Source organism: Elgaria multicarinata, chromosome 4, assembly GCF_023053635.1.
Source record: "Elgaria multicarinata webbii isolate HBS135686 ecotype San Diego chromosome 4, rElgMul1.1.pri, whole genome shotgun sequence".
Taxonomy (NCBI): Eukaryota; Metazoa; Chordata; class Lepidosauria; order Squamata; family Anguidae; genus Elgaria; species Elgaria multicarinata.
The window spans coordinates 122,538,256-122,610,344 of record NC_086174.1 but is presented as its reverse complement, the minus strand read 5'-3'; the positions used below and the strand labels follow the sequence as shown (position 1 = coordinate 122,610,344).

At 41.9% G+C, this 72,089-nt stretch overlaps 1 protein-coding gene across 1 annotated transcript; it reads left to right on the top strand.

Annotated features, from left to right (window-relative positions):
• Positions 1-39,643: 39,643 nt before the first annotated feature.
• Positions 39,644-46,079, top strand: TMEM18 (transmembrane protein 18). Its single transcript, XM_063125820.1, has 5 exons — positions 39,644-39,749; positions 41,426-41,546; positions 42,606-42,660; positions 45,013-45,106; positions 45,541-46,079. Exons 1-5 carry the CDS (start codon positions 39,702-39,704, stop codon positions 45,634-45,636), a joined length of 414 nt encoding a protein of 137 aa, XP_062981890.1. The 5' UTR covers positions 39,644-39,701; the 3' UTR covers positions 45,637-46,079.
• The last annotated feature ends 26,010 nt before the right edge of the window (positions 46,080-72,089 follow it).

Genomic DNA, 72,089 nt, shown 5'->3' with positions numbered 1-72,089 from the left:
CTTTGAATATGCCCAGCTGAAAATAAGCAGGTGAGATGTATCGGAACTGGAAATATACACACAGCATCACCGTGGCACTGGGTGAAACTGAGGGAGATGGCAATAAGTCCGGCTTACCCACATGCATAGATCTTTTCTGGTTTATCAGGTGGACACCAGGAAATGCTGGACTGGTGATCCCTGACATCCGTACCTCTCATGCTAGTGCTGGTGTCTCCCAGTGGAAATGCAGCAGCAATGTGTAAAGTGCCTTGTGAATGCGGTGATTCATGCTTGTATACATTCATGCTGTAATGTATGAGGAATCAATACTATATGGGAGAATTTTTCAGTAGCAGCCATAAACAGAAAACTGAAAGAGTAGCGTTGTTGAACCTTGTAACTTGAGAAAACCTTAAGTCATTTCAAAAGTAACCTACTTTCACATAAAAAGAATTTTTAAAAAAGGATTAAAAAAATTAAGCTCATATCTACCTTGAAGAGATTTCTCATTAGATATGAACTAAAGCAAATCAGAGCCTGGAAAACTCATACAACTTTCACATAGAGTTCAGCTTTAACGAGTTCTGGATGCAATTTTCCTACTTTCATCTGACCAAAAAATGTCATTAGTAAAAATGTTTTTTGAATCTGGGCTCTGCTCCCAGGCACTACAGAAAAAACATGCTCCATCAGAATCATAAGTATTGACACTTCCCATTTTTTTATCCCCTAGAAAGGCAATCCAAAGCTTTTGAGCTTCAGCAATTTCTTTCCTTCACTATGATGTTGTTCTCCTTATATAGCACATTTCCACCAGGCTTTATTTAAAGGCAGCAGAGAGATTTGTGGGAGCTTTAAATGTGAACATACCTTAATTTGAAATTCTAATTTTTCTCAAATGATCTTTTCTGGTGGGGGTGTGGACAAAGAAACCTTACTAAAATTATTTATTTATTTATTTATTACATATTTTTACTGCCCAACAGCCTAAGCTCCCTGGGCAATTAACAATTAAAGCCATACAATCCAGTTTAAAACTTTAAAATCACATAAAACCAGAATAAATTAAAGTCCAGGGAAAGCTTGTTTAAAAAGATATGTTTTTAGGAAGCATTTAAAAGACATTACATTTTCCACCTCCCAAACCACACAAGGGAGGGTTTTCCAGAGGGTTGGTGCCTCTACAGAGAAGGCCCGCTCTTGAAGTTCTTCACGATGGCATTCTCTTAGTCTGGGAATGATGAGCAGGGATCTCTAACTTTACTACACAAGGCATGCATTGTGTGCTTGTCATTCCCTACTCAAAGTTGCTTCTGGTTTTTTTAGACGACAACTTGTCTTTCCACAGTTTTGCTTCTGTGTCTAACCAGCACATTCGGCAGGTCATTTTTAAATGCCAGGGAAACGTGGCATTTAATTGTGAAGTCCAAAGAAAGTGTGATTTCCTTTTGTGTATTTGCACTATTCCGCTATACCACAGTGCCACCTAGAGATTATGTAGTGGAAAAGTAGGAAAAGAAACGCTCCTTGTGTGGTGCTCAATTCTGCAACAAAAGTGGAAGTAGATATACTTGATTGACAGCCTCATCTAGAAAAGCTCCTGTCTATTTACAAAGGGATAAAATCTCTTCAGCAGGGAGAACAGGCAGTGCTAGTGCTTGAGCCAGCTTCAGTCCCCCAAAGCATCGCCGTTCTCTTGTTGTCCCTCAAGGCTGCTACTTGCCACCTACCTAGGATGGTGGAGTGCGGGGTGGACTTTTGGCCCCTACGGCTAAAGGCAGCTGTGAAGGGAAAATGAGAGTTGTCCCAGACGCCCTGCAAGATAGGCAGGGATCACCAAAAGTCAGTAGGTTGCCACCACTCCAGATTCTTTCAGTCCAGTCCAGCCCAAGTCAGTGGATTCTTGGACCTTCGGATACACTTGGGGCAACTAAACTAAGGATTCAAACTAATACCTTCTATTTTAGTCCCCAGGCCAAACCTTACATGATAGCCAGTCACACAGCCATGATGCACTAAAATTAGCACTGAGATTTACCTGGAAAGAAGCAGACACAGCTCTAGAGGTAGATATTGACTTATTAAAATGGGGGGGAGTGAGGTAGGGGAAAGGAAAGAAAGAAAACTTTGTACAGAAAGTTAGAGAAACTTTGATACAATATCCAAACAAAACAATAAAACACTTACCTGACCTATTCTATACATTACTGAAGTAAGGGGACCTCCCACAGAAGAGTGGCCCCACCAGGGTTCAAAAAAGCACAAGTTGACACCAGAAGATGGAGACTACTCAGCAGAGGCTAGTAGGCAGTCTGACTAGTGGGGCGGAGGGCAGGAGCCATGAGAGCCAGAGCCAAAGGAGTCATGAGAGGCAGAGCCAATGGAGTCACAAGAGACAGAACTGTCTTTAAATCCCGAACTGTCATCAACCCACACTCCCAGAAACAGGTTTTTAGAGAACTACTGCCTCTGAGCATGGAGACTCCATAATAGAGATTTATTTATTACGTTTTTATACTGCCCAATAGCCGAAGCTCTCTGGGCGGTTCACAAAAATTAAAACCATGAAGAGCATAGTAAAACAACAAACAATCTAAAAACACAAATACATAATAAAATATAAAAAGCTCAATATTTTTCTCATTCACCAACCACACCTAAGGGTATGTCGTTCCCGGGCTTCCTGGGGCGGCACAAAACAACACAAAACTTTGGAGTTTGTCTGAAAATGTGAAATTTTTCTCATTCACCAGTCCACACTTAAGGGTATGTCGTTCCCTGGCTTCCTGGGGCGGCCCAAAACTTGGGGTTTGTAGCACAAAATGCAGCAGACATCCCTACATATTGTGACTGATGCCCACAGCACTTTATCAGGATTCCACATGAATATGGTTGAAAAGGGTTGGTGTCATGCGTCCCTCGGATTCTTCCGAGGATGAAGAGGAAGGTCAGGTTGCAGATCTGGGTGAGGGTCCTAGCACAGAAATAGCTCCAGAGCCCTCACTGCCAGATAATGGCCAATGCCCTGCCACAACCCCTCTGTCTGATTCAGAGGACCAAGTTCCATTGACTCCTGCAGAGCAAAAGAGGCTTAATGTAGGAGAGCAACGGAGACGAGTGTCAGCCTGTTTAAGGAAGAAAGCCCCCCATATCACCGTCCCACATTTTGACAACAGATGTGTCAGAAAGGAGATGGAGTGCTCATTGCAATCTCCTACAGACACAGGGGACATGGTCCGATACGGAGATTGGTCTCCACATCAACAGGCTAGAGATGTTAGCAATGCAAAAGGCATTGTGCGCGTTTCAGAATTATTTACTGAACACTCATGTACAGGTGTTGATGGACAGCACTGCTGTCCTTTGGCCTCTCAATAAGCAGGGAGGAACTCCCGAACGGTGGTAATTCAAGACCGACAAGCATACGAATCCGAAGTGATACGACAACTACAGGATGATTCATCATATCGATCATTGACACAGGAACCAACTGTTGAGTCCTGTAATGGACTCTGGTTTTTATCTTTTCCTTTATTTCTATAATGTCCTGCAAAACCTGGAAGAAGTGAGGAGTCAGCAGAACATAATCACTTAAAGGTCAACTTTGCCGGTGGACACTTATTGAATTATTGGACTATTGCATAGAGTCATTTTCTAAGATTGTCAATTAGTGGTTGCATCAGTTTGTACAGGACTGCCTATAAAAGAAACTGTGTTTGAACCATTGTTAATCATCATATCATTTAATCTCATATCATATCTCATCTCAACATGTGTGCTGTATTACTATGACCATGTGTGAGTATAACTTGTATTGCCATAACTAAATTATATCTGTCAGTAAAGGATTTATTTTTATAACTACAAGGAATCCTTGCCTTATATTATTGGTCTTTGCTGCATCCTGACTAAGAGCCGCTTGCAACTCTGCTATTCACTGGTACAGTCTGTAACTTCCAGCACGTTAAAAGTACAGTGATTACCCAACAGGTTATGGGCCCAGTATCCCAGACTGGCCATAACTCTTAACAAGGAGCAGCAAGACTTGATAAGGACTAAGCTGTGCGTTGACTAAGTGCCCTGGAGCGTTTCTTTTTGAAAGAACGTTGGGATTAAGACAAAGAAGAAGGCTATTTCCGATAGTCATTGTCTTGCAAAAGTCACACGGAGTCTGACAGGAGTTGTTTTTGAATTTGAAAAGGATTCTGAGGAGTCTAAGCCGGTCAGTCCCTGAAGGAATTCAAACAACTGAAGGGGTTGTAATAGCAACCAGTTTGAAATTATGGCAGTACAAATAGGAAGTAATGTACCTATGGAGTTACTCACAGATGTTAATTACCTTACATAGTCATTTAAAATTGAAATGAGCTTGAGAAATTTTGGACTGTGGGACGTTGTAACTAATCCTCCCGATGAAGGTCTGAGTGCAGCTGAATTACAAGAGTGGGGTCATCATGCCGAGAGGGCAAAGGCTCATATAGTCTTATGTATGAGGAATGACCAGCTCTTCTATATTAATAGAGAAGACGCTGTAAACGAAATCTGGACTAAACTGCGTCAGGTGTATGTAAGGGAAACTGCCGGGTCTTGAATAAGCCTAACACGCAGAATGTACCGTACACTCTTAAAAGAGGGCGGGATGTTGGAAAACACTTGCAGGAATTGCGAGAATGTTTTGAAAGTTTAGCATCAGCCGGTTTACCGATTTCAGAAGAGATAAAGGTCTATGTCGTTCTGTCCAGTCTACCACCGTCTTGGGACGTGCTTGTGACCACATTAGAAGGAATGCAGGTCCAAGAGTTAACCCTTAATTATGCATCTGGAAAGTTGTTGGAAGAACAACAGAAGAGACGGACTAGGAAGGAAGCCGTGAGCTCAAGCGGCAGACCAGACTCATTTGTACAATGGTCTGGGAATGAAGGGGTTTACTGTGACTGTAAAAAGAGAGGAAGCTGTATCAGCATATTCAACCTCTAAAAAACCCAAGCCGCAAAGGACAATTCATTGTTATAGCTGCGGCAAGAAGGGGCATATGAAGAAAGATTGCAGAGTTAAATTGCAATCTGAGCAGGCTGAGGAACCTCACTGGAATAGTGCTTCTTTTCAGAAGAAGTCAGCGCAGCTAGTTACGGCCGGAGTTAGCAAGATTCCGAGTGAGTAGCAGACCGGAAATGACATCTGGCTCATAGATTCTGCTTGTAGTGCAGTGATTTCTACCAGAAGAGACTGTTTCCAAGACTTCAGAGTCTCTTCAAGGAAATCCATTGCGCTGGCTGACGGGATGTCTCTGCAAGCAAGCGGAGAAGGAACTTGCTATATACCTTTTTTGAAAGTATGTTTTGAAAATGCTTTGTTTGTCCCCAGCTTGAGTTTTTCACTTCTAAGAGTCTCAAATATAATGGAGAAAGGTTTCTCTGTCTCTTTCGAGAAGGGAAAATGCTTTATCTCTAAGCAAGGAGACTTGAGAGGGACGGCACATTTGAAAAATGGCTTGTTTTTCTTGGATAGCAGCCCGGAGGAGGAGGAAGTCTCTACAGGTTGTATGACTAATGAAAATTTACCTCCCCATGAGAACTGTATCCATTTATTCCACAGGAGGCGTGGACATGCAAATTTTAAGTCTCTAAGCAAAACTCTCAGTATCTCTCTCTTTTTTTTAATTGCAAACCACCGCCCTTGCATGAGGCAGAAAGGATATAAGAGGACCACTTGTTTCTTGTTTACAGGATATGCTTCTGCTAGAGTAGCCAGTTGATAAGAGCAAAACTCCAGCCTTGTCTTCAGTGCTCTTGTGGCTGATCAACTCTCAGTATCTCTGAAGGCGTGAGAATTAAAAGCTTCCAGAAGTAAATCACGAGTGGCAAATATTCCTCGTGTGAGAGACTGGAGGCACAAGGATGTGCTAGGACTGATCCATATGGACTTAACAGGACCTTTTCCTGAAAGTTATGGGAAAGCAAAATATGCTTTAGTCATTTTAGATGGCAAGACCCATTATTCGTGGGTGTATTTGTTGAAGCAGAAGTCTCAATGTTTAGCCACGGTGAAGGATTGGGTTAAAAGAGTTGAGAGATCTTTGCAAAAGCAGGTCCAGGGATTTGTCACGGATCGTGGTGGTGAATTTAAAAGCCTGGAGTTTGATCGTTTTTGCAGGAGGACTGGAATATCCCACTAGTTTGCTGACCCAAAGGCCCCCTGGCAAAACGGCAGCGTGGAGAGGAGAATTGCATTGTTGAAATCCAAAATGGAGTGCCTTATGAAGGATGCAAAGGCTGAGTCCCAGCTTTGGGGAGAAGCTTTTGTTGCTGCAAATTATCTTTGCAACAGGACATGGTCTAGTGCAATTAACAATATTCCTTTTTCATTAATTTTTGGAAAAACTCCAAACCTGAAGCATATTAGAATTTGGGGAACTTTGGCTGTTGTGAATGTACCTTTAGCTCAAAGAAGACAGGGGAGTTCCAAAGGTATCAGATTGCGCTTCGTAGGTTATGAAAACGGAAGTTGGAGATTTTTGTTAAAAGGAGGAAAAATTCTTGTTTCCAGGTCAGCAAAATTCTCAGAACAAAATTGGGAGTCAGTACATGATAACCTGTTCAGTTCAGTTAAAGGTTTTGTTAGAACTTTGCAGCAGGCAAGCGCCTGAGTTTAGAGAGACGAAGCAAGAGAGAAAGCAGCTAGAGCAGAAAGAGGAGGAGGTAGAAATCCCCCGCCGTTCTCAAAGAGTTAATAAAGGCATACCTCCCGAAAGGCTAGGTTTTGAAGCGTGTAATGTGAGCTTTGAGCCCAATTCTTATGCAGAAGTGAAGAGATTAGGCTCTTTAGAGAGAAAGCAGTGGGAGCGTGCCATGGAGAGTGAATTGAAGAGTCTCCAGGACAATGAGGTGTTTGAAGAAGTTGTTTTGCCTCCAGGACAAAAGTCTTTAACTTGTCGCTAGGTTTTTAAACGCAAGCAGCTTGAGACGGGGGATACGAAGTTCAAAGCTCGTCTCAGTAGCTCGAGGATTTAGTCAGGTTAGGGACTAAAACGTCATTTTTAACCCTTGCAGTAAAAGAAAAAAATCAAGCGATACGGAGGTCCAGCAGTTTGCTAGTAAGTATAGTTTGAAATCCCTAGGGCCGGTGAAGAATTATCTAGGGGTTGAAGTCAAACAAACAGATGATGGAAGTTTTCTGCTGAGCCAAAAGCAGAAAATTGAAAAGCTGCTAGATCAGTGTGGAATGCAAGATTGTAAAGCTGTAAAGAGCCCCATGGAGTTGAATGTACAAAGTAACTTACAAGGTGAATGCTTTAGTGACCCAGATTTGTATCGGTCTGTGGTCGGTATGTTATTGTATTTGGTGAATTGGTCAAGGCCAGACTTGTCTGCTTCTGTCGCTGTTCTAAGCAGGTTCGTTGCCAATCCCACAGTGCCTGCTTGGAATGCAGTAAAGAGGGTGTTAAAGTACCTCAAAGGCACCTTGGAACACAGTTTGAAGTTATCTGCCGAGCCAGATAGAAATCTCTTATGCTTTGTGGACTCAGATTGGGCCAGCTGTATAGAAGACAGAAAGTCTACGTCTGGATATGTTTTGATGTTTGGAAAGGCTCCAATTTCATGGAAAACCAGGAAGCAAGCTTCTGTGTCAATTTCATCTTGTGAGGCTGAGTATGGTGCTTTGTCAGATATGTGTGGTGAAGTTACTTGGCTATTGCAGTTATTAAAGGACTTCAAAATCCCAGTTGCAAAGCCAGTAAGTTTCCTGCGATTCCCAAGCTTGTATAGCGTTGGCGAATGCAGATATATTCAAGGTAAAGTTAAAGCACATAGCCATCAAGTACCAAAACGTTAAGGAACACGTAGGTAGTGGCACATTGACGTTAAGTTATTGTGAGTCACAAAACAATTTGGCTGACATTTTCACAAAGCCTTTAGGAGCCACCAAACATTGTGGGATTTGTGAAACACTAGGTTTCAGGCAGGGTGAAATGTAAGTATCAGTACAAATGTTATGATGTGTGAAATAATGTAAAAGTAAAAAGAAGGGGTGTTGAGTCCTGGAATGGACTCTGGTTTTTATCTTTTCCTTTATTTCTATAACATCCTGCAAAACCTGGAAGAAGTGAGGAGTCAGCAGAACATAATCACTTAAAAGTCAACTTTGCCGGTGGACACTTATTGAATTATTGGACTATTGCATAGAGTCATTTTCTAAGATTGTCAATTAGTGGTTGCATCATTTTGTACAGGACTGCCTATAAAAGAAATTGTGTTTGAACCATTGTTTATCATCATCTCATCTCATCTCATATCTCATCTCATCTCAACATGTATGCTGTATTACTATGACCATGTGTGAGTATAACTTGTAACTTGTATTGCCAAAACTAAATTATATCTGTCAGTAAAGGATTTATTTTTATAACTACAAGGAATCCTTGCCTTATATTATTGGTCTTTGCTGCATCCTGACTAAGAGCCGCTTGCAACTCTGCTATTCACTGGTACAGTCTGTAACTTCCAGCACGTTAAAAGTACAGTGATTACCCAACACCAACTCCCACTATACTGTCCGAGATAAAAATAATTCTGGAAGAGGGTTTAAATATGGAGGTGGATAAGTTTGTCTGAATACAACTTCTTGTTGAAAAAAGACTATAGAATCCCCCTATTCTACACTCTTCCCAAGATACACAAACGAGTGTCACCACCACCAGGACGCCCTATCGTGTCTGGCGTAGGCAACATACTAGAACCATTATCCCAATTCGTGGGTTATTTTCTTAAGCCGTTCATACCATCAATGAGATCATATGTGCGTGATTCAACACAATTTTTACAAAAAATCAATAGGGCTAATATTTTGCCAGGGGATTTTCTAGTGACAATGGACGTCAGGGCGCTTTATACGAGTATCCCCCAGGACAGAGCATCTGAGATAATCTTCCAGACTCTTCAAAAACAAGAGCAACTTCATCCCCCCTCACATTTTCTTGCGGCTTTAGCAGATCTGGCCCTTCAGAAAAATTATTTTGCTTTCAATAAAAGGTTCTACTTGCATGTTAAAGGAGTCGCCATGGGATGCCCAATGGCACCGGAAGTGGCTAACCTTTACATGGAAATTTTTTGAGGAAACCTTTGTGTATAATAGCAACCCGTACAGTAAAGATGTAGTAATCTGGCACAGATACATCGACGACGTGTTTATGTTAGTATTTGTATTGTATGGGGGGGGGGCAGAGCTGGACGCCATGATGGGTAAGACTTCTCTGTGAGAGACTCCCATACGGGGGGGGATCTGAGAATTTAATTATCTCATTTAAAAAGGCATGGGTCTCTAATGAAAATGAATGGAAGTGACTATGACTTTTAAGTGAGGGTGAAAATGTTATTTTTAGAAGCACAATCAGTATAAGGAGTGAGGAAATTAGGCCGGTGTTCGGGCTGTAAATCAGTCAGACGGAACGGAGGGGAGAGCGTGAAAACGAAACTGTTTTTGTGAATGCCGGAGCTCTCTCGTCTCCTAGTCTGATAAATCATTTTGAACTGCTCTCCTTATCTGGAAGGAATGACTAATTGGCAGTAAATTCACCCTTTAAAAAGCATCGAAGGAGGAAGTGTTTTATATGCATAGAAAAAGAGACGGTGTTGAATGCTAATCGGGACATTAAGCAATAGTTAAAAATAGATCTATGCCGAACGTTAGAAAATCAAAAAAACCTCCTGGAAAAGTGACTTCGCAGCAATTACGTCCCTCTAATCTGGCCCGTCTTCAGAAAGTGCCCACAGAAGAAATTACACAAAGTAGTGGGAGTGAGAGTAGAAGCGGGATTAGACAAGATGGCTGAGAAAGCTGGCATGGAGCCAACTTCAATGGAGGAACTTAAGAGACTGATACTGGATAGTAATGCAACCCTGATAAAGAAGATGGATGAACATTCCAAGAAGGCAGATAAGCGGATGGGGGTGCTGGCTGACAAGATTGCCCAAAATGACAGAGCTATAAAGATGCTAGATGTTGAAGTAAAATCATTGGAGAAAAGGCAGGATGTCTTTGAAAAAAGTTGTGATGTGAAGTTCCACGATCAAGAATTAAAGCTGATCCAGTTGCAGGATCAGGACTGAAGATCCAACGTATGAATTAAAAACTTTATTGAAGAACCAGCAGAGGATTTGAGAAAAATAATTTAGAAGTGGTTTAAAGATATGATGCCTGATCTGGAAATAAAAGACTGTGACCTGGAAAGGATCCATAGAGTGGGAGGAGCAAACTACAGAGGAGCAATCAAAGACATCCTTGTGAAATTTGGCAGTTACTACAAACTGCTGGGTTTGTGATGGGATAAATTATTGAATGGTTTATGAGATAATAATACATAAAAGTGTTAAATATAGAGATCTTGCCGCTCAGGTGGAGCTCCGCCTCCCCCCTCCCTTAAGGTAGATAATGGCTGGAGTGGTAGACTTATGGGGATCTGGGGGGGGGAAGGGGTGGGATGGGGGTGGGGGGGTTCAATAGGGTGGGATGGAGGGAGTTGAAGGGTGGTTTAGGGATTGTGTTTTTTGTTGTATGTGTTTATGAGTTGCAGAGCACACGGGATCGGAAGGAGTATCAAAAGAGTAAATATGGATAAAAAATTAAAGTATCAACGCTCAATGTTAAAGGTCTGGTGGCAGTCGTGAAAAGGAGGAGAATAGAACAAATGTTAAATAGAGAAAGAGCTGATATTTGTTGCAAGAAACACACCAAAAATTTGATGGCGTAAATGAAATACGCACAAAATGGTCAGTTTACTATGAAAAGTCACTGGGGACAACAAAAAATGGAGTGGCTATTTTGATTTTTTAAAAAAGTGGATTTATAGCCAGGATACATATTCCTTTCTCAAGTAATCCTTAAATGGTTTGTTGACTGAAACATCGAGTGGCTGCAGTTGGCTAGTCATGCCACCAGGAATCACAACCAAGTCACAACATTTTTGCACCATTTTATTTTTGACTTGGTCAGATAAATGTCCACGAAATGCATCAAGTACTAGCATGCTAGGTGGATTACGAAGACTTCCAGGACGTCTATTCCACACAGCACTTAGCCAGTCTTCCATAAGCTCTGCCTTCATCCATCCATTTTTCTGTGCACGCACAATAACATCTTTGGGGAAAATTTCATTCTTCGGTATGGTTTTTCGATTTAAAATTAAGTATGGTGGCAACTTTCCACCATCAGCAGTGACGCATAGCATCACAGTGATACGATGCTTTTCATAGCCAGTGCTCATAATCTTGACTTCTTTAGCACCTTTAGCGTTGACGGTTTGCAGGTCACTTTGGGCGGATCCACACGTCGTTCTGAAATCGCGTGCATGCGCCCCAACTACGGCCCCAAAACGATAGTGTGTACCAAAGCTGAAGAGACGGAGGCAGAGGCGGCTGGGGAAACCGGGCGCGTCTGCCGCCGCTGCTGCCAGCGGCCTCCTGCTGCCTGGGTAAGAGCGACCCGGGTCGGAGAGCTCGGCTTCCGCCTCCGCCGAGCTCTCCGACCCGGGTCACTCTTACCCTGGCAGCAGGAGGCCGGCGGCAGCAGCGGCGGCAAGGACGCGCCTGGATTCCCTAACCGCCGCCGCCTCCGTCTCTTTAGCTATGGTAGGAGAGGAGGGGGGGAGGCAGGGAGGCTGGGGAATCCAGGCGCATCCTTGCCGCCGCTGCTGCTGCCGGCCTCCTGCTGCCGGGGTAAGAGCGACCCGGGTCGGAGAGCTCGGCGGAGGCGGAAGCCGAGCTCTCCGACCCGGGTCGCTCTTATCCAGGCAGCAGGAGAGCGGCGGCAGCAGCGGCAAGGACACGCCTGGATTCCCCAGCTGCCTCCGCCTCCCTCTCTTCAGCTATGGTACACACTATCGTTTTGGGGCCGTAGTTGGGGTGTATGCAAGCGATTTCACAACGATGTGTGGAAGGGCCCTAAGAGAAGGGCCATCCCTGAGAGCCCCCAGGCTGCAGACAGAGGGTGTGTCCTTGGGCAGAACCCAACGCAAGACACCAAGGAGCACATAGGAGCACATGGTAGCCCAGCCCAGGAGAGAGGCTCTTGCCACAGGGGCCCCCTTCCCAAGCGAATCCAAGAGCTGCTGAGGGTATTTTTGCCTCCTCCAGAGCCCACAGATCCCTGCCTTGGCCAGACGCTCTTGGCAACGCACATCAGCCTTGTGGTCACAGCCCCTCCCCAAGCCTATCTCCCCTGGCCACAGGCCCCTGCAACCACGCAGCCACTTCCTGCCCTTTCAGTGCCCTGAGGACGTGGCACAGATTGAGCAGGCCCTGCGGCGCAACGTCTTGCTGTCTGCCTGGGGGCTGGGTATCCGCTACGTGGAGGCTCTGGGTGGAATGATGCGCAAGCCGACCTTGCAGCCGCTCAGGCCCCGACGGGCGGCTGCCTTTGTGTTTTCAGAAGCAGAGACACTGTTCCTCCAGGAGCAAGACGGGGAGGCTAGAGTGGCACATCCGGAGAAAGAGGCTGGAGCACGAGTGGGGCCTCCCAGCCCTTGTCCAGAGGTCGCTCAGGGGCTTCATGGAAGCCCCCCCCCCACTGTTCGCCCACCGGAAGACTGAGGTTTGCATAGATATTCTGCATCAGAAATTGTCGTTCCTTTCCAGGCACACCTGCACGCACCTGGAGCTCCATCTTCAGAGAATGAAGTGGCAGCATGAGTGGGGCTTGCCCAGGAGGGTGCTTGGATCGCTGAGGCTGCTTCTCCCGGAGTTTGCGGCTGGCCATAAACCTCACCACCATCCCCCCTACGCTGTGCTGTCCTCCATCCAAACAGAGGGTGGCAAGCAGGCTGGGTTGGCCCCTGGAATCACGGTGGTGGCTGGAGCCACGCTTCATGGGGTCAGCGGGTGGTAGGATGCCCCAGGCCCTCTCCCGCCCTCAGAGGGGCAGGCGTTGAGTTCCCAGAGGCACAGGTGCTGCTTCTCTCAGACCTGGACAGGGAGGACTTGGAGCTGCATATCAAGAAGAAGCGGGTTCAGCATGGATGGGGCCTCCCAGGCCTGGCTGAGCGGTCGCTTGCAGGCTTCACGCATGGAGCTCCTTCATTGCGCCCCCTCCCAAAGGCAAGGGTGGACATTCAGACCAGGCGACAGGGACTCGCCTTCCTTCCAGTTGGGATTTCTCATGGTCTGGAGCAACATATACGAAGCACGTGGTGGCAGCAGCAATGGCACTTGCCCAGGAAGCTCCTCCAGCACCTGAGGCCTTTGGGCCAGGCATTTCAGGCTGCAGTCAGGGGGGAGAAGGCTCCAAGGCCCCATCTGCTGCCACCGGGAAGGAGCTGGGGGAAACTGTCAGAAGGGTTGGATACTACAAGGACGACGGCTTCTCCTTGGCCCAAGGCTCAGCTGCTCTTCACATCTGGGTCCAAGGCTCGGGAGAAGATGGAGCTCCTTCTCCGTAAGAAGTGTGTGGAAGTGCACATGGGGGTCTTCCCAGCGGCTGCAGGACTATCATCTTGGCAGTGGGCACCACCGCCTTTGAGACAGCCCCTCCCCAAGTCAGCCTACCCCGGGCAACAGATCCCAGAACCACGCAGCAGCGTTCTGCCCCTTGTACAGGCAGAAGAGGTGGGTCAGCTGGAGCTGGCTATTCTGCGCAATCACTTGGCGTCCCTCTGGGGACTGGGCAGGAGCTACGCGGAGGCCGTGAGGGCTCTGAAGCCTCCGACATCTAGAGACGTTGACGTTGAGTTTTTAGACAAGCAGATCCTGTTCCTCCAAGCCCAGGTTAGAGAGGACTTGGAGCTGCACATCAGAAAGAAGAGGCTGGAGCATGAATGGGCTTCCCAGGTCTGATCCAGAAATCTTTGAATGGCTTCATGCAGACGGCTCCCCCAGAGCCCAGCCTCCAGAAGGCTGAAATCCATCTCCGTGTCCTGCGGCCGGAGCCCTCCTTCCTCCCGCAACACACCTGCAGCCGCTTGGAGTTCCACATTGAGAGGATGCAGGTCCAGCGACAGTGCGGCCCCACAGGGTTCTGCAATCCATCAAGCTCCTTTGCCCTGAGTTTGGGACAGATCCCATTGGGGCCGTTTCTGAGACCCCAGTTGCCAGTTTGGTGTGCCCAGAATTAGTAACTGTCATTACTACTAAATGTCATTACTACTAAATGTCATGACTTTCAAAAAGATCTCCTTACATTTCAGAATGAACTTAAAAACATTAAAATAAGAAAATTTGCAAGGGATGAGAGGGATTATGCTCAGTCAAAAATATATAATTGGCTTACGGATGGACATTCATTCAGGAAAAATGTTAAAAGAGTGACTTGGCAGGACCCTACGTATATTCCCACTGATGTAGATAGTCAAGATACGGCTGATGATTCAACTGGCACTTCTGGTGATGAGGGTCCGGCAAGAGTCCTAAGGAACAGACCTACTCGGACCAGAGGGGATTATTTTTCCTCCTTCCGCCCCCGACGCAGGGGATGAAGCAGGACTTAGTTGTTAACCTTTCAGATAGGATATTAACACGGGATGAAAGAAGGGTTCTGAATTTGGGTTTGAACTTTGTGCCCACCCCCAGATACAATGCTTTTCAAACAAAGATAGACTTTTTTCGTCTCATACGTCTCATCAAATTAAAAGACAAGTTTGGTAATGACAATCCTGGCATACGGCATGTTTTTTGTCCCCCTTCGACTTATGTTCCTGCCACCCATAATCCTAATATTCAAGTATTTGAAAGATTAGTTTTGAAGGATTTGTATAATTTGTTGCACAATCTTCCTAGGACGTGACATAACCTCTCGAAAAAGGATCATGATACCTTACAGCGAATAGCTAATGATCCTTCTATCATCATAAAAGAGGCTGACAAGGGGGGCGCTATAGCTGTACTAAAACGCCAGGATTATTTAGATGAGATCTATAAACAAATAAGAGACACTGCTTTTTATGTACCAATTAGATATGACCCCACCAAACATATTGCCTTTATCTCTCCTCTCTCATCTCACACTATTGCCCCGCTCGTGCTCTCCGCTCCTCTGATGCCATGCTTCTCACCTGCCCAAGGACCTCTACTTCCCTTACTCGGCTTCGTCCTTTTTCTTCTGCTGCCCCTTACGCCTGGAACGCTCTTCCAGAACACTTGAGAACTACAAACTCAATCACAGCTTTTAAAACTCAGCTAAAAACTTTTCTGTTCCCTATAGCTTTTAAATATTGAGTTTGTTCTGACTCTATACTGTTTAGCTTCACCCTACCCAATGCCTGTTTACACTTCCCTGTGCCTGTTTGCATTCTCTTTCCCTCCTTATTGTTTACTACAACTTTATTAGATTGTAAGCCTATGCAACAGGGTCTTGCTATTTACTGTGTAATCTGTACAGCACCATGTACATTGATGGTGCTATATAAATAAATAAATAAATATAATAATAATAATAATAATAATAATAATAATAATAATAATAAAACTGTTGTTGAAGAGGCTGTCCTGGCAGGTCATATTGATGAAAAAACGGTTGAGTTTCTTCAGAATCGGTTCCCCCGTGTTCCTGTTTTCTATATTCTTCCTAAAATACATAAGCCTATTTTCCCTCCGCCCGGATGTCCAATATTGTCAGCGTCAAATTCAATACTTGAACCACTTTCGAAAAATGTTGACTCTTTTTTACGGCCTTTGGTGGCGGCTACGCCTTCATACCTAAGAGACACTACGGACTTTATCAAGAAGCTTGAGGGATTACATGTCCCATCACAATCTTTATTGGTCACTATGGATGTGCAGGCTTTATATACCAACATCCCACATGATGAGGCCCACGTTGCTGCAGAAATCTACTTAAATAAGCGCAGTAATAATGTTCCACCGACTCAATTTTTGCTACAACTAATTGACATCATTTTGGAAAAAAACTATTTCAGGTTTGCTAGGGAATTCTTTTTCCAAGTAAAGGGAGTAGCAATGGGGAGCCCATTTGCACCTAGCATTGCAAATCTATTCATGGCTAACTTGGAGGAAGTGTATATTTGTCATCCTATAACAAACCCCTTCTACTGTGGGGAAAAAGGAATGTATTTACATATGTGGTGGGAATGCAAATATGTACAAAGATTATGGAAGATGGTGTTTTTTGAAATTGAAGAAATAGTGGGAATGAAAATAGAACACCAAAGATTGCATTACTGTCACTATTTGAAGATATAAAATGTGGAAAAGAAACTAAAGAGTTGATATCGAGTTTGCTGACTGCAGCACGATTGATGGTAGCTAGGAACTGGAAGATTCAAGGGGAATACCTTATTGAAGAATGGTATAAAGAAGTATGGGATATAGCTATTAATGATAAACTGACTTGTAATATTAAGTGGAGAAAAGGTATAACTAAAATAAATGAGTTTGAAGGAATCTGGAAACAGTTCCTAATATTTGTGTTTACTAAGGGAAGTGGGAAACCGCCAGCAGAAGAAACGATAAGTTTTTGGAATCAGGAATAGATCCCGAGGTGGAGGGTGCACTTTTATGTTAAGAATGATTATGTTATGGTATGATATTTTATAGTTAATATTTACTCAATACATATGTATTCAACATTTATTCAACATGTGTGTAGTAGTTGTTTGATGTTTTCTTTATTGTAATGTTGTATGTCTAATTAATGTGGAAAACTAATAAAAAAAATTAAAAAACAAAAACAAACCCCTTCTACAATGATATATTTTTCTACAAAAGGTTTATAGATGATACCTTTTTAATTTATAATAACCCAACCACATTTGAAGCTTTCAAAACCTGGATCAATACACTTCATGATCACATTAAATTTACTTTTCAGAGTGATATTAAGTCTATATCTTTTTTAGATACAATTACATATCGGAAAAACAATGCTTTGTGCTTTAAAACTTTTGTAAAACCCACGGATAGGAATTCCCTTCTTCATTTTTCATCTTTCCATCCTCGCCATTTACGAAATAATCTTCCTGTGGGTCAACTTTTCCGTTTCAAACGTATTTCAACGGATTACTCAAATTTCAATGATCAAAAATTAGCATTTCGTCAATCACTACTAGATAGGGGATACCCCCATAGGGTGATCAATGAGGCTGAACGACGCGTGAACTCCATTTCTAGGAATTCTCTACTGACCAGATCTTCACGTCCAACTACTGACCGTCTCTCATGTGCTTTTGAGTACTCACCATCGGCACATGTTATTACGAGAATTATTAGACGTCATTGGCATATTATCAACCATCTTCCAGGATGTGCGGCACCACCAAGAATTGGCTGGAAAAGGACTAAGAATCTTAAAGATGATCTAATACGTTCAGATATAGATCCACCAAAGAACCCCACAAATAGCATAAAAGGACATTACAAGTGTGGGGGTTGTTCAGTATGCGACTTGGCATTACAAATCAAGAAATTTCAACACCCTACAGATAATCGCACCTTTGATTTAAAATATTTCTCTAACTGTGCTACGGAGAAGGTGGTCTATATCATTATCTGTCCTTGTCGTTTAATTTACGTGGGTAAAACTATGAGGAGTGTACGGGCACGAATTATTGAACATCGTTCAAGACTTAGAAATGGGACAACGGAGGCACCACTAGTTCAACATTTTATTGAGTACAATCATCATTATAACGACTTCCAGTTTCTTGTTATTGACAGAATCTTTCCCCTTCAGTACAATTATCGTGATTTGAATAAGGAACTTCTCCAAAGGGAAGCTGAATGGATACATCGTTTTAATTGCATTCAACCTCACGGACTAAATGCTACTTTAGAGCTCACAGCTTTCCTCCCTTAGGATAATTTATTAGCCAATTAAATCACTTGAACTACACTATAAGATCTGGGCGCGTTTTTGAAAACCCTCTAAAGGACTGAGAGCATTATTGTCGGCTTAAGGAATCAGAAATGATATGGTGGTAAGCTTGGATAGTTTTTACAGCATGGCTGTGCATCATTTACTGAGATTGTGAATGGTTTATAATGATACATTTTTATTATTTTTTCTTTAGATAAACCCTGAGGTTTTCTTTTCTATTGTAGCCGTGGCTCCTTTTGCAAACTGAGTGGGTGAGGCCAATAATTACTGTTTTGGTTTTGTTTGCTTTCTGTAATAATATGTACATTGTACATATTATTGTACAATGTACACCATGTACATTGATGGTGCTATATAAATAAATAATAATAAATAATAATAATAATATACTATTGCTTATAAATGCTGAGTATGGTTTTTTGAATTACTTTTCAGCGTTATACTGAAGAAGATCCCTCGAAACAGCATAGTAACTGGACTTCTGTTTATATAAAAAAGACGCTTCATATGAATAATTCATCTATTACAGGCTTTGTGAAATAATGTTGTTGTACCTGTATTTTGTATATTTGTAAAAATCTGTAAAAATTTCTGAAATATTCATTTATGAAAGCTATTTTGATATCCTTGTGGTTTGAGTGGTATCACTCTCATTATATTGTTGTTTCCAAACCACAGCCTTCCATTTTCCGAAGGTGCCAGGGACTCCCCAACTACCCACCCCCCAGAAGACCAAGATTGATGTCTACACCGTTCAGCAGTCTACACCATTCAGCAGAAGCCATCTTTTCTTCCCCAGAGTATCTTCAACTGCTTGGAGTTCCATGTTCAGAAGATGCATGTCCAGAGGCAGTGGGGGCTGCCCCGGAGGGTCCTGAGGCCCCTTTGGCTGCTGTGCCCAGGAGATGCTGCTGGCATTCATCTGCCAGAAGCACCGAGGCCACCTCTCCTTCATCAAGTTGGGGCCTGTGTTTGATGCTAACTTGAAGAAGAAAAGGAAGGCAGACAATAAGCCATGCTGTTTCATTTGTAGTTCTCAGTCATCCGAGGGATATGTTTCACAACCTTCAAATGACAGTTATGACGACATCGTTGAGTGCCTTATGAAGCAAGCAAACTATGGCAAAGAAAACAGTGACAGAATCATGAAAAAAAATGGCATTGACTTTAATGTTGAGACACTGAAACACAACAATGTGAAGTGGCATTGACTGTGTTACCAATCTGTTACCCACAATATATTAATTGAAAGACTTCAGAAAAGGTACAAGTTTCCACAGTCAACACCTTTTGGGACATTCAATCTCTGCACACAGTACTAAGTATACTCAGTCACAAACTGTAGTTTATGAAAAGGACAAGTGTTTTTGTGATCAGCCAGCCCCGAGCAAAAAAAAACGAAGGAAGGTTTCAACCAACAAAGCTGGTAGAAACTTATGTCAAGCTATAGAACTTAGAAATGATGGTAAGGTTTAGTGAAGCAATAAATATGAATAATGCACATGCAATTGATGTAATGTATCATCAAAAATGTTGGACAGAATATGTCACGAATGTGGCATGGGGAATCAATCCATGGGGGTTGCCTTTCAAATTCAATGGAAAGCAACACTCTTTTACACGTTCCCTCTGATCCCATTAATTATCCGGGCCATCCAGAAGGTAACAATGGATTGAACCAACTGCATCCTACTGACACCATGGTGGCCCAGACAACCTTGGTTGGCTCCCCTACTCAACCTCTCGAAGCAGAATTTCTAACATCTTCCAATATCGCTGATACTGCTAACTCGACAACAGAGCACCACTCAACATCCAGACCCAGGAACCCTAAGACTCACCCCATGGAAAATTATTCAGATCTGATGGACCTTACAGCTCAGTTAAAGACAATTCTTAGAGCGGCTGGGAAACTGTCCACCAAGAAAGCATATGAAGCAGAGTGGAAGAGTTTGTTCCCTCTGAGGAAAATGGTACCACAATGGATTTTTATCCATTGTACTAAAGGCCCTGCTCGATAAACCTTTTGAACCACTTGCAACTACGGATATGAGACTTTTCACTTGGAAAACAGTCTTTCTAATCGCTATTACCACAGCAAGAAGGGCAAGTGAACTATGTGCTTTACGAGACAATCCTCTTTTTCTTGTTTTTCATAAAGATAAGGCTACACTCTGTCTGGACCAGACTTTTCTCCCAAAAGTTATCTCGGAATTTCATGTTAATTAAGACATCATTTTGCCTTCTTTTTTTCCGACACTGACATCGCCACTCGAAAAACCCTTACACACGCTTGATATTTGTAGAGCTATAGCATTTTATAAACAAAGGACATCTGAGTTACAAAACACAATAACTGTTATGGAGTTCCTAAGAAAAGCTTACAGACCCAATTAAAGCACACTCAACAAGAGGGGTCTCAACTAGGGGTGTGCACGGACCCCCCGATCCGCTTCTCTTCCAGATCCGCAATTTGCTATAGTCCGCTCCGCTCCGCTGCGGAGCTCCGGATCCAAATCGGAGCTCCGCTTTTCCCCCCCATAGGCTTGCAATGAAATCCAAAAAAGTATACAACTTTTTTTCTGTTAAAGTTAGAAACCTCAAGTTTGGCACCATGACACCTCATGGATGTATACACACGCATGCCAAGACTCAAGCCAATCCAAGTCTCCCCTGATTTTTAGGGAATTTATGAAAATCCGACACCCCATTTTCAGACATGGACTGTTCTCCAACATTTTGACAGAAAAAAATTGGAAGCGGACACCCTCCCAGATGCCATCTAGATCCACAATCATGCCAAGTTTCAAGCAAATCTCATTATCCCCTGATTTTTGGTGGGGCTTAAACCTCTAACGCACCACCCATAACCGCAATTCACACCCCTTTCGATATCTCCGTCAATTTTCACGTTAGAAACCTCAAACTCGGCACCATGATAGATCATCCATGGATGCACATGCATGCCAAGACTCAAGACAATCCCATCATCTCCTGATTTTTGGGGAATTTTTGAAAATCGGACACCCCAGTATCTCAGGAAATCCCAACATGCCATGAATTGGGGAGTAGATAAACCTATATGAATCTTCTTACACTCTTGAAAAATTGATTTGGAATGTCCAAAAGTCTAAGTGAGCACAGGAAGGACTTATCCCCTGAGTCAAAGCAAGACACACACAAACCATCCCTGTGAGGTGGGCAGGGGAGGAGGGAGGGAAGGCAGGCAGGCAGGCAGCAGACATTTCTGGGGACACAAGGAAGTGAGCCAAGGATAGTTTCAAAGCCAATAATGCAAACCATCCCTGTGAGGTGGGAGCAGCAGAGAGATGCCTTTTCTTTTGCATCCCATAACTAGGAGGCTAGGAGGATAAGAGTAAAGCTTTGTGATCCTTGCTTCAGAGTTGATTGACTGCACTGTGATCACAGCCATTATTAAACAACAACAGTAACGTTAGTAATAGCAGTACTAATTAATATTAATAGCAATAATAACAACAACAAGGAGTTGAACCACAGTGAAAGCCTGCCTGACTTCACTGAAGAGGAAAAGCCAGGAGAGCTTGGGCTATGGGGTGTAAATATAAAATGGAATAAATAAATAAATAAATAAATAAATAAATAAACAAACAAAGGAGGGGTGGAATTAAAAGCAGCAGTGTTGGTGAATAAACAGGAAGATTTTTTAAAAAAAGGCTATATCTGTCTTTTACCAGTAAGAGGGAAATGGACGTGCCCAGGGGGAGGGGGAATTGTGCCAATTTGACTGTCCCTGTCTAGGGACCACTCTTTAAGAAGCAAACTTACACTTCAACTCATGATAGGCATTGCTTCTCCACTGGTTTACCTTTGGAGGGCTCTGATGACCCTCCAGGGCAGGACACAGTGTCTGTGCACTGGGCACGTTCACATGCCCTAGGGGAGCTCATCCCCTTGCACCACATCTATTCAGTTGTTCACCAAGGTTAGGGTGGGTAGCAGTGCTGTTATTTCCTATGTTATTTATTTGCTTAGTATATGATTTCAGGTTGTGTTTGTGCATTTGTTGGGACTACTGTTTTAAAAAACACTGGGAAAAGTCCGTTCAGACTAAGAAAGAGAAGTTTCCCAGGATCCCAAGTTACCCGTTTTGCCTATCCCCTCCTCCAACTTTGGGATCATGTGATCATGACCGGGAGTTGACTCTGCCCCTCAGCACTTCAAAAAGGTAAATCTCCCAGGTTTTTTACCCGATTTTTAAAAAAATTCTAGCAAGCAAACCGCACCACGCAGAGAGCAGGCTCAAAATGACCCCTAGCCACGACTCTCTAAGCACAAGAAGTTTCAGAAAGATAGCTTAAAAACAACAGTTATCCCCTATTCTTTTCCGCAATGCAATCCTATGGGCGAAATTTTTCAAAATGGCGATCGGAGCGCTCCGTGGAAAGAGCAGTGCTCCGCCTATGGGCGCTTCTCTTCGCCTTGCTTCTAAGGGTCCGCGGTTTGCTTCTACTCCGCCTCTGGGCAAGGCAGAGCAGGCCAATTCGCTTCTGATTCTCCGATTCTAATCAGAGCGGAGCACATCCCCAACGTTGACAGCACTTGCAAGAGGAGTGTCAATTCCTGACGTATATCATGCGGCAACATGGTCAAACCCATCTACCTTCATTACTCACTATAGATTAGATACTCAAGCAAGAAGTGATTTTAATTTTGGGAGAGCCGTTTTATCTGCAGTCCTCTGACTTATTGGAATTCAACACCTACCCTCCTCCAGTAAGTGAGCTTGTTAAGCTCCCATATGTGTGATGCACAAAGACAGATTGCTTACCCATAACCGTAGTTCTTCGAGTGGTCATCTGTGCATTCATACAACCACCCACCGTCCCCTCTTCAGTGTCGATTTCACAACTGCTATCAAAAGAGGTTATTATCTCCTTGGGATTAAGGCCAGCAAGGCGGTCTCAGGAACTGAAGAGATGGGTGGGAACCCACTGAGACATGCGCAGTAGGACGGTGGAGGTAGGGTTCCCACCCACAAAAGCATTCGTCAGCTTTAGAAGTTTCCTGAAGCACGGCTCCCCGCCGGCACAGAGCCCATATATGTGAATGCACAGACAACCACTCGAAGAACTACGGTTACAGGTAAGCAACCTTTTTTCAACAGGGGAAAAAGCACCTGGTTGTGTTTTTTAACATGCTACTGTGGTGTGACACAGTGGTGCTGCTGACCAGGCATAGGGAGTTGGGCAGGGCAGACACACACACACACACACACACACACACACACACACAGAGGAGGGAATGAATGGATGCAGAATGTGGGTGGAATTACACCAGTGTGTAAAGTGTGTCACACAGACAACTTTATACATAGACAGAATTACTTAGCCATGAGCAAAGTTACCCCAGTCTGATACAATACTACACTTTTTATCCAAGCACAGGCACGTTTTTCTAGTTATTGCCAGGATGCTGCCTGCCTCCATCTCAGCAAGATTTCTGCAACGATGGATGGTTACTACATGAATTTATCCCAAGCTCTGCAGGTTCCTTAACTGCGCAAAGTTCAAACTGTGCATTTATAGCATGGCCAGCTACAGAGAAGAGTCAGTTTTGCTGTATTTCCCTATTTCCGCTCATCAGGTTCAATCTTCCACACACAAAAAGTCCACGAGTGCCCAGCAGACACCCACGGACCAGGGGGGAAGGATGCCAAATGCTCAACATGCTCGGGAACCTACTCACAGACCATGAACAGGATTCCAGGAGAGTAGCCTATAAAATGGTGTTGGAACAGTAATTTCAAGGCTACTTCTGCGATCCAAGGAAGGAAGACTGCAGACCCACTTTCAGAGTGGTGGACCAAATGCATATCTGACTACAGGAGTAGGCAAAACTCATCCGCGTCCGCCCCGTTGGACACTTGCCCCATTGCCACTCAGCTCATCGTGATGAACACTCGGTAGCCATTCAGCCCTGCTGATGATATTGTGCACTTCCCCCTGCTGCGTCAATGGGGCCTTTATGGCCACCATTAATGTAGTGGGGGAAAGTCTATTGGAGTCGTCAGCCACTTGAGGGTGCTATTTCCCATCTCTCCTGCCCCCCAAGCAGCATTCATTCAGAGCAGTTATTCGATACTGCAGGGGACTGCAGTTAACCAGCGACGAAAACGAAACAAATAAAGGCTGCAGAACAGATAACAGCCTAATACTGAGACATGGACCTAGTTGACGTGATAGAAACAAACCGTCATGGCTTGTTTTGATCATGCGGATTGGCCCATGGACTTTGCACTTTGAAAAACACCTTTTTCACTTCTTCAAACTGAAGTGAAAAAAATGGACCAAGCCTTTATTCCATTTACTTTTCAAACAGAGATCCAACAACAGCCAAGCAGAAATAAAACCACCTTAAACATATTTCCCAAAAAAAGTCTGATGTTCAGAAACATACTGAATGCTAAATTCTAAAAGGCAACAGGATTACAAATGCTTGTGCTCACATTTTGCCTCATTTGATAGTTATCTAAATTTCAAATTCAAATGCAATGGGCTGATAGCGATAAAGTTTATTAGGATGACTGAAAAAGCTCAGTTTAATCCCTTGTTAAGAAACAGGAACAAAAGATCAGGAAAATTATTTCAGCAGTAATACAAATGTAAGTTTGAAACCTATTACCAAAAGAATGATCAAGGTAATGAAAAACACACAGCAATTTTTTTTTTTAAAAAAAGTACCTACTTACCTACCTCTCTCTCGTCCTCTATTCTTAGAGTTAATCTTGTAAAGCTACATGCTATAGAACTAAATTAAAAAGAATAATTGATATTCTCTACTCATTAAAATCTCTCACCTCTACTTTCAATTACAGAATTTTGAAGGAAAGCAATCCACACTCATATAATGAAGTGTTTGATATCCTTAATATTCATTGTATTTGCAACTCCTACCCATTCCTTAGACCAGGCCAATATTACCTATTCCAAATGGGAGAGGGGAAGGATCCAAGGCTGAGAAAATTGAGATTTGCACCCTGTGAATTCATAGCTTGGAGGCCCCTTGAGAAATCATAGCTAAGTTGTTTTTTGTGCTGGAGAGTTCCTGGCTCAAACATAAACCACAGTAGATTCAGTACTTCCAGATAAATGTATACAGTAGGGCTGTGCACCACTTTGGATCCAAATCCCAAATCCAAAGCAAATCGGGGTGATTTAGCCCTCCCTAAAACAGATCCAAAGCAAATCAGCTTGGTCTGAATCGATTCGGACCCATTCAGCGATTCGGACCCATTCAGCAATTCAGACACCATTTTAGCAGAGGCTTTCCTATAGACTTGCATTGGGAGAAATAAACACCTATAACTTTATTTTTCAAGATAGAAACATGAAACTTGGTGACCTTATAGATGGCCTGTAGCTAGTCAAGGGTGGAAAATTTCACACACGTATGTCCAGCGGTTTTCTTGCAAGGAATTTTTCTTTGAAAGTTCAAAAAGGGAGAGGGAGAAAGTTTGCCGGGGGATTGACAGCATCATCCCCCAATCGTGCTGAACACTCCAGCACCGTATCCCCCAATCCTGCTCAAGTTTCCACCACCCTCCAATCGCAATGGTGGTGAAGGGCTTAAAGAAGGAGAGAAATCAGGAGATCTGTTGTTCTTGCTCTCTGTTTGGGTTTAGGTGTTGGTAGGAGAAGGGGTGTGTTTTGGAGCTGGGTGGTTTAGGAAGGAGTAAAGAGGATTTTGGAGTGTGGTGGTATCTGATTTTGTTCTTCTTTAGGTTTCCATGTCCTTTCTTTCTCTTGCCTTTCTTTTCTTGTGCTTGTTAATATTATATAAACTTTTGTTTATTCTTGTGTGTAGGCTGAGTGTGTTTGTTTTCTCTCCCCTGCCCTTCCCCCTTGTTCCAGCCAGGCATCCTTTCCTTTTATAAACCCCTGTCTCTGTGAGCGTGTCTTCATTCTTTCTCTTCATCTTTTAAAAAATAAAAATACATATAAACAAATTATTCTATCCTCTGTGTGTGTGTGTGTGTGTGTGTGTGTGTGTGTATGTTGGTGGGCTGTTAGTGTAGGCTGTTACACAATCAATCGTTCACTGTGTGAGGGCAAAGCAGCACGTTAGTCAATAAAAATCATAATAATCATAACACTAAAAGAATAAGAATAAACGTGGCACAAGAACCACTCAGTCTGGGCTTAGCAGAAGTGGCCGTGGGCGATGTGCTGTTGCTGGGACCAGCAGTAGGCAGGCTGTCCTGGAAAAGTGCGGGGGCTGGGAGCAGGCCGCGTACCTCTGGGCCTCCATTATTATTATTATTATTTATTTATATAGCACCATCAATGTACATGGTGCTGTACAGAGTAAAACAGTAAATAGCAAGACTCTGCCGCATAGGCTTACAATCTAATAAAATCATAGTAAAACAATAAGGAGGGGAAGAGAATGCAAACAGGCACAGGGTAGGGTAAAACTAACAGTATAAAGTCTGCGCAACATCGAATTTTAAAAGCTTTAGGAAAAAGAAAAGTTTTTAGTTGAGCTTTAAAAGCTGCGAATGAACTTGTAGTTCTCAAATGTTCTGGAAGAGCGTTCCAGGTGTAAGGGGCAGCAGAAGAAAATGGACGGAGCCAAGCAAGGGAAGTAGAGGCCCTTGGGCAGGCGAGAAACATGGCATCAGAGGAGCAAAGAGCACGAGCGGGGCAATAGTGTGAGATGAGAAAGGAGAGAGCAGATCAGTAGATTGACACCCCCCCCCCCCAGCCTGGCTGGGATGCACACAAAAAGCCGGCTGCCCCCTCCACGCTCCAATTTGAGGCTTGGGTCTCTAATACAAACCATTTCCAAGCCTCAATTGGTGAAAGGTGTTAAGTATATGAAAAGAAATACTTGCTTAGTCATTAAAATTGTGTGTGTATGGCTATCTCAGGGTTAAACAGAGAAAGTCTATCTGTGGGCAATTACCTTGAGATAGAGGCTGTTCTGGGAACCTTGCCAAGATTCTAAGTTAGCCTCATCACAGCTGTATGTAATGTAGATAAGAATTGTGTAAGATGTGTATATAGTTTCTCACTTGTGTAAAATGAAACTGATCACTGCTTACTGATCACTGCTCTATGATCACTGCTCTCTGTGTATGCCTCAGTGTGCTGATCTGAACTGATCTGAATTGAACTGCACAGAAGCCTGAAGGAAATAAACCAGCTCTGCTGTGTAAGAACTGTGTGATGTGTGTTTGTTTCTGAGCACAAACAGAGTTCCAGAAAGAGAAAAGTTCTGGCACAATAACCCAACAAAGGTTATGGGCCCAGTCTAGTCCAGTCCAGCCTACGCCAGCCTAATCCAGGCAGAAGAACCAGAACTTGATGGGAACGGTGCAGTATCAGAACCAGGAGTCTGCTAAAACAGAAAACTGTTGATGGAGGAAGACATCAAGCTAAAGCCAGTGCTGCAAAGTGAGGAAAAATCTCAGTCGGCTGACTCTGAGGAGGACTCTGAGCAGGAGGACGGTGAGATACAAATTCCTAAAGCAGAGGAAATGGCAGGAGCTAATATGTCTGGTTTGCATCAATTGTTAGAAAAGCTGAATGACTCTAACTATGCATTATGGTCTTACAAAATGCAAATGTATCTGATTCAGGCTGAACTGTGGTATGTAGTCACAGAGGATCCACCAGATAGAGCAGATCCACAGAATGCTAAATGGTTTAAGGACGATGCAAAAGCAATGGCAGTTATTGCATTAGCTGTGGAAGACTCTCAAATTTCCTTCATTCAGTTTTTGAATACATCAAAAGAGTGCTGGAATGCGCTACAAGCTGTATATCAAAGAGAAACATCGGGCAGTAAAATAATTCTAACCCGGAAGCTGTATGGAATGAAGCTGAAACTAGGGGAGTCTATGTCAAACCATTTGAAAAGCATGAGAGAAATCTTCAATCAACTCAGGGCACGAGGGATGGAGTTTACAACTATACACCAAGTCTATGTGATTTTGTCAAGTCTTGATTCATCGTACGACGCGGTTGTCACCATGATGGAAAGTCAAGAGGAGAAAAATTTAACCCTCGAGTATGTAGCTGGAAAACTACTGGAAACCTATGAAAGAAGACAAGCTTCAAAACAACAGAGCCTTAAACATCCTGTGGCTGAATTTCAACAAAGCCATAAATCTTCTGACGTGGTGGCTGCATTAAAGGCAAGGAAATGCTTTAATTGTGGTTCCACAGAACACTTAAGGCGGGATTGCAACAAGAAGAAGAAAAAGCTGTTGACAGCAAAGTGGAGAGAAGAAAACAACATGAATGAAGCTGAATCAACAAAGAAGTGTCTTCTAGCAAGAGTCAAAGAAACAATGAATCCTTGGTTTTTGGACTCTGGGGCTTCAATAAGTATGGCAAAAGACAAACTTTCATTTGTTACCTTGGAAACTTCTACTTCAGAGCAAAAGTGTGTTACCCTTGCAAATGGAACAAAAATCCAGATTTGTGGTGTGGGTAATGTATATTTTGATTGTCTGGGAGTTGAACTACAAAGTGTTTTATATGTACCAGAATTAGAAACAAACCTTCTAAGTGTGTTTCAGTTAACAGAAATGGGGTATGAGGTTTGTTTTACTGAAGAAAATTGTACTATAAAACAGGGAAACAAGGTGTGTGTGCAGGGAATAATGAAAGATTCTTTGTATGTGATTAATACTTGTACAGAAAATGAAGTTGTAGCCAGCAAAGTCACAACAAAAACAATAGCCAATTGCAAACCACACCAAGAGTGTATCCATTTAACTCATAAAAGGTTTGGTCATGCTAACTATAAAACAATTTCTAAGATTCCAGAATTGTGTGAAGGGGTGAAAATCAAACCATGTTCTAACTATGTAGAATGTAAGGTATGCAGTGAAACCAAGTGTCATGAGTCAAACATTCCAAAACATAGTAAGAGAACAACAAAAAGAATTTTTGAATTAATTCATGCAGATCTTGCAGGTCCTTTTGAGACAAGTCAAGGAGGAAACAGATTTTTCTTGTCTATTGTTGATGATTACAGTAGATTTGGATTTGTGTATGTGTTAAAACAGAAGAGTGAAACTTTTGGAAAGTTTAAAGCCTTTGTTAAGTGGAGTAAAAATAGATTTAAAGAACCTATAGCTAATCTAAGAACGGACCGGGGAGGTGAATTTCTTAGCAACCAATTTAAAAAATTCCTCAGTGATGAGGGTATACAACATAACCTTACTGCTCCATATTCACCATTTCAAAATGGAGTTGCAGAAAGGAAAAACAGAACCTTGCAGAACATGTTAAGAGCTCTATTGAAAGAGTCAGGATTGTCTAATCTGTTCTGGGCAGAAGCTTTGTCCACCTCAAATTATTTGTTAAACAGGCTTTACCACTCTGTACATGAAAAAACTCCATATGAAATGTTTTACAAAAGAAAACCTAGAGTGTCACATATACGGGTTTTTGGAAGTAAATGTTTTGCTCATGTTCAGAAAGAAAACAGACCAGGAAAGCTAGCTCAAAGAGGTTTGGAATGTAAACTGTTGGGATATGATACACAAACAAAAGGCTATCGTTTGTGGTCTCCATATCACAAAAGTGTAATTGTGAGCAGAGATGTAGTTTTTCATGAACAAATGCAGGAAACAAAACAGTATGTAAGTTTGCCTGTAGAACAGAAAGCTGTAGAAACAGAAGAAATTCCTGAACAATCTCAGCAAGAGAGGGAGGGGGAAGAAACTGTAAAGGAGGAAACTATGCCTGTAACTATGCCAAGACGATCAGAAAGGGAACGCAAAGCTCCAATTCGTTATTCAGATGAATACCAAAGCAAACAGGTTTCTCATAGAGCTTTACTAATAGCCTATGAACCTACTTCATTTGAGGAAATTCAGGAAATGGAACCTACAGAAGCTCAGGGCTGGCATGAAGCAATGTCAGAGGAAATCAGAGCAATGGAAAAAAATGAAACGTGGGAGCTAGTACCTTTACCTGAAGGTCGTAAAACCATTACCTGTAAATGGGTATTCAAAGTAAAACAAAATGAGAAAGGACAGGTGGAACGTTACAAGAAAACAAAATTGTGTAGCAACCTCTAGTGCAGAAGCAGAATATATCAGTTTATCTCTGGCTTGTAATGAGATTGAGTGGTATAAACAATTATTTGCTGATCTAAGGTTGGAAATTGAGACACCAGTAACCATATTTGAGGATAATCAGGCATGTATTAGTATGGCTACATCTGAAAAGTGTAAACCAAGAACTAAACATGTGGATGTTCGTTATTCTCATGTGAAAGATATAATTCAGAAGGGCTGGATTAAGCTTGAATATTGTCCATCTGAAATGATGTTGGCTGATTTATTCACAAAACCAGTATCAATGGTAAAACACAAAGAGATGCTTTTAAAGCTGGGTCTCAGATTGTAACACAATTTAAACAACATGCGCAAGAGGAGGACTGTTAAGTATATGAAAAGAAATACTTGCTTAGTCATTAAAATTGTGTGTGTATGGCTATCTCAGGGTTAAACAGAGAAAGTCTATCTGTGGGCAATTACCTTGAGATAGAGGCTGTTCTGGGAACCTTGCCAAGATTCTAAGTTAGCCTCATCACAGCTGTATGTAATGTAGATAAGAATTGCGTAAGATGTGTATATAGTTTCTCACTTGTGTAAAATGAAACTGATCACTGCTTACTGATCACTGCTCTATGATCACTGCTCTCTGTGTATGCCTCAGTGTGCTGATCTGAACTGATCTGAATTGAACTGCACAGAAGCCTGAAGGAAATAAACCAGCTCTGCTGTGTAAGAACTGTGTGATGTGTGTTTGTTTCTGAGCACAAACAGAGTTCCAGAAAGAGAAAAGTTCTGGCACAATAACCCAACAAAAGGGGGAGGAGTCACATCTTCTTTCCCCGCATTTCCAGAAGGGCTTTGAAGTCTCGCTGGGACAAGGAGTCTGAAGTCTTGCCAGGACTTTGAAGTCTTGCGAGACCTGAAACACACCTCATTCCAGAAATATGTGAGACTTGAGGCTTCTGGATGAAGAAGGGAAAGCAGATGACTGTTCCACCCCCGCACCAATCGAGGCTCGCCAGGCATGGGAGGAAGAGTTGGAGCTGCTGGGTCTCCAAATCAGGGAGGTGGAGGAGACACTGGTGGGGCCAGACAGGGAACAGCAGGATCAGGGAAGAAAGAGGTGAGGAATTGCTGTCACTGATTGAAAAACGTATATAAAATCAATCTATGCAAGGTAAACTATATTACCTTTGGTTACAAAGGTTGTTTTTTTAAAAAAAAATGTATGAGATACTTTTTAAAATCTTTTCCAATTTAGATGATGTGACCACTTAAATTGAAATCTTTTTTCTATTCCAGAGACTTAGCAGTTAGTGGAGAAGCAGCAGTTATTTTTTCAAAGGTAAGTATTCAGAATGTGTTTAATGTTTTTTTAGAAAACGAAAAATTGAATAACCATGATCTGATACGTTTTTTGTTTACATAAAAGCTACTAAATGAACGTTGTTAACTTAATGTGTTCATTACTGTATTTCAAAACCCTTTTTCAGTATTTCAAGTGCTTCTTCATGATGGCTCTCTTAAGCAGTCCTTTTAAAACATTATGTGCTTATCAGCAGCAGCACTGAAAAATACCACGTTGGAATTCGCAACCTGTTTTATTTTGGATTGGAATAGCCACTACATTACCAGTGTGTAACTGGTCAGTGATGGATTAACAAGAAACACAGAATCCAAAGATGATTCTAGTAATATTTCCAATCCACTAGATCAGTGATTCCCAAAGTGAGTGGTACCGCCCCCTTGGGGGTAGTGGATTTGCATAGGGGGCGTTAAGAGGCAAAGGGGAGGTGCTAAGAGGCAAAGGGGTGGCAGGGGGGCACTTGAGGTGGTCTTTTCCATACCATGAGTTTTGGTTACAGAAGGAAATTTCTGATCGCTATCCTGCACTATGGAGAGTGGTTCAGAAGCTCCTGGTTGCATATCCAACGTCATATTTGGTGAAATGTAGTTTTAGTGTGGTCTGCCTATTTCTCTCCAAGCAAAGAAATCAACTCCAGATTACTAAACGTGGTGATTTAAGACTCATGTTAAGTGACTTTAAACCAGACATTGGGAAACTGGTATCGTTTCATTAAGCCCATCCATCACATTAAGAATTTACAGAATGAAGTACTCTACCCTAGTTACTAAATGTGATATCTAATATTCTTGCTAAATGACTATCAGACTTTGAAAAGATGATATCAATGGATCAAGTTCATCAATTATGTTTAATTGAATAAGCTAAAAAAATGTAATTGGATTTTGAATAAATATTCAATTAATTGTTACTGTTTTGAATTTTATTGTTATCTTCCTTAGTGGGTCATTGAAAATCACTATTCTGAATGATTTTTATAGGGTAGGGGGCACTGGGCATGAGTTTGTGGAACCAAGGGGGCAGTTACCTGAAAAAGTTTGGGATCCACTGCACTAGATTCAGTATAATAGCAGAACAGAGTGGAACGTATAAAATTCTAGTAAATAACTGAAATTAAAATGTTCTTAAATTTAACATCATTATTTCTAATCTAAGTACTTCTTAAACTGATTTACAATTAGAGGTTAAAATATTTTATATTTTTGTTGTAAATGTCTTTAAATTCCTCTCTATCTTACAGAAGAAGTAACATTTCCACTTGAACAACCCATAGGAAATGAAGAGATCTCTGAAGACTGCTAATCTTTGGAAACAAGGTTAGTATTTTCTCATTATCAATGTAAAAATTATAATCAATTCTTGATGTTTATGAGAACATTAATTATGTTAAAATAAAATTTATTACTTTTTAAAGGTAAATATAACATAAATTCCTTCCTAATTTGTTTCAACACTATGTATTATTTATGTTGTCATCCTCTATCTGTAGTAACACCTGAAAATCCATTGGAATCCGGCACCCAAGAGGAAGCAAGTCAGGAGAACAATGAACCTGACATTGGTACAGTGTTTTCATTTTATTACACTTTTTAATAATGTAAATCCATGTTAAATAAGAAAAGTATTATAAAGAAATAGTAATAAATATTTCATTGAATATTATATTAATTTATTTTGAAAAATACTAATTTCAATTTCATTTATAAAAAATAGTTTCCAAAAATTATGGAATGAAGTTATTTTTTAGAATTTATCTGCTTTCATTCCATTTCAAATCATAGTTTTTTTAAAATTATTACTCAAAGTGTGAAATCTGAATATTAAATTCTAATATCTTTTGCTTTCATTTTATTGCAGACACAGGTATTCCAAATCCAAAGAAGACCCTGCATGGTCAGAACACATTTAGATTTATAGCATTTAGTTGAAGGTTTAATGTTATACTGTACTGTTCTGACTAATTAGATCTAGAAAAGCTTTTTAAGTCTGTATATTACAAGTATTTTGAGGATTGCCCTTATCACAATGTCACAATTGGTGGTTGTGCGACCACCACTTTTAAAAAATGTTATTCCCATTTCACCGTTTTAAAAGCTTGGGTTTAGGATAGAGTATTTCTTCATATAGAGAAGAAAAGTATAGTAGTTATTGAGAAAAATACTACTGTTACTATAGTAAAATGTTATGTTACTTCATTTTGGATAATTGGTTGTCTTCATATCAGTAGAAGTTTTAAATTTCTACTAATGTTTAATATTTCTCAATAGATTTATATTAATTAAGCATTGGAAAGAAAGCGCTGTTTAACTCGCTAATGAAGAAAAGTAAAAATGATTAGTTAAAAAGAGCATTCAAGGACAGAAGTGACTAATGAAAACTTTATTGTTAAATTACAATTAAAATAAAACATTGCAGTAATGATTGTTGCCATCATTTCTTTACAGTACTGTAAACAGTATAAACATAACAAATGGAAAAACAATTTTCAAAATAAACTAAATCATTACAGTTAAAAAAAAATTGGGTAGAGTTCACCACGTTAAAACCGTCTTACTTTACAATTAAGCAATATATCCACAGATGGAAACGCAGCCTGTGCAGGTTCGAAACTTGACCACAATCTGCTACTTTGAGAGCCAAACAGGAAGAAAAAGCATGTAGCATAAAAGCAGCTATATTAATTAACATAGTAAACTGTAACTTATTCTAATATAGAATACTTTCCTATATCATCTTGTGTGCTTCCAGAATTAATCAGGGTTTTTTAATTCCAGTAGAACTATTTTTCAAGTTGTCTCCCAATAACAACCCAAAATATGAAACACTTCCTGTTCATGAGGGAGACATGAAAAGCTTTTATCTCTGGACACTGGCAATTAAAAAGTTCAAAAGAGTTTTATAGCATAATTTCTGGGGCTCGTTTATTAATCTGAAAAGTAAGTTCAACACATAACACTAGCTTTGATTTAATCTTGGATGTCAAGATGGTGTACTATCCTGGCTGATTCTGGTTTGGTTGTCAACTGTATAATATCTGGTCATCCATTACAAAAAGCCATGAAATTCAATAAACAAAAAAACCTACGGTTTACAAAACAATGTTAAGGCTCTACAGTTTTCAACCCAACTCCAAAAAGCAGAGAAATTGGGAGTTAAGGCTCACAAGCTTTTAATGCCACATCCTCCCTAAAGAGGCAGGAAGTTTAAGTGAAATTCTCATTCTCCCAAAGCAGATATAAACCATGAGGACAGGATGGAGAATAGGATATGCAGAGGTGACTGTGGGGTTGTGGAACACTGATGACGAACAACTTAGGGCCACCTACTTCTCTTTTTTTGTTTAGAGCAGCCCTTCCCCAACCTGGTGCCCTCCAAAGGTGTTGGACTACAACTCTCATCATTGCAAGTCAGTAGGTCCCATGGACAGGAATGCTGCGACTTGTACTCTCAAACATGTGGAGGGCAGCAGGCTATCATATGCAGAGATGACTGGGGTTCTGGAAAACTGATCGGGGAATGCTGTTTTAGAGCAAGGGCAGGCAAAATGTAGATCTCCAGATGTTTTGGAATTCAACTCATAAAAGTCCCTGTCAGCATGGACAGTAATCAGGAATGTTGCGAATGCTGTGACTGCAGAGGATTTTTCTTACGTGTTCAGCAGTGTGAGATCAAAGGCAGAGCTACCACCTAATAGATTCATGTTAAAGGATTATTTTAAAACTATTGATGAAAATTTTCGTCCTCACCATAACATGGGAGTTGCATTGCAACACATCTGGAGAGCACCAGGCTGGAGAAGGTTGGTTTACACTTGTATCCTATACATATCTTCTCAGAAGTCAGTGCCGCTGAGTTTACTAGGGCTTCCTCCCAAGTGGTATAGGATTGCAAACTAATCTCATCTGAAAGGAGTTCAAGACAGCCAAACTAATCCTTTTCTGTTCCTCTGTCACTCTGATGAGATGATGTATTGTGGAAAGATTGTGGGGAGTGAACAGTATATTTTATATAAACACATTTTAAGGTGAAAAAACCATTGGTTCTTTGAAGGGCAGGGTATTGACCAAAAGCTGAAAGTGCCAGCACTTGCTCTGGTTATACATCTGCAACAAATAGTGGCCCTTTTGTTATCAATCGTGCTGCTATATGCGAGATGCGTGTGAGAGAAAAATATTGGCCAGCCCCAGTATTTGGTAGGCATGTGCTCCGCTCTGATTAGAAGCGTAGAAGCAGGAGCGAATTGGCCTGCTCCGCCTTGCCCAGAGGCGGAGTAGAAGCAGACCGCGGACCCCTAGAAGCAAGGCGAAGAGAAGCACCCATTTTCAGAGCGCTCCTGTTTCTGAGGTCCGATCCGATCGCCATCTTGAAACATTTCGCCCATAGGATTGCATTGCAGAAAAGAAAGGGGGATAACTGTGTTGTTTTTGAAGCTATCTTTCTGAAAATTCTTGTGCTTAGAGAGTCGTGGATGGGGGTCATTTTGAGCCTACTCTCAGCTCTCTGTGTGGTGCGGTTCGCGTGCTAGAAATTTTTAAAAAGTAGGGTAAAGGCGGGGAAAAGATTACCTTTTCGATTGCTGAGGGGCAGAGTCAACTCCCGGTCATGATCACATGATCCCAAAGTTGGAGGGGATAGGCAAAACGGGTAACTTGGGATTCTGGGAACTTCTCTTTCTTAGTCTGAACGGACTTTTCCCAGTGTTTTTTAAAACAGTAGCCCCACCAAATGCACAAACACAACCTGAAATCATATACTACTAAGCCAATAATAAGAGAGTACTGCTACCCACCCTAACTTTGGGGAACAACTGAAAAGATGTGGTGCAAGGGGATGAGCTCCCCTAGGGCATGCCTTGTGGACGTGCCCCCACTCTCTCCTGCACTTGGAGGGCTATCAGAGCCCTCCAAAGACAGTAAAGCAATGCCTATCATGAGTTGAAGTGAGAGCTTTACTCCTTAGTAGAGCTGGAGCAATGGCTTTCATGAGTTGAACTGACAGGGTTGCTTCTTAAAAGACTGGTCACTAGGACCAGTCAAATTGGCAGCTGCTTCCCCCTCCCCTGGGCACATCCCACTATTACTGGTAAAAGACAGATATAGCCTTTTTTAAAAAGTTCTTCATGTTGTTTATTCAGCAACACTGCTGCTTTTAATTCCACCCCTCCTTCGTTTATTTATTTCATTTTATATGCATTACTGGCTTATCCTTGGCTCACTTCCTTATGCCCCCAGAAATGTCTGCTGCCTTCCCTCCCTCATCCCCTGCCCGCCTCGTAGGGATGTTGTGTGTGTCTGGCTTTGACTCAGGGGAGAAGTCCTTCCTGCGCTCAATTAGACTTTTGGAAGTACCAAATCCATTTTTCAAGTGTAGAAGAAGATTCATAGGTTTGTCTCTACTCCCCAATTCATGGCATGTTGGGATTTCCTTTGAAATGGCCCCATTGAGATGTCTGCAGGTTTAAGCCCCGCCAAAAAACAGGGGATGATGGGATTGCCTTGTACCTTGGCATGATTGTGGGTCTAGATGGCATCTGTGAGTGTGCTCACTTCCCTTTTTTTTATCTGTCCAAATGTCAGAGAACAGTCCACGTCTGCAAATGGGGTGTTGGATTTTCATAAATTCCCCAAAAATCAGGGGATGATGGGACTGCCTTGAGTCTGGGCGTGTGTGTGTATCCCTGGATAAGCTATCATGGTGGTGAGTTTGAGGTTTCTAATGTGCAATTTGATGGAGTTATCGAAAGGGGTGTGAATGGGGTGCCCGATTTTCATAAATTTCCCAAAAATCAGGGGATGATGGGATTGCCTTGAGTCTTGGCGTGCGTTTGTATACCTCCATGAGGTGTCATGGTGCCAAACTTGAAGTTTCTAACTTTCACAGAAAAAAAGTTGCAAGCCTATGGGGGGGGGGGGGGGGAAACGGAGCTCCAATCCGGATCCGGGGCTCCGCAGCGGAGTGGAGTGGACATGGGCGGAGCGAAGCGGCCCGATCCGCAAATCGCGGATCTGGAAGAGAAGCGGAGCGGGGGGTCCGTGCACACCCCTAGTATTTGGTAAGGATATAGAACAGCGTTCCTCATCCTGCTGTCCCAGCATTCCTGACCATGGGGCATATTGTCTTGCAATGATGGGAGTTGTAGTCCAACTCCTTTGGAGGACACCAGATTGGGAAAGGGCTGCTCTAAACAAAAAAAGGTAAGTTGTTCTCATCATCAGTTTTCCACAACCCCAGTCACCTCTGCATATCCTATTCTCCGTGCTATCCTCACGGTTTATATCTGCTTTGGGAGAATGAGAATTTCACTTGAATTTCCTGCCTCCTTAGGGAGGATGTGGCATTATTATTATTATTATTATTATTATTATTATTATTTATTTATATAGCACCATCAATGTACATGGTGCTGTACAGAGTAAAACAGTAAATAGCAAGACCCTGCCGCATAGGCTTACAATCTAATAAAATCATAGTAAAACAATAAGGAGGGGAAGAGAATGCAAACAGGTACAGGGTAGGGTAAGCAGGCACAGGGTAGGGTAAAACTAACAGTAGAAAGTAACAGTAGAAAGTCTGCACAACATCTTAACTCCCAATTTCCCTGCTTTGTGGAGTTTGGTTGAAAACTGTAGAGCCTTAACGTTGTTTTGTAAACCGTAGGTTTTTTGTTTATTGAATATAGCACAAGGCCAGCAATACACAAGATGAAGAAGCGACATTATTGCACACTGAGGGGTGCAATATCCAAAATAAGACAGAAAAAGAGGGGGGTGGGAGAGGCCAGATAAGCACAAGACAGAGATGACATATGAATACCACACTGGAAAAATGCATGGCAAGAGTGCAATAAATTGCTGATGTGGAGCTTCTTAAATTGCTAAATGAATGTAAAACTAATAATACAGTGGTATAAGGACACATAATTGATTACTCCTCCACTACTTTACAGCTCTTGCCTTTGTCCTGAACTTGATTCCTGTTTCTTCAGTATTCAGATTTCATTTGTCCTAGCATCCTAAAGCATGCTTATGAGCAATCTGAACTTTGCAGACATGTTTTTAAACCGAAGTTTAAACACTTGATCTTCAATTCCGAATGTAGCAAAGCTTTAAATGCATGCAGTGACATACCTATATCCTCTCCCTTGTCTTTACCACTTCAGGTTGTTGCTGTTTTAGCTACATAATGTGGTGGATTTGGTATGTTCACCAACACTAGTGTTGTTGTTGTTGTTTTCTGGTGTTGTTCCTATATTTTTAGTAGCTGAAGGTATTATTACAGTATTCCCATCCTAGGAAAAGCTTGATCTATTCCCCTTTTGCTTGTTACAGGGCTATAAAAAAAGAAGTTTTTTCACCACCAGTTTTTTGTAGGAATCCTATTTCTATTCCATTTTCAGAGCCTTCCAGTGCAATCCAATACATGCCTACTATGAAGTAAGCCCCACTGAGTTCAAAGCTTTTTCACTTTCAGGTTAGTGTACCTACAATTTCAGTCTTAGTCATTTAGGTGACCACTAAATAGTGCCAAAAACACCTTGTATTTTAAATTTAGACCTGCACTATTGATGTCTCCTTACTTGGATTTACACTGCTCTGAAACACACAGAACTTGCTTCTAAGTGTATTTAGAATTACAGCAGTAGTACTGAATATGGAAAACTTTATTCTAACCATAAAAAATATCCCTTTACCTTCTCTCTGTATCTAACCCTCTCCTGCATATTTCACTCCTCCTACAGTAATTTTAAAAGCTGATGAAGTGCAGCTAGGAAGCCTCTTCAAGATCATTTCTTTTTTAAAAAGTGGTAACAACAGAATCATAAGCCATCGAGTACAACACCCCTGCTCAATGCAGGAATCCCCCTGAAAGCATCCCTGACAGGTGGTTGCCAGGCAGAGACACTGTTACTTCACTTTCCACCAACTAAAAGCTTCTAAGGGCTGCCTCACTTTTCTAAAATTGATTTAAAAAATATTCTCCATCCCCAAATGCTTCGAAGAACAGAACAAACGAAGCCCAAGCTCAGTATTCCCCACTCCAACATAGACCCAAAACTCGCTCGTAGCGTCTAAACCGCCCTCACATCCCGCAGCCCTATTTATACCCTCTACCTTCAGCAAAGTCTCGCGAGAACCGCCAAAATTCCGCCCACTTAAAAACCGTTATCGGCCGCCGCGCCTCATCTCCTATAGGTTACCCTAAAAAAAATTCTCGCGAGAACAATTTTTTTTTTTGGCGTCTCCTAGAGTCATAGTTCAATGAAGTTAGAGTAAATACTTCCGGTTTCTAATTGAACTTGAGGAGCGGTAACGGATACACAAGAGAACCATAGAGCTATGGAAATCAGAAGAGCTCCATTTTCTTGTAATCGTCTCCTGAGCCGCATGCGGTCAGCGTTCAAATTGAAACCGGAAGTGCATAGGGAGCGGGGAGAATGCTCTTTGTATATGCTTTGTGGCAACGCTTCTCCTTGCCATGAAGCCTCCAGGGCGGGTGCCCGTCGGAGTCACAAGGATACTCACGGTAATTCATGCATGCAGGGGCTCCTGGTCCCCCCCTCCTCCTCCTCCTTCCTCTGGGAGTCGGGATAGGAGAGCACCGCCCGTACAGAGGGACGAAGAGGCGTTGCCTGTGTAGTTTTGCCATTCCTAAGTGCAGGAGAGGCGAGGAAGGGGTGTGCTTGGGGGTGGGCTGCCTCTCCTGCCCTATCCTTGGAGGGCCAAACTGCTTGCAGGGATAAAGGGTGTGTGTGTGTGTCTTTCCAGCAAGAGTGAAGCAAAGCAGCCCCCAGCTTCAGAGGGAGTCATCAGTGCTTTTTATACAGTATTTTGTATTTGTGCTTTTAACCTGTTGGTTGTTTTATGATGGTTTTAATTTTTGTGAACCGCCCAGAGAGCTTCGGCTATTGGGTGGTATAAAAATGTAATAAATAAATAAATAAAATCAGAAAGAGCACTGAGGGGGAAGGTTCCTCTCTCTACCCCCAACGGGTAGAATAATCGCATAGATAAGCTGGGATAGAAACAGTTTTCTGCCCTTCATCTATATTTTCCCCAACCCGGTGCCCTCCAGATGTTTTGGACTTCAACTCCTATCAGCCCCAGCTAGCATGGCCAATGGTCAGGAACCTTGGGACTTGTAGTCCAACGCATCTAGACAGAGACAGATCTACACCAAGCAGGATATGGCACTTTGAAAACAGTTTAAAAATTATATATGGAATGTGTCCTGAGCCTGAACAGTTGTCAAAACTGTTATAAGCTGGGTTTCCCCCCCTCTTTTTTTGTCTCCTCTTTTCCTTTTAATTTTCTCCCCCCTCTACTTCGATTCAGCTTCCTTCCCCTAGAAGTTGTATCAATCAACTTTTATTTTTCTTCTTCGAATATTATACATATTCACATAACTGTTCGTTTGATATTAATTGTTAGGGGATTGTTTGTATTCATTCCCTTTTTTTGTATCACCTTAAATAAAATAAAATTTTAAATAAATAAATAAATAAATAATAATAAATTGTTATTAAAGCAGTAGTGTAGATCCTGCCCAGGTTGGAGAAGGCACCTTCATCTGGTGTAACCAATTACCTCTTTCATTCCTTTAGGAGCAGGTTTTTGCTGAGCTGCCTCTGGAGGGTGTGGGGAGGTAAATGGAGAGGATCTCCACTTCTTTTTCTGGAAACATTTCTATGTTTTTACAGATGGGTGACAGGTAGAAATGCAACAGGTCAAGACTTACCCAGTTTTGATGATGTGATAGCTGGGAAGACTTGTCCTGTTCAGTTTGCTCTCTTTATGTATTTGTTAAAGGCACAAAGTCTGTGTCAGAGAAAACAATAGATTTTTTTTTCTCTCCAGCTTTTCAGAATACATGCTTATGTCTGAAGCAGGGGATGTGAGTACAAAAGCAGTGGTGATTGTTTCTTTGGATTATTTAGCAAAGAATATAGGTTTGTAATTATGTATGTGGCATCACAGCTGGTGTGGTGTAGCAGCTAAGAATATCAGGTGGGATATATGTATATTTCACATGAGATTTTCAAGCCTTTTGGTGAAGTAAGTAGACTTACAAAGGACAATGCAGTGAAAGAGTGAAACTCATGAAGGGCTGATGTACAGGCCAGAGAAGCAAGGGTGAGAGCCTTGTCCATGCCTGCAATTATGACAGAATTCTAATAGATGTTCTTTCTGTTTTCTTTATAGGACACAGACTGGTCTGAACCATGGATCTTAGGTCTTGTATTTTTCCACATAGCTTGCCTATTCCTCACATACTTTTCATTCCGGCACTACCGCCTGCAAATAGTACATTTTCTTGCTATCAGTGAGTATTGAATTACTTTTTTCAAAATAATAACTATCTGTTAAGTTAGCATCCAGGCATAGTTTTAAGTGTTGAATCTGGGCATTCTTATCCTTTGCATATTTTTATAATCTTGCTGAACCACGGCTTGGATCCTAACTGACACTCAATCAGCAGGAGCGTTCCCTTAATGGAGTTCTGCTTATGGAGTGTCAAGGGAAGGAGGGGAGAGGATTTTAACGGATTCTCACTGCAGCCTCTTGTGCCTCCTAAAAATCTGCTCCAGATACCTGGAGGGATGCACAATGTCTGTTAGTTTTGATAACATTTAAATTGGAAGGAGATCAGAGAACCATTGAATAATGTATCTGCTCATTGTATAATACTCCATGCAAAAGTATTTTACATAACATTGATCATCTGTTTTTAAGGGTTTATCTTTTTCATTAGTGTTAGCTCTTTCTTCCCGTACCCACAGCCCTACCTGCTGCCACTTGCATCCTGAGATTGGAAAAAAATCTTATTTTGCTGTAGCAGTTTTGAATTTATAGTTTTAATGTTTAGCATTGATGCATTTTATTACATCTTTTATTTTGTCTGTGGGTTGTATCCTGTGGTATCATTCCGCCAGCAGCAGGGAAAGCATTGGCAGAACAAATTTCCCTTTCCCCCTACGTATGCCCCAAATCTACTTCAGAGAATTGGAGGACCCTCTGGAGCAGATTTGGCAGACCAGGGTGGGTGGGGGGAGGCTGCAGAGGGAAGGAGAGGATGGTGAAGTCCGATTGGATCCAATCCTTTATAAATAAATTTAGATAGAAGTTTTTACTAGCTTAAGTCAAAATCAATAATAAGACTTTAACATATAATGTGAATTTAATTCCTGTACAATGAGCAAAAATGGGCTTGTACTGAAAAACAAAACACCATGATACACTGCCGTAAAACCACTTTTCTCTGATTCAAAACCTCAGTTATCTGCTTTTGAAAAGATGCCATGGTCATGGTTTTATATATTGGGTACAGTCCTGTACTCAATGTTCTTTAATGATCTGAAAGTTGTATTTGTCTTCTCTGCAGTGATCCTGGTATACTGTGCAGAATATGTAAATGAAATGGCTGCTGCAAACTGGAGGTAACTACGTGAACTACTTACAGTTATATATTTATTTAAATAGCTTTAACTAACTTCGTACTATTCCCCCAGAAAGTCTTTCTGCCCCACTGGTTATGTGCTATTATGAAGTTTTATCATTTTATTATTTGCAACAGCACTGCTGTATAAATGGCACGTAGGAATGCCATAAGGCATAATATCCTTGGGCATAATCCACCCAAAGTTAAATGCTTTAGATAGCAATCCTGTGCCCCCAAAATAGCACCTGGGTGGTGGTGGTGGACATAGGATTGTTTAGTTTATGTGCTCTGAGGTCAGAAACAGGACTCTGACCTTGGAGCCCAGAAACCACACTCTAGACCCCCTCCACCTTGGAGTCAGTGCAGTTCTCCCTACTTGTAAACACAGAAACTTTCCTAGGGTCAGGAGGGGAGGAGACTGGCAATGGCTATATAAGGAATCCTATGGCTGTCCCAGCCTCTTTCCCTCTCTGTCCCCGAAACTTCCACTAGATGGGCAAAATCATCTAGCAACCTTAAAATCTCATTGATTACAATGCGAAGTTGAACACATGCCTAGCTCTATACCATTGAAATCAGTGGGATGTTTAATTACTTAACATTTTGGTGAATTATGCCCCCTGTGTTGAGCATCTGTAAACTTTCCTATTTGGAAGAAGACTCTTCAGGTTGATATCGTAAAAAAAAAAGGCAGATTTCCCCCCCTCCAATTATTGTTTTACGCCAATGCAGTGGTTTGAGTAATTAGATCTCCTAATGGAAAGTGCCAACAACTGAACAGTAGGAATATTTATATTTATATTTATGTATGTATTAATTACATTTCTATACCACCCATGGTTCCAGGTGCACATGAGTTATTGCCGCTCTCATGGCTGAGTTGAGCCATATGCAAGGTGTGAGTGGCAAGAAGCAGATGTTGATTTATTTCTGGTGGGGGAAGGAATTTTTCAGATTTTTTTTAAATTAAGTATTGGAGTCGCACATTCTCGTTGCATCAAGGACTTTAAATTATTGTTAGAATAGACATGGATGAGACTTTGAAAGATGCTTCAATTTGGAATAGGTATGGAAGCGTTTTGCCTTTAAAAGGTTCTTCTGTTCAAAATGCAATCAATCCAATGCCATTTTTTAAATGGGAGAAGGCATATTCTGTTTCCCTGAGAAGGTGTATGGATGGCAGCGAGTTCATGCATTGCACATATTATATTTATATATAGATGGGTACACATCTTCATGTGACCACCAGAAAACAAAGGGTTCCATGCACATCCCTTTGCAAACAATGGCAAAACAGGGTTTGTGCCCAAACTCCTCAGTTCTATGGTCTGTGTTTCATCAAACCAGAACAGCTTCCCCTTCATTTTAACAAGCAAACCGTCTTTATATTCCTTTGTGTGTGTGGATTTGTTTCCTCTGTTGAAAGTAATGGGAATCTTTGTATACAGCGGAGTTCCATTCATCCATCAGAGAATACGTACGTCTGTGGATCAAGGAAAAAAAAAAGAGTTTCTATCTACCAATTAAGCATATTTGTTCTTCTACACCTACCTTTCTGTGTAATGGGTCATATTCCAGTACAAAGTAAATGCAATACAGATGAATTGCAGTGCCCATCAGTTGACCACCTATTTAAGTGCCGGATAATATTCCACAAAGCCAGGAATGCTAGTGTATGGATAATCGCTTCCCTTTTTTATTTCCTTATGGTGTCCTTTGTTGGCAAGGGCAGGAGTGAGAGATATTTGTCCTTTACCCCCTTCTCACTGCCTGCTGTACCTGCAGGCATCTCCAGCCAGGAACACAAGCAGTCATTCATGGCAAAGCTCATTGGTTTAATTGCATGTTTAAAAATTGAATAACAATAGGCTCACCCTGGTATTCCAGGATAAAAGCTGAAGAAAAAAACCTATTCAGTGACCCGTTCTCATCTATAGGAACCTTACCTTTTTCATTATTAAAAACAATAACTCATTACAAGTTCTGTAACAAAATTATGATTTTATTGTTTGACAGTAACCAATTTGTTTTTGTGGTTCACATATGCACCAAACGTGTTGATTAAAGTAGCCTTTTTTGTTCTAATAAAATCAATATTTTAGAAATACTTGACTTTCATTTGACCAATATTTGACAAGTCAACTGTAGAACAAACAGAATAATAGGATTTCTAGGGATTATACAAAATCATCCATATAAAATATATTGCATGTAGTATTGTATAGGTTTTACTGACAGGACAATCCTATACATATCTACTAAGCAGTGAGACATATTGACTTCAATGGGACTCACTTCCAGGTAAGTGTGTATAGGATTGCAGCCTAATTTATTTCCTTCTGTTTTGCAGGTTGTTCTCAAAACACCAGTACTTTGATTCCAAAGGAATGTTCATTTCCTTGGTGTTCTCGGCACCATTACTGCTGAATGGTATCATCATTGTGGTAAGTACTAATCTATTGCCTCAGAAGTGTTTGCGTTTAATAAAGGCATAAATAGGAATGCAACAATATGTTGTAGCATGGAGTGTTCCTGCTCAGGATACCTTCCAGCCCTTTCCAGGATACTCTATTCCATTCCTCCTCCTCCTCCTGGTTTTCTGTCTCTCCTCAACAGTGAGTCAACATTCAGTGCCCACTAAGCGTAGTCCTCATGGGACTGCTTTGTAGAGATGTGTCACCCTTTGGTGATCTTTTCCTAAAGAGATTTTGTATCTATGCAAATCTTGGGGTTCCCCTAACCTGCAGATACCTCTCTCTTGTGTGTGGATGGTGTAATTTGTCCGCATAAGACAGGCTTTCGGAGAATGTTTGCTAGTATATAGAAAGAATGCTGCTACTTCACTTGCCAATATTTTATTTTTCGTTTTGTTTTTCAGATTGCTTGGGTTTATAAAACAGCAAACGTAATGACAGAGCTAAAGACAATACAGCTGAAAAGGAAAGCAAAAAGAGAAAATAAGAAAAGTCAATAAATAATAATACTGTGGTCATGTTTACTGGAGAGATGCCATACTGTCAGTCTTAAAAATGTGATGTTGGAAGGTGTAAGGTTTTTAAGAATTAATTGTGTTTGTTCTTTAAAAAATTAACCATTCCATTTTCTGCCAGTTCAAAATTACGACGCACATGGTTGCCAGTTCATAAAAATGATTGTCTTTCATACCAGTTGTTTTTTCTCTGGCAGCTATCGCTACAATGTCACTTGTAAATCGGACAGCAAGACAACCTTTTGCTGTGGAAAGCAGCAGAGCCTGCCCTCCTAAGTATACTTGTTTGGATATAAGTTCCTTTGACTGACTGACCTTTATTTTAAGCATTTGTATCTAACTGAGGTGTAAACTAATATTGTGTAGCACTGTACAAACCATTACATATCAGTTTTCTGTTTTTACAATTAAACACTTTCCCCCCCTTAGGTGCTCGTTGTTGGGTTTTGGTTTTTTTTTTAAAAAAAAAAGATCTTCAAACTATTATAAACGCATCTAGACTTCAATGCTGTACCGGGGAGTAAGGCCCATTGAACTCAATGAGACATTCATAGGATTGTACATGATCTCCTTGAGACCTCCAAGTAAACATGTATAGGATTGTATGGTTTGATCCAGATATAGGTTCGGGATTGTATCCAATGTCACTAACAGAAGTGCAAGAGGTAGCATAATTCTTCTGGTAGCTGTATCTTTCCATGAACATTTCCACAAGCACAAGCAACATGTTGTGTCATTAAATGAGTTGTGAAGGTGCTTGTGTAACAGCTGGCACATGCAGAATCAAAGTCCTTAATTTGAAACTTGTGCAAGGATGAGGACAGAATTTCTGCAAGCAATAGAAGCTTAATTACACTAGCGGAATTACACCACTGGGTATAACAGCCAGATGGGATGCTAAGTATAATGCTGTTTTCTAAACCTGATTTGGACAAAATGGCAAGCTATGATTTGCCTCAAAGCAGGAAAGGAACCATGCTTTGTTAAATGTAAGGATTTTGATTGTGCTGTTTAGCTCAAAAAGGCTCCTGGAACAGCTTCGGAAGACAAGATAGTCCCTGCCTTCAGATTTATAATCTAAGAAAATGAGAAATGAATTGGAGGGAAGGAGGAAAACAGACAAACTGAGGCACTCCTTCTGATTTTAAAATAACTTCCAGAACAACCAGCTAGAACAGTTAAAGGAGAGGAGGAGCCAAAGGTTGCTGGTTTCGCAAAAGAAAAAGATGGTGGAGCTCTGTTTCCTCCCTCCTCATGTAATGGCTGCTTCCCGGTGACAGTTGATGGGGGAGGAGAGCCTTTTGGAGCTGGCTTCTCTGCAGAAATGATGGTAGGTCTGCCTCCCTTCACTACAGCCTGGTGTAATGTCTGCTGGACCCATCATACTTTGGGGGCGGTATTCGGAAACTAAAAGTCGATGTTAGAAAAGCAGAGGTCAGTCCGTGCATGTTTATGAAAGCTTCTAAAACTATTTTCAAGATGTGCTGGGAAGTTAAAAACTTTGGCATGGGCTTCATTTAAAAACTTCAGAAACATCTTCCATGAAAGAATAGAAAATAGTTGTGTGAGGAAGATAACATTGTTGATGCAGTGACTGGGTTCGCACAATACTCTAAGCCAGTGAGTTGTGAACCATGTCTGTCTTAAAGTGGCTTGTGTTGGCCGAACCTGGCCAGAGTGGCTTCAGCATGGATTGTTAACCATGCACAAGTCACTCTGAGAATAACTTATTGTAGTTTACTGTGATGTCCAAACCTGGCAGAGCGGCTTCAACATGGTTTATGCTGCCCCAGTTTGGGATCGTGGGGATTTGGGAGGGGGATTTAAGCTTTTTTTTCCGTTTTCAAATTCCGCTCCGGGAGGGTTATTTTTTTTAAAAGGGGGGGAATGAAAGTCTCAAAACACACAGGAAATTTCGTTTGCAGCTGTGTGGATCAGCCAAGGAAGCATTTTTAAAAACTCAAAGGACAGCTAAAAGCTTTAAGAAGAAAGAAATCACAAGCTTGTCCGAGTGGAGGCTTTTACTCATTGCTCAGGAAACTAGGTGGCAGAGAAGAGTGAATAAAAGCCATTTCTTTGGCAGGCGCAGCAAAAGGCTTTATACATACACTTGTTTAACTCTCATTTCTCACAAATGTTTTTGCAGGTAGTAGATCTGACTGCGTGACGGGAGCCAGCAAAACACACCCGGCACACAAAGTGTACCAGTACTAAAAAGGCTGCTGATGTAGCAAAGCCGCTAGGGCTCTTGGGATATGTGCTGGTAGTAGGTGGGAAGACTAAAGGGGAAACAATCTATGGCAAGCCACAGATCACCTGATTGCTTGTTACTCCACATTACTCCCGCTGGACAAACAAACCCACCATAGCTAATTTTCCGGGTGGCTTATCATGACATGCAAAGTAGGGTGACCATATGAAAAGGAGGACCGGGCTCCTGTATCTTTAACAGTTGTGTAGAAAAGGGAATTTCAGCAGGTGTTATTGTATGCATGCAGCACCTGGTGAAAAGCCCTCTTCATCGCAACAGTTAAAGCTGCAGGAGCCCTGCCCTCTTGACCAGATACAAAAGAGGGCAGGGCATGCAACTTTAACTGTTGCGTTGAAGAGGGAATTTCACGAGGCGCTGCATGCATAAAAATAAAACCTGCTGAAATTCCCTTTCCACAGGGTCACCCTAATCCAGACCAACCCAATGCAAAAAAATTAGGGGTGTGCACGGACCCCCCGCTCTGCTTCACTTCCAGATCCGTGATTTTTGGATCGGGCCGCTTCGCCCCGCCCCCGCTCCGCTCGGAGCTCCGGATCCGGATCAGAGCTCCGTTTCCCCCCCCCCATAGGCTTGCATTGAAAGCTAAAAAAGTAAACAACTTTTTTTCTGTTCAAGTTAGAAACCTCACGTTTGGCACTATGACACCTCATGGGGGTATACACATGCATGCCAAGTTTCAAGGGAATCCTATCATCCCCTGATTTTGGGGGAATTTTTGAAAATCGGGCACCCCATTCACACCCCTTTCCATAGCTCCGTCAATTTGCACGCTAAAAATCTCAAACTCGCCACCATGAGAGCTTATCCAGGGTCACACACGCACACCCAGACTCAAGGCAGTCCCATCATCCCCTGATTTTTGGCGCGGCTCTAACCTCTAACGCACCACCCATAACCCTAATTCACACCCCTTTCGATAGCTCCGTCAATTTACACGTTAGAAACCTCAAACTCAGCACCATGATAGCTTATCCACGTGTCAACATGGACGCCAAGGTTCAAGGCAATCCCATCATCCCCTGATTTTTGGGGAATTTTTGAAAATCAGGCACCCCATTCAGACCCCTTGGGATAGCTCCGTCAATTTGCATGTTAGAAACCTCAAACTCGGCACCATGATAGCTTATCCATGTGTCCACATGGACGCCCAGACTCAAGGCAATCCCACCATCCCCTGATTTTTGGCGCGGCTTAACTCACCCCAAATTGTCCCATTCTACAACTACGTCAATTTGCATGTTAGAAACCTCAAACTCGGCACCATGATAGCTTATCCATGTGTCCACATGGACGCCAAGTTTCAAGGCAATCCCATCATCCCCTGATTTTTGGGGAATTTATGAAAATCGGGCACCCCATTCACACCCCTTTCCATAGCTCCATCAATTTGCACGTTAGAAACCTCAAACTCGGCACCATGAAAGCTTATCCATGTGTCCACATGGACGCCCAGACTCAAGGCAATCCCATCATCCCCTGATTTTTGGCGCGGCTTAAACTTTTTAACTCACCCCAAATCAAGTCCCATTCTACAACTACGTCAATTTGCACGTCAGAAACCTGTCCTTTGGTCCCATGACAGATTACCCATGTGTCCACATGGACGCCAAGTTTCAAGGCAATCCCATCATCCCCTGATGTTAGGGGAAGTTTTGAAATTCGGGCACTCCAGTATGTCAGGGATTTAAAGTTGCAATGCAGACAGCTCAATGGGGCCAGTTCAAAGGAAATCTCAACATGCCACGAGATAACCCTAAATCTTCCACATTTGAAAAATGGATTATTGAACTTGATAAAGTCTAAGTGAGCGCAGGAAGGACTTCTCCCCTGAGTCAAAGCAAGACACATACACCATCCCTGCAAGGCGGGAAGGGGAGAAGGGAGGGAAGGCAGGCAGGCAGGCAGCATGCATTGTAATCCCGCAAGGATGGCTTGAGCACTAACGCATAGCAAACCAACCCGTAAGCGGGCGCAAGGAGCAAGTGAGGCAAAGATGGCTGGTTGTTTCTTTCTAAGCCAGCAGTTACGCATTGAGGGGCACAGAGGAGGACGACTGGGAGCAAGCGTGCCGGAGGGTGCTGGGCACGAACCGCAAAGCCCATCTCCCAGGCACCAGGTGGGCAGAGAGGCAGGCAGAGCAGGCGTGGAGTCAGTCCTGGCAGATGCCCCACCACAGCAGCACCCCAGGGGAGGCGGGCAGGCAGGCTGCGGGCATTTCTTGGGGCACAAGGAAGTGAGGCAAGGATAGCTGGTTTCTAAGCCAGCACTGCAGTTAGTCACGCATTGCAAACGCAAACCATCCCAGCGAGTCGGTCACCGAGGAGGAGGACAGGTCCAGCAGCAGGCTCGTGGGCTCAAACGATAATGAAGGACTTGGGGATACTCCTCCTCCTCCTCTAATGCCACCTGCCTCTTGTAAAGGGGCACTTTTCCCATTCCCACCCTCAAAAAGAGAACGCCGGGCACAAGTTGCAGAAGAGAGTGCCTCTGCCTGCTCCTTCTCCTGCTTCTGTTGCGGAGCAGCCAGCCAAGGAGTTGCCCGTTTGATTTTCACAGCAGGAGAGGCAGCCTGCTTACTGGTGCCAGACTGAGCCTTGCCTTGACCACTGCTTTCAGCATGCCCCACCACAGACATGCGCCTGCTCCCTCTTCTCATGATGATATTACTAATAATAATATCTATAAGAATATACTAATATACTACTAATAATATGTATAAGAATAAAATATTAATACTAATAATATGTATAAGAATATACTACTACTAATATGTATAAGAATAAAATATTAATACTAATAATAGTATGTATTAGAATATGTATAAGAATATAAGAATATGTATAAGAAAATTACTGTATGTAGGGAAATGGGACAAGAAGTGTGTGTATGCTTTGCCCAAACAGGATTTGAAATGCTCAATCAGTGGCTGTTGCACTTCACAAACAGTGCACTGCACACACAGCACGCTCACACAATCACACAGTCATACACAGAGTCCAAGTAACAGAGAGAAGAAATAGAGAATAATTTTTTTTGGTTTTTTTTGTATTTTTTGGTATATAGAAGGAAGGAAGATGAAACACAGTCAGGCTTTAAGAGAGGGGAGGGGGGGACAACCAACCAACCAACCAAACAAACAAACACACACTCCAAAGTTTAAAAATAAAGTTTATATTAAATCAAAGTAAGGGAAAAACACAGAGCAAACTAAGCTAAAAGTCAGAAAGAAGCAAACAAACACACACACGCGCGCCAAGCTAAATCCTAATCTATCTCCAAAGTCCAAACACAGCAGCAGCACCTATAACTAACTCCTCTCTCCACGAACGCCAATCCACAAAGAGACACAAAGCAGAAAGCTGTGAGTGTGACTCTGCCTTAGTCCCCCCCCTCCAACGCTGGGACTGGAGGATGCTTTATGAGGTGATCAATTCTCATCAGGATTGGGAGTTGAATGTGCCTGTCATCGCTTCAAATAAACCCCGCCGCGCCGCAGCCGGGTTTACCCTACCGTTTGTATTGTAAATGTACCCGATTTTTTTAAAAAAAACATAGCACGCGAACCAAAGGACACAGAAAGTTGAGAGTAGTCTCAAAATGACCCCCATCCACGACTGTCTAAGCACAAGAATTTTCAGAACGATAGCTTAAAAAACAACCCAGTTATCCCCGATTCTTTTCCGCAATGCAATCCTATGGGCGAAAACTGCTGTTTGACCCGCGCTGTCCCTGTTTGTTGACCCGATTTTTTAAAAAATATAGCACGCGACCCGCACGATGCAGAGAGGTGAGAGTAGTCTCAAAATGACCCCCATCCACGACTGTCTAAGCACAAGAATTTTCAGAACAATAGCTTCAAAAACAACCCAGTTATCTATGGGCGAAATGTTCCAAGATGGCGATCGGAGCGCTCCGCGGAAAGAGAAGCGCTCCAAAAATGGTCGCTTCTCTTCGCCTTGCTTCTAGGGGTCCACGGTCCGCTTCTACTCCACCTCTGGGCAAGGCGGAGCAGGCCAATTCGCTCCTGCTTCTGCGCTTCTAATAGGAGCGGAGCACATGCCTAAAAAAAATAAATTGCGAAGCAGCTCTGTTTCTTGAAGGCAGTTTTACCTCGTGGGATCACTTCAAAGATTACTTCATGACATGAAAATCATGAGGGAATATATTCTCACAATAACTTCCCTTCCCTGCTCCCACCCCCATTGCCACAGTGTCATGAGAAGTCAGTCAGCATAAAACCAGAGAAGAATGAAATCCAAGTGGTGTGCCATTCCTGAGCTGATGAAAATCTCGGTCTTTGTTCAGACCATGTAATGTTTAAGATCAAGCTGTGACTTAAGCCATGTAAGAAATTAATTGCTGTCGTATTCTATCAATATGGTTTATGATAAAGGCAATGTAATTGAAATGTTCTGTTGTGGTCCTCAGAATACGCCATTTTTTAAGCAGTCGGCTGTAGCTCAACCAAATACACTGGAGAAAGTTTAACATTTGATAGCGAAATGTACATTCTAACTTCTTTGAGTTACACACATAATTTTTTAAAAACAAGAAGTATAACAAGGCAATTATTTCCCCTTTCTTTAAAAAAATTATGTACTAACCCTTTTAAAAGATTAACATGATGGTGTGGCTATTATATTTATAACAGGACTAAATTTATGAAGTGGTAAAATGATATATGAAGTGGTAAGGCAAACCAAATTTGAGAGTCTAGTGCTGACAAACCTAGATTAATTGCATCATAACCCTGGAGGCAAATACCTGGTTTATTGTTAAAAATAAAACTTGCATGGGGGGGGGGGGGATAGTACAGACTAACATACGTTTGCTTAACAGTTTTGAGTGATGTCCAGGAGGAAATTGTTCTCTTCTGTTACTGCAATCTACCAGAGAAACATTTGTGTATCTAACAGTTTTAAACATTACAGACTATATTTATTTATTACATTTATATACTGCCCCATAGCCGAAGCTCTCTTTTAAGAAAAGTTAAAAACAGTGAACATTAAAAATAAATATACAAAATTTAAAACCATCCAAAGCATAAAAACAACAGAGCAGATTTTGGGGGTGCACGAAAGGCTGGAGGATTGGGGAAACAGCAAAAATAAATAAATGCCCCCCTCTTCTGTTAACAGGATTGTTTTGCAGACAGAACTCTGCACTCTGGATCCAATCCATAAAGACTGACTGGCTACAAGTGGTGCAGGTAAATGGGTACAAGGCAGAACGGCATACTTATTAACAGTTTTTATTCCCAGTTTCCCCATATGGCTATGTATGGAAAATTGAAAAGGGGGCAGTTGCTGAATTTCCATGTGCTTGAGCTGTGAACAGAATGCATGTACCCTGTTGCTCACTCTACATCAGGGGTGCAGCACCTCAGGACCCTCCTGGTACCCCATCCTTATCCTCCATGAATTTCTCTATCCAAATTGGCCATCACTACATCTTGTGGTTGTGAATTCCATCGTTTAGCTATATGCTGTGTGAAGAAGTTCCTTTTTTTCTGTCCTAAATCTCCCACCATACTGCTTCATGGGAAAACCTCAGTTCTAATATCATGACAGAGGGGGAGGAACTTCCTATCCACTTTTTCCGAAATTCTGTTCACCTCTATCATGTTTCCCCATACTTGCTAAACAGTCCCAGATGTTGTAATGATTTCTCATAAGAGTGTTGCTCCAGCCCCTGGATAATTTTAGTTGTCCTTTCCTGCATCTTTTTCAACTCTACAATATCCTTTTTTAGGTGTGACCAAAACTCCACATTATTCCAAGTGTGTTTACGCTATAAATTTGAGTAAGGGCAGTTAGCCGTTTTATTTTCACTTCCTTTCCTAATTACACCCAACTTAGATTTTGCCTTTTTCACAGCACCTGCTCACTGAATCTCAGGCTGTCCACCACAACCCTAAGATTGCTTTCTTGGCGGCTGTTTACATGGTGTCACTTTCACTGCTGATACCCAAAAAACTTGCAATGCCGCAGTTGTGGAGTGACAACCACTGTGATACGTGGGCAGGATTGAATGTGGAATATCCTGCCCCGAAACTTCGCAGGATTGGTTACACGGCCGTAATGCACAGCAAATAGCAACTAAGGATGGGAGGTTGTCATTTTGCATTGTAACATGTATGAGGAATGCAGAAAAAAAGTTAATCTTTCCTTTATTAACAATCTTTTCTGGATATAGCCCCACAACGTTGGTATTAATCTGTTTAAGGGATGTGCCCTCCCATATTACTGAAAGGGTCTCTAAGTTTCTCATGACCTCAATGCAAATTAGAAAAATAACATTGCTATCCTTCTGAGAGAAGCAACTCACCAAGTTGTATTTTGTTTTTAGGTCACTTTTTATCTATCCTTTGTATGTTTTGGTGTTGATTTTGCTGGTCCTTGACCGTAATAAATAACAATGAATGAACTAACGATGGGGCTGTGAAAGTATTTTTTTCTTCTGCTCAATTCCGTAGCAGTGAAATGATGTCTCCGTGCACCTTCGCAGCTTCAAATCAACAGGCACTGATCCTCTCTCAGCAGTGCTTCATAGCTGCAAAGCTTTGAAGCAGCAGACTTCCCCCCTCACTGCTGTGCTCATAAAGTGAAATGGAGGAGTTACTTCTGAGTAGAGATGCAAATATTCACCCTCACACCCCTACTACAACAGTGCAGTTTCAAAGCTGCAGGGTTGGCTCCCCTTCCCATTCCTGCAATGGAAGGCAATGAGTTACTTCCGGGTAGCCATGTTTAGCGTTCTGCTCTCAACCTGCCCCACACAACTTTCCCTTCATCAGCACCACTTCCACCAGCCCATGCCGAAGCCTGCTGTGCTCACACGGACTCCCAAACTACACTGAATCCGCATAGACGGGAAAATCTGTCACAAAATGAGTTAAGAAAACAGATTTAGGGCAAGAAAGACACTGCTCGCTATGGAGAAGGACGTGTGTCATCTGACACGATCAACTTTGGGGTGGAGTAGAACCAGAGTAAAAGCTCCTTGTACATACCCCCTTGGTCATTCATTACCAACTCAGTTCCTATCATGGTATAGGTGAATTTAGGATTTTTTGGGCCTTAACGTTTATGTTTGCGTTCATTGAACTACATTTGCTATTTGTTGCCCAGTCTTCCAGTTTGGAGAGATCCTTTTGGGGATTTTTGCAATCTATTTTTGTTTTAACCACCCTAAATAAGTTGGTGTCGTCAGCAAACATGGCCACCTCTCTGCTCACTCCTAATTCCAGATAATTTATGAACAAATTGAAAATCATTGGTCCAAAATACAGATCTCTGTGGAACTGGGAGAATTGGCCATTTATTCCAATACTCTGCTGTGTTTACTGGAAAATGCTACCAAAATGTTGGGTAATCATATTTTTACATTTGTAATTATTTGTTCTGAGAGAAATGAAATAGAACAGCTTGAAAGCCTGTAGAAGAGTATATATGAATTATACACTCTTCTTTTTCCTGCCCTGTACCTCTAACTTTTGCCTGAATCATAAAACTAAAAAGAAAAAATCATGAGCAAGAATCTATTCTTTATTGTAGTACAAATTACCAGACTTAACCACAAGGTGCTGCTGTTTCACGCAATTTCTTCAAAAAGGGACATATTTCCTCATTGTGAAAGCTAGCAGAAGTTAGAGACTGGCACAGTCCAAAACAGATTTCCCCAATCTAGTGCCCTCCAGATGTTTTTGGACTACAACTCCCATCACCCCCTGCCTCCACAGCCAGTGGTCATGTAGGATGGGAATGGTAGGAGTTGTAGTACAACATATCTGGACTGGAGAGGAACAGCTTGGGGAAGGCTGACTACAGGCTCATAAGAACCTACTTCTATTTTAGTTCTTGATGTAGCATCACAAAGCACCATGATAATAATGCATGGTGGTCAAAGATGGCTCTACTTTTATCTGATGTGAAGAGGTCAACCCGACTGAAGGTCCAAGGAAATGTAGAGTACAGAAGAGTGGTGAGTGCGAAGAATCTGTGAGAAGAATCCCCTGCAGATGCACTCCTTACACCTGATTTTTGCATAACTTGTGCAACTCCTGTCTTGTGTAATTGCTATCCCAGAATGATATTGCTGTGGTCTTTATTTTATACATTTATTTCTAGATACTTTTAATCTTGCTTTTCCATTTTAAAAATACTTAAAATTGGTCTGTCCAGATGCTCCTTCTCTTGTATGCTGTAGCTTGCCACTAAAGTAGTTCAGGCCTGGTTCTGTGGACAGACCATCGGGCCCTGTCCCATATAGGATTACTGTGTTTTTAATGGCTTGCACAGCAGGTAAATATCTGGCAAGATCATCTGTTCCACTATGGAAGGAGTCCCAGCAACAATGAGGACACTTGTAGGACCTTTCCCCCCACCCCATATACTCGTAAAATCGCTCCAACTGGAAAATCTGCGCATTCCTTCCATTTGAAAATATGGCTTTAAAACACATTTTCTGTCATTCACAATTGCCTACTGTCATGGACCATCAATGCCCTGTTCTGTAAGTGGAAGGAAAAACCATCAGAGCCTGCTTCAGTTGGAACACCCACCCACCCCCAAATAGGGCTAATGGTCACATGACCCTGTGGGGAAGAAGAAGGAACTGCTGGTCTGACCCTCCATTTGGAGATGAGAGGGGGGAGCAGGGCCTTCCCACCAGCCTGAACAGTCTCCTTAATTTCTTTTTCTTTTCTCCCTCTTCCCTCCCCATCTTCTTTTCCTTGTGTTTCATGACTTTTTTTAGAATGTAAGCCTGAGGGCAGCGACTGTCTTCTTTACTGATCAATTGTAAGCCGCTCTGGAAGCCTTTTTGGCTGAGGTGCAGCATAAAAATACTCTAAGTAAATATATAAATAAAAGGAGGTTGGGTAAATTCCTGGAGAAGGCTATCAATGGCTACTGGTCCTGATGGCTATGTGCTACCTCCAATATCAGAAGCAGTAAGCTTATTATATACACCAGTTGCTGAGGAACATAGATGGGAGGGTGCTGTTGTGCTGTGTCCTGCCGGTGGGTCCCTGGTCAACAGCTCGTTGGCTACTGTGTGATCAGAGTGCTGGACTAGATGGATCCTTGGTCAGATCCAGCATGACTCTTATGTTCTTTTGTACATTTAACCTCTAAAACAGAATTGTTGTAAAGTTTTTCTTTAATGAGATTGGTCGGTATGATCCCCTTCTTCATGGGAGGAGATCTTTACTGGTTTTTAATATGAGAACAAATTTGTCCTCCCTCCTACTCTGGTGCCCTGGAAGCTAGAGTTTGTCCGGATCAAAGCACTTAATTATAAAGGCTATTAAGAAAAAGATTCCTGAAAAGTATGATAAAACATGGCAGGAAACCCATCTTTACCAGGAAAGACCTTGTCGGATCTTGTCTAATGTGATATCACTTTCTAAGAAATGTTTGTGCTCATTAGTTGGAGTACAAGTAAGTGTTTGACTCAAATAAGTTATTCATAAGGTCTGATGTTCCTGTTCTGTAAAGCGTTGAATAAAATTCTTGGAAAGAATGAAAACTGTTCTGAACTGGTAAACATGCCAGCATTGTCATCCATAATTACCATAATATGTGAACTGCTTTGCTTCTGGATTAATTGCTGAGATAACAGACGGTCTGCCTTGTTTGTCATAGACCTTTCGACAATAGATCAAAAGCTTTTTTAGATTTGGTTGTGTCTAAAAGGTCTAATCTTGTTAGGGTGGCTTTAAGTTATCTAGATACCCTTTTAGTCATCCCGTGCTATATGCAAAGGCATGCCTTGAGTTGCACTTGGCTTTTTCTGAAATTAACTCCTTCACCCCAAAATCTAGAAACTATACAGACACTGTTGTTTCTTGCGGTGGGAGCGAGGGGGTTGTAAGATGGTGAGCTCTGTCAATTTGAATGTGTTCAGGCAATTCTTTCTCCAGAGATTGCTCTAAGCTGGGATGGGGGAACCTCCAGCCTATAGTCCAGGTGGAGCACACATAACTCCCCCCTCCCCCCTGCCAGTATTCTATCAGGACCCTCCACCTCCCTGCAATCTCCCCTGCTGAGCAAGAGGTGGGAGGTTGAGGAGAATGTGTTTAAAATCTCCCCTTCCCCATAATCTCCTACCTCTGTGCTGTTCAGCTGATGGGCTGATGTGTTGGTTTGTCTGTGAATGTGTGTGCATGTGCGGATGCCTGTGCGGATGCCTCACCACTTTGCTCCTATTCCCACCAATCTAAAGAATCAGCCCCCAAGGGCTAGCGAATGGAACTACACAGTCATTGGACTACAAAAGGGCCCTAAAGGCAGCTACAGAGTTGCCCTCCACCCCGCCTTGAAACCCACGGAAATACAGATTGTAACTAGGCCTGATTCTCCAAGTCCTCAAGATTGTCTTTAATGAGCCCTTGCTCATTTGTAAGAAAGATTTATATGTTTTATTAAGATGTAAGACTTCATACCATTTGACTAGCCTCTGCCTGGTTTCCCTTTCTTAACTTACATAACCTTAATAGAGTTCAGTGCAATGGAACCTCCGAAGAACATTTATTTATTTATTTATTTATTTATTACATTTTTATACCGCCCAATAGCCGAAGCTGAGAAGTCCAACATCATGGCAAGGATATGAGCAGCCTGGCCTGTAGTCATCAGCAACAGGTGGGAAAGCTACAGAGAGCGTGGTTTGCTGTACCCACTCCCCACCTCATGCCAGAAAGAGTACACTCCTCCAATGCTTGCTTGCTTTCAGGAATTTTAGGATTGATGATGATAGCTGTTGTGGTTTCATGCCCTCCTGCTGAAATGCTCTGCAGTGCAGTCCACAGAGCTTTATTCATCTCTTCACACTTGCAGGGAGTGTGAACGCTAGGAACTATCTTCTAAGCTTAATTAGCCTAACAAAGCAAGGCAGGTGCCTATCAACTAAATGGACAGTTTCCTGCCATACCTGAAGGGCTTTTACTGGACCCCTCCTTCAGGGAAGGTCTTCAAGCTGTAACATCTGGCAAGTGGCTAGTCTAGCAGACTGCATCCCACCTCCTCTCAACTCCGCCCACTTGACCCTGTGGCAGACTTTGGGATATATCAATTACAATGCTCCCTCCCCCTCCAACAAAGTCTGAGTTCCCTGAGAGGGGAAAGAAGGGGAAAGATTATCTCTGCGCCTGTTCAATAATTTATTTATTTATTTATTTATTACATTTTTATACCACCCAATAGCCAAAGCTCTCTGGGCGGTTCACAAAAATTAAAACCATAATGAAACAACAGTCTAAAAACACAAATACAAAATACAGTATAAAAAGCACAACCAGGATAAAATCATGCAGCAAAAATTGATATAAGATTAAAATACAGAGTTAGAACAGTAAAATTTAAATTTAAGTTAAAATTAAGTGTTAAAATACTGAGAGAATAAAAAGGTCTTCAGCTGGCGACGAAAGGAGTACAGGTAGGCACCAGGTGGACCTCTCTGGGGAGCTCATTCCACAGCCGGGGTGCCACAGCGGAGAAAGCCCTCCTCCTAATAGCCACCTGCCTCACTTCCTTTGGCAGGGGCTCACAGAGAAGGGCCCCTGTGGATGAACTTAAGGTCCGGGCAGGTACATATGGGAGAAGGCGTTCCTTCAAATAACCTGGCCCCAAACCGTTTAAGGTTTTGAATGTCAATACTAGCACTTTGAATCAGGCCCGGACCTGGACTGGCAGCCAATGAAGTTGTAAAAGGACTGGCGTAATGTGGTCTCACCAGCCAATAAGCTCCTAGGAAGATTCCTCCTTGACTCCTGGAGAGTTGGAGTATTTCCTCCTCCAGTTCCTGTCTTGGCTGGTCTTCTTCAAGCTCCAAGTCCAATTCGGGATCCACACCAGAGAGGCCAAGCCTGATCCTGACAATAGCCTTGGCTTTAGCTTTTCCTTAAATTTGGTTTTAAAGGCAGAGAGCACTGAGAGAATATCATCTCTTGCTTCTCACTATACAGATGGCAACTGAAGGCCTGTTCTGTTCATTATGTCATGTACTCCTGAACAGAAAAAAGCATTGCCTTCAGAGGAACTCCTTTTGCCTATATGCACAGAACCATCACACACTGCATAGCTTTGTGGGGTATGTTCTAGAGTGCATTCTCAGTTCACACAAGGCACAAACTTGGGAGCCAATAGCTCTGTGTGAATTAAAAGCATGCCTTTAAGAGAGACCTAGCTCTCCCCTGCACATTGCACGGGAATTAGTAATGAAAGGCAGCCTTTTTTTCTTAGGGAAATGGCCCCTCTACTAATCTGGTATGATTTTAAGGAAACTCGGGTTCCCTAGAGTTCAGTTTTCAAAGAATTGATCTAAGCATACATCACATGGCATAGAGCATCATCACGTTATGAGTTTACTGTCTCCTGCGCCATAATAAGATGGAGCAGAGGTGAGGAAGCGCACAAATGCTGCTCCCCTGACATTAAATGTCCTGTGGGAAGGAAGGAAGAGCAAGGGAGACAGGAGCAGGCAAAGGGAATAGCGGGGCCTGCTCCAGTTGGACTGTCCCTCCCACCCACCGCGGGCCAAATGACATCAACTGCCTTTTGGGAATGAACACCAGATCCTGGCTTCACCTCAGTTGGAGCTAGTTGAGTTGTTCAGTTTTGTTTTCTGACCATATGGTTCTTGTTGTACCTGTTGTCTTTTTTAAAATATTGAAAGTCAGTTTGAGAACTCTGGTCAAAAAGTGGGATATAAATCTACTAAATCAATCAATCAATTAGGTACCACCTACAAGGTACACTAGGATGTGAATGAACTCACCACAAGGCTACCAACATCTCTGTGATGGACATAACATATAGACTAGCTCTGAGACAATGCAGGCTTTTGTCTAGCTGAAGCTCAAAGACTGTAGTCTTTAAATATATAAGGAAGTTATTTTCTGAATTTCAAAATAGTTAACGTTGATGCTACAGATATTCGCATCAGAATAATCTCAAAATCACCATGTTTAAGTCAATCACATATGTACTTTTAGAAAGAAGAGCTCAAATCCATAAAATACTACTCCTTTTAATCGCTTGCACATGTTAAAGTCGAGCTGTTAATAATCCTTTGGTCATGCTTTTATTATTCTTTCACTTGCTGACAGCTTTATTTTCCTGTGAATCCACAGTGCAAAACGTAGATGGCTTATAGCGTTTGTCCAGTGCTCCACTCCCTTCTTGCCCCCCAACAAAGATTGTTCCCACAGTGTAATAAGAAACATTTATAATAAAGCCTGTGAAAGGTTTTTGAGATTTATATTGCAGCTGGGACTGATTAGTTGAACCCTCCCTTCCAGAAATTTGCAAGTTAAAAACAAAATAAAAAACACTATGTACCAACATACCTCCATCTCTTTTACTGAGAATTTTCGTTAGTATCCATTTCCTCTGCAATGTCATCTGAAAATATTCAATAAGCTAATAGAGTTCTCATTTTCTGTTGGCAGTATTCTATCTTTATCGTCATAATTTATATCACTGCATGAGGCACTACACTAAAAATTACAAGAGAAACGGCCCTGCCCACGGGCTTACAATCTAATGAAACATGACACACAAGAAAAGGGAATTAGGAGGGGAAAGGGAAAACATGCCAAACGTCCATTAAGATAAACAAGAAGGATCACGATCGACAATCAAGAGTAAAATATAAATTTTCAATGACTTCCTAAAAGAAGAGAAGAAATCAGGTACATCAACGGTGAAAAAGTCTTCCCTGCATATGCAGTAGAAAGATTAAAAGGATGATGATGAGAAGTAGCACATGACGGATGTGGTTTAAAAATACTGGAAACAAATGAAGTGACCAAGGAGTATGAAGGATGGACCAATGGTCCGACACAAGGCAGCTTCCTATGTCCCTATTAAGAGAAAGCAGAGATGAGAGATAGCAAGGACTAAGACCAGGAAGACTAAGACTCAACATTAATCAAAGAAGTATAAACTTAATCCAGGAAAGGGAACCAATTAAAAAAAAATGTGAAGGAAAAAGACAATAAAAACGAGGAGAAAAATGCAGCATACAAAAAACAGAAATATATATATATATATATATATATATATATATATATATATATATATTAGAGATAATGAAGACTGAAAAAAAGATTTTACCAAGATCAAGCCTTGGAAAAAGTCAACAGAAGAGGAATAAGAAACCAAGATTAGAGAAGAAACTGGCCTGATCTGCACCACCCATACTGCAGGGCAGACTGGGACTTAGGCCATAGCTAAACCTAAGGTTTATCCCTGGATCATCCAGGGGTCAAACCTGTTCATCTAAGTGACACACAGGGGATCCAGTGCTCAGGCAGGGGTGAACCCTGGATGATCCCAGGATAAACCTTAGGTCTAGCTGTGGCCTTAGTTATCCACCAGATTGCACTTACTGGATGTTCTAACACAGTTCTTAGCTCAAAAAAAATATTCATCTAAAACTATGGCAGTTTACACTGTACAAGAAGGCACTATTTTATCCAGCACGGCCCACTCTATTCATCACTAATATTTCTGTGCAAAAATTAGAAAGCAATAAAAATGGGCAGAAGCTGTAAGCAGGAAGTTTTTAATTAAAGGGACAGTAGTTCAGAAAAGCTTCAAATGCATTTTATTTTATTTTTTAAAAAGTGCCACAAATTTTATTCTCAAACAATCCTGTGAAGTAGGTTAGGCTAAGAGTTGGTAAATGTTCCAAATTCAATTACTGAGCTTCATAGCAGTGTGGGGACTTGAATCCGGATCAGTTCCCTGTTCTCCTTCATATATGGCAATTTTTCTGAGTATCACTCCATATATGAAGGAGCCCAAAGACTAAATAGAAATTGGGCTGGTTGTAGTTAAATCACATTAAAGATGTTGGATTTGTTTTTGTTTTTGTTTTGTTAGCTTCAATCTATGAAATTTGATCAGCCAACTATGGATCAAATGTGCTCAAAGGCACTCTTTCTGTTCCCCTGCTAAGCACTGCATATTTTTTCAGACCCAATCATTTTGCATTTCCAACTTCTTAATGAAGCTATTACAGTTCCCTAACTCTAATCGGTATGCTGTTACTTGCTACGTACAGTAGCTTACTTGTATAGATCACAAATATTAAGAGTCACAGCTGATGACAATCTCGTAAGGCACGATTCTCTCCCTAAGCTCATACAGAAAAGCTAAAAACAATCTTCATTAGTACAAATCAGTAATACAGAAGATGTGGGATGCTAATCAAAGCCCCTCATGGCATCCTTCCACTGTCTCTGACGTTCAGACTGTGAGAATGCTGTTGTTCGTTTAACCAAATCAGCACCACCCACTCATGAGAGGGAGAAATCAGCAGACTTAAGGAACTTCATGATTAGCAGAAACACACGCACACAAATCTTTAGGGAGGGGGGGAACCCTGAAGGAGGGGGGAACCCAAAACAGCCCTATGAAGACTGAGCATGCACAGTGTCTACAGAATGCTAATTGATTGTTGGGGAAATAATGGAAATCAGAGGGGAAGGGGATGGAAGGCCCATCTAAAGGTGGGTGAGGGGAATAATGTACATAGAAGCACAATCACAGGTTCCTTCTCTAGGGGCATGTCTACACACTATATATACTCCATCACAGCTGTAAAGCTGCGCACCTTTGTTTACATGACACAGCGGCCAATTTACATCCACATCGTGGTTTTCAGAAGAAAGCTGCACACTTTTGAGGTCTCGTTTTACTACGTATTTTTCCTTTGCTCCGTTGTCACCACAGTTGTTTGTGCATGTATCAGTGGTGGCTTGAGGCAGCTTAGGATGCTTCACGTGGACACACCTCTCAAATGTGTGAAGTAGCACCAGGTGAGTGTTTATAAATGGTCTCCATGACAACATACAATACAATTGTGGGACAAAACAAAAACAATAAATGCGTATAATGTGAAGAGTCAATGCTACAAAGTTGTGCAGAGTTTTGTTTCGTTTTTTAAAAAAGTTACTTAGTTCCACTCAATCGTTGCTGCGCTTTAACACCACATGACAATGGTGCTGCAAATTTTCTGGGCAGGATAGTCCGCATTCAATCCTGCCATGTATTGCTGTTGTTGTCACTTTGCAGCTGCAATACTGAAGGGGTTTTGGGGGGGAGGGGGCATAAACAACCCCCAAGTACCCACTATATCAGAGGTGTTTAATCCCAGGCCCAAAAGCCAAATCCAGTTCACCCTGGGCCCCAAATCCACATCACTATGGGCTCCAAGTTTCCCATCCTCTTTTCTCTGACTGATTGTCATTTGGTGGTTTCCCAGTTTTTGCACATTTTGTTTCCCATTCTAAAAGCTAGAAATGCCTCTCATAAGGCTTATTTACTGGCAGTGAAATAATCAAGCTAAAATATGCTGGTGGGTTGTTGAGCGTCATCACACATGGGAAAATCACATTTGCTTATCGTAGCTTCCCCACTCATGCTTTTGTCCGTCATTACTTCTTATTTTGAAAGAGTAACTAAACAACCTGCACTTGGCCCATTCAGTGGGCCGTTTTGATGCCGCTGCTTCTCCTGCACACAGCAGGAGATAGTGGCAACTTCCCTCTTTAAAAATAAGTCGGCCTTACTGGGATGGTTTTTTTTTTGGTCACACAAAGAAGGTTAGAAGGGTGTGATGCGTGATATTTTAACTAAAATGTTTAACATCACTAAAATCAGGCATGGCCAAAGAAATAGTTCATAGCCAAAGTAATCATCCTTCTTTTAAAGAAAAGGTACCCCCAAAAGCTATGTTCCGTCAGCCGAACTTCAGTTCCAGGTAAATTGGCAGAATATTAGAATTATAGAACAGCTCAGGAAGAAACAGCATGGTTTTTGAATGAGAAATCTTGTACATCAGCTTTTTAGAATTCTTTGAGAAAGCATTTTTATAAAGCAAAACATTTATGAACAAGCTGAGCTAAGATCAGCTCTGCCAACTCTTTTCTGCAGCTGATTTATACTCTTGGTTTGTACTGCAGCATTCTAAGCGCCAGCATGTTCTGAATCCTTGACATGTTGTGTGGAGAGAGGACTACTTTTTCTAAAAAGAAAAAGAAAGGAATCCATCCTTGCTCCTTAGTCATTTAGCATGACTCACTGCTATCCTGCGTGTTGACTTGTAAGTTTCAAATTGTTTGTTCCTGAAGCTTTTTTTTTTTTTTAGCTAACATTCTCCCTTGTCTATTACAGCAAACAGTGTGCAAAGGAGACCAAGGCTAAGATGACATATTGGACAGTCAAAATGGAGCAGGAAATGTAACAGAGTAAAATACATTGTCACTCAAAACTTGACATTGTCAATTTAGAACATGACACATGGCTAAAAGGACCTTATTTGATACTTCTTTGAAATCAATAACCCATTAAGTGTGAACTCTCCACCTTTGCCTCCCCACTATCACAGAGTTCATATCCAAATCAATGGAATCCAAAGGCAATTGAAAACCCAATAAAAACAACAAAGGCATCTTGTCTGGAGGAGATGGTCTATACGACGAGTTCTATTTCTCTGCCATGTAAAACCAGGAAACGGGTGGGCATCAAATTGCAAAGTGTTGGTTCATCGCTGTCTTTTCAAAACCTTTCTCCCTACAATCGAAAAGTTTATAGCAGAGCTGTAAATGATAAGCCCATGGAGGTTTGCAGTTTTGGAACATAATGCAACTAGAGTTGAGAACATTTCAGTTGATTTGACTTTGGTGGGAGAGCTGAACATGTGCTAAGCTATCTCCCATTGAAATCAGCTGTAACTTGAACATGGGGCATGTCTAGATGAGGGGGCCTGAGGGGGATGATCTCATGATTTTATGATCGTGACATCGTCCCCCTCATTTACATGCAGCACGCGACAGTGCAGCCACCATTTTGGATTTTTTATTTTTAAAGGAAAAGGAGCGCACGAGCGCTTGAATGCAACAGTGAGATTTTTTTTTAAAAAAAAAAACCTCACGCTACCCTCACTCTACCCTTGATGGGCACAGAGCTCCTGAGGAGGTCCATGCCCCAGTCCCAGTTCCTGGCTCCTCCCGGTTACTCATGAGGAGCTGGGGAAACTGCAATGGCGGGCCACACGTCCCGCGGTCTTGGGATCATCCCGAGACGGCGGGGGAAATCAGGATGGAAGGGTAGGGCGATATCCTGGGGAAAGGGAGGAATCATCCCTCCCTGCTCCCAGGATGCCCTGTGCATCATGTGGACGCACAGGGACAATTCCAGGACGATCCCCGGGATATCATCCCGTCTAGCCATGCCCATGGTTACATATGGGCTGAATCACACACTACCACAGGGAAGGACTGTTGTTCCATGGTGGTGCTTATGCTGCTCCCCAGTATATGTATAAGGCATGGGGGGGGGGGTTCGCCCAAGCCCCCTCACATATTCATGAATGTATGAAGGGAATAGCAGAATTCGATGCAATAGTAATGTGTATGCCAGCCACACCCTGTTATGTCCCAACAGCCACACATTCAGCATCTGTATGTGAATACAGCTGTACACCTGTAGGGCTCCTTACAGGAGGTGGAGTCCTGATTGTCAGTCACACAAACCAAACCTGCACACCTGATCCTGTACATGAAGTACAACATGTCTTATGGGTGCATGGAATGGCAGTTCTCTATGGAGTGGGCCTGAAAACTGGTTCTATATTTGGACAGTCATTCCTTACTGTAGACATGCTTGTTTCCCTGCAGCCGATTTTGTCAACATGGGATGCATTTTTCTCCCAACCGATGCCATATGATGTAGCGGTCCAGTTCCTTGTTTCTTCTCCACCATCCCTCCAACTAGCTTATTATTCTAGTTATTGTGCAGTGTCGCTTTGTAGCACCTTAGTAGGACCAATGGCAGGTTTTGATCAGACGTAAGATCTTTTTCAAAAAATAAAATGAAATCAGACATAGTGGATGGATCTTTTCTTCACCATCTTTTTTGTATACAAATGTCACGTTTTAACAGTTGTTTTTAGTTTATCACTGAATTTTCAAATTTCTGCTCCACTCTCCCTGATCTTCATTCTAATTCAGCAATGTGGAATTGTGTAAAATCTGGTAAGAATCTATAGAAATATCAATTAAAACTTAATTTAAAGAAAGTTTTTTGACTAAACAATTCCTGCTGATTGCTTTGATGTAGGCTGTCACAGAAACTGGAAGCGGTTAGTAATAATTGAAATCATTGATTTTTTTTTGGAGACAAACAAATGTTATTTCACTATGCTCTGTAGCCAATCCACAATCATTAAAATAGAATTGAATATAAGTACTACAATGATTCATTTGTTTTCAGGTAGGTATTACATCATCTGTAGTTGTGATGTTAGGAGCTAAAACTTTAATAATGGTACCGTTATTGTCTAAAACAAGTGTGGTAAAGGTTGGGGAACTTATCAAGTGGCAAGGTTCCCACATTTACCATTTGGTAAGTTGGACATTTGTATTAGTAGTCCATGGCAGGTGACATTTAGTGGGGAAGGTTTTCCTCTAAGCCCCAGAGTTTCATGACTAAAATAATCTTGGGCCGTGTCTACACCAGCCATTTATTCCAGGATAATATAAAAGTTGTACCTGCCGGGCCACATGACACACAGCTGATCCCGTGGTGATCTCAGATCCACCACTCAGTTATACCGGTTTTTTGCTGACTGGTTTTGCTATGGTTTCCCCCCTCTTTTGCTACAATACCAAAGTCCATGGCTGGTGTGCCCCCCTCCCCTTTGCAAGGACATTGCTGTTCTCCCTGAGTTCTGGGTTCAGCAAACAACCAATGACCAGCGAGGGGCGAGTTTCATCGCCGAGTGGCTTTTTTTTTTAACACAAACGTATCTTCGTAGCATTGCACATTCAATGGACTCCCTATCTACCCCATGTGTAGCTGTGCATTTGCATTCATGTGCATTTCTGATGAGTCACATATATATATATATATATATATATATATATATATATATATATATATATATATCCCCGTAGTTATGTAATCTGCCTATCCAACCCACTCCTCCCAATCCACATACGGAAGCACCATCTCAGGGCTCACATGTGCCCCATGAGTGCTGATCCCGGAATCGGGGAAACTCGCAACCACCCCTCCTCCCTTGCGAAAGGGCTGTAGATGTAGATTAGGCCTTGCAAAGGCCAGGCCTTGGTTTTGCTCCGTAGTTTTGTACAGTTTCAGGCTGCGGGTCCTGTTGTTGTTCTGTTCTGCCTGTTGTGACCAGCATCATTGGCTGTGGTGAGGCCTGGGAAGTCTGAGGATGTTAATGGGACCTCCTCCGGAAGCTGTGGGGAGCTGGTCTCAGGAGCTTTTGTGGAGCTGAGACCCTGAGGGAAGATCTGCCATGACCACATCCTCTTCTGAGAGTTCCATATCAATGGCTTCTCCTTCTGAGGAGAGGGTATTGGAAGCCTGGATCATGACAGGTTTTTAGAGCTTAACTTCAGATTTCTATTCCAAGTATTTATGTATTTTGAAATACTTAAATATTGTACTTATTGCTATTGATTTATTTATTACATTTCTATACCACCCAATAGCTGAAGCTCTCTGGGTAGTTATAACTACATTAGGCATTTTTAAAAATATTTATTTCAGGGATTTTTTAGCAAGAAGTTGTCATATTTCTGAAGGTATGGTTTCGTGTGCATTATGTGATTAGAGAGATGGGTGGGTTACGTTTATATTATTAATCTTGATTTTAAGGTTTATACTGATTATTATTTTAGGTCTGTTCACTTTTTGTTTGGTTGGTTGGCTGCTATTGTGATATGTGCATGGCCACAATTCCCCCATGTATTGATTTAATTAGGGCTTGTAATGAAACTATCTTGGCGGAATGGTCGCCTCTAACCATTTTGCTTGACAAATTTCTTAGGCTCAAACACTGTATCTCCCAACACCTCTTAGACAGAAGGAATAAAATTGTCAAGATCTGACAGAATATTTTAACGTATCTACTCAGAAGTAAGTCCCATTGAATTTAATAGGGCTTACTCTCAAATACATGGGTGTATACTTCACACTTTACTATTGTAAGTGAACGTGCAAGCTTTTCTTCTTTGAGGACTCAGAATATAGATTTTACCTCTTTCTGGGGCAGGGGTGCACATGCTAATTTCTATCTGATCAGCCTAGGCTGCAATTTTATGCACAGTTTCTAGGGAGTATACCCATGGAACATAGTAGGGCTTACCACTGCGTAAACATGTGTGCAATTATGTTACTAATCTTTTTTACACATTAAAAGTGTCTGGGTCACACTGCACATTATTCAATTGGCAAGCTGAAGTTGGGTTTTTTTCCAGATCAAGATCACATAAAAAGCAAGGGTCGTTGTGTTGTATATTTCAAAATACATGATAGATCGCAAAAAGATCACAAAACGGTGAAAGCTTTCTGATTAAGGGATCAGGGTAACTCTAAACTTTGTACATTTTTGGTGATCTTTGGTTGGCCTAATAAAGATATTACACTAATATGGATTTTTGAGGGGGGGGTTGTTTCTTGACCACTCCTGATTTCCATAAAATGAGCACATTAAAGCAGCACTATCATTCTATTTGCATGAGTCTTTTGACTATGCTATCACAATGGAAAACATGTAAGCAATGACTATGAAATACATTGTTGTGCGCCATGAAGTACGTTCCAACATTTTCCTGAGAGGGCACCGTTCTGCATGATTCAGAGGTTCCACTCATTCAGAAACTTCCTATTCTCTTCTGTGATGTCAAATGTCCCATGCAAATATAGGGGTGGACTCATTGGACTCAGCTCATAGAAGATAACAGGCCAGTCTCTTGGCAAAGAATACTTGAAGTGTGGCTTGAAGGCATCCATATGTGCACTGATGCTACTGTGGTTTTGTAGCACATGATCTGGAGGCAGCAACCATCTGTTTCCACATATCCTAATTGAAGTTTTGAATTACTGCCTGGTTAATTCTCATTCCTGCCCAGTGAAGTATTTAGATGCAGTCTTAAGGGGAAGCCTAAAGTCATGTACTGCAAAAAGATATAGCAACCAAAGGAAATATTGCACAGTACTGAAAGGATCTGACTATACAAGTGTTGAGTTAAAATCTGAAATCAAGAAGGAATTGGATAATATTTTAATGATGTTTGAATATTTTCATCAAAACTGTAGAACCAACACAAAAATGTAGAACCAAGTGAAAATATTTTCTATACAGACATAACTGTGTGTATATTCCCATTTTGAGTTACTGTTTTGTGTTGTGGGTTGCCAGATATAATAAGTGTGTGAAAGGGGTCTGAATGAAACATACTTTCAAATACAAGGTTGGCTGTTTTTATCACAACAGCCTGGAGGACATCTAAAATGAGCAGATCATGTAGATTATAATTTTGGTACGACAACATCAAAATGAGTTCATAGGAATTTAATAGTATTTATGTTTTCTTTTCTTTTCTCCTTAATTTCTTTATGTGGCTCCCACATTCTGTGCTAGTTTTTTATTTTTATTTTTTTATGAACACAACACTTTACCAACATTTCCACTATTGGGAGGGGAGAGAGAGAGAATCTCAAGGTTTACATTTGGCAAACGATCACGCTGTGAGTGCAAAACACAGCTGGAGTATGTATAATGAGACAACTTCATTGTGTACCCAAATAATCGTGTTGCCAATGTGGAGTGGGGGGGGGAACAAGACATGGGATATTTATACCGACTTAATGAGGCCCTATTCAAAATCCAGCTGTGAAAATGTGATTAATCCACACACCCTCTGGGCCCAAGAAGAGAGAATCCTGTGTTAAGTTTAATTTGCACATACACTGAACTGCACTGTGTTTCTTATGATACCTAACTTTGTACCTCCCAAGCCCCTTAATAGCAACCATATATACAACCTATGCATACATGCAACCAAACTATTTTGGAGTAGCGTGGCCGTCTTTGTCATCCTGCCAAGGGGCAAGGAGAACTTCATCATCCATCCACTGCCATTGCATGGTATGTGTGGTAAAATGGTGGCTACGCATGTGCTTCGGAAGGAGACATTGATCAAAAGGGTCCTGTTCCCCAGTCTCTCTCCTGACACAGTTAATCAAGCACTCCTGGTAATGCCCTGAATCCTGGCCAGAAGCCAGATTGGTTCAAGTGGACAGCAAATTCAGTAGTAGGTTCAGTAGCAGTGCAGCGTAACGGGGGAGTGCAAAAAATGGCCGGGGAGCTACACAAGCCAACAGGTTATGTCTTTCCCACCCCTGATGTAGATTAGGGTGACCATATGGACAGGAGGACCGGGCTCCTGTATCTTTAACAGTTTTATAGAAAAGGGAATTTAGCCAGTGTTATTTGTATGCATGCAGCACCTGGTGAAATTCCCTCTTCATCACAACAGTTAAAGCTGCAGGAGTATAGCTAGCATGACCAGATACCAAAGAGGGCAGCCACTGAAAGTTGTCCAGTATTATGGCACATTCTGTAAACCGCCCAGAGAGCTCTGGCTATGGGGGCGGTATATAACTGTAATAAATAAATAAAATAAATAAATAAGAGGAGGCTCTGGATGTCTCCAGTATAGACACCTGTCCCTAACATGGAATCTTAGGCCTTAGCTAGGGTGACCATATGAAAAGGAGGACAGGGCTCTTGTATCTTTAATAGTTGCATTGAAAAGGGAATTTCAGCAGGTGTCATTTGTATATATGGGGAACTTGGTGAAATTTCCTCTTCATCACACCAGTTAAAGCTGCAGGTCCCCTGCCCTCTTTTAAATCTGGTCACTCTAGTATAGCTCCTGCACCTTTAACTGTTGTGTTGAAGAGGGAATTTCACCAGGTTCCCCATATATGCAAATGGCACCTGCAGAAATTCAATACAACTGTTAAAGATACAGGACCCCTGTCCTACTTTTAATATGGTCACCCTACCTTAGCTAGACCTATCTGAAAGTCCAGGGGAGAGGATGGGAGACCTCGCATTGTGATTAACACGAGATCACGCCCTCGTTTACACTTAAGGTGTGACGACCTCAGGAAGAGAGGTGTCGTGCCTGCCATTTTTTTATTTTCTTAAAGGGAGAAGAGTGCACGAAAGGTCGTGCGCAAAGGTAAGTGTTTTTTTTTTTAATTTAATTTCATTTTCCCGCTCCCCCCACCCTACCCCCGATGGGTGCAGTGCTCCTCCTGGCTCCGCG

Bases quoted from the DNA above. Each gene is read 5' to 3' on its own strand.
- TMEM18 (XM_063125820.1), top strand. From the start codon at position 39,702: ATGAAGCCTCCAGGGCGGGTGCCCGTCGGAGTCACAAGGATACTCACG. The intron at 42,661-45,012 runs GTAACTACGTGA...TCTGTTTTGCAG, and splicing joins ATGGCTGCTGCAAACTGGAG to GTTGTTCTCAAAACACCAGT. The intron at 45,107-45,540 runs GTAAGTACTAAT...TTTGTTTTTCAG, and splicing joins TGAATGGTATCATCATTGTG to ATTGCTTGGGTTTATAAAAC.